This window comes from Azolla caroliniana, unplaced genomic scaffold (genome assembly GCF_043228905.1).
Source record: "Azolla caroliniana isolate FFs.n. ecotype wild unplaced genomic scaffold, voAzoCaro1.0.p SCAF_12, whole genome shotgun sequence".
NCBI lineage: Eukaryota > Viridiplantae > Streptophyta > Polypodiopsida > Salviniales > Salviniaceae > Azolla > Azolla caroliniana.
Window position 1 is genome coordinate 6152676 of NW_028230447.1, and position 72089 is coordinate 6224764.

General features: G+C 38.6%; 5 protein-coding genes across 6 annotated transcripts; 3 read left to right on the forward strand and 2 right to left on the reverse strand.

Moving 5' to 3' along the window:
• The first annotated feature begins 5292 nt into the window (after window positions 1-5292).
• LOC147856958 (RNA polymerase II transcription elongation factor) lies at window positions 5293-8617 on the forward strand. Of its 2 annotated transcripts, XM_087328719.1 has the most exons (5): window positions 5293-5599; window positions 6539-6936; window positions 7329-7395; window positions 7829-8345; window positions 8492-8617. In XM_087328719.1, the coding sequence occupies exons 1-4, from the start codon at window positions 5476-5478 to the stop codon at window positions 8326-8328; spliced, it is 1089 nt and encodes a 362-aa protein (XP_087184845.1). In that variant the 5' UTR covers window positions 5293-5475; the 3' UTR covers window positions 8329-8345; window positions 8492-8617. The 2 variants fall into 2 exon arrangements, with proteins under 2 accessions (XP_087184845.1, XP_087184846.1); XM_087328720.1 differs by lacking the exon at window positions 8492-8617 and having other exon boundaries at window positions 5304-5599; window positions 7329-7380; window positions 7829-8462.
• A 4300-nt stretch (window positions 8618-12917) lies between these two features.
• LOC147856959 (uncharacterized) lies at window positions 12918-15326 on the forward strand. Its single transcript, XM_087328099.1, has 3 exons — window positions 12918-13109; window positions 13424-13694; window positions 13999-15326. The coding sequence occupies exons 1-3, from the start codon at window positions 13008-13010 to the stop codon at window positions 15192-15194; spliced, it is 1569 nt and encodes a 522-aa protein (XP_087184225.1). The 5' UTR covers window positions 12918-13007; the 3' UTR covers window positions 15195-15326.
• Window positions 15327-16077: 751 nt separating this feature from the next.
• LOC147856960 (translocon-associated protein beta (TRAPB) family protein) lies at window positions 16078-19961 on the reverse strand. The gene is made up of 5 exons (XM_087328867.1): window positions 19711-19961; window positions 17591-17689; window positions 17370-17478; window positions 16497-16703; window positions 16078-16390 (listed from the first exon to the last, which is right to left on the reverse strand). The coding sequence occupies exons 1-5, from the start codon at window positions 19896-19898 to the stop codon at window positions 16274-16276; spliced, it is 720 nt and encodes a 239-aa protein (XP_087184993.1). The 5' UTR covers window positions 19899-19961; the 3' UTR covers window positions 16078-16273.
• A 13088-nt stretch (window positions 19962-33049) lies between these two features.
• Window positions 33050-40611, forward strand: LOC147856961 (Ran-binding protein in the microtubule-organising centre protein). The gene is made up of 11 exons (XM_087328421.1): window positions 33050-33325; window positions 33433-33534; window positions 33813-33893; window positions 35091-35200; window positions 35299-35434; window positions 35556-35654; window positions 35776-36336; window positions 36426-36572; window positions 36649-36846; window positions 39574-39885; window positions 40433-40611. The coding sequence occupies exons 1-11, from the start codon at window positions 33065-33067 to the stop codon at window positions 40523-40525; spliced, it is 2100 nt and encodes a 699-aa protein (XP_087184547.1). The 5' UTR covers window positions 33050-33064; the 3' UTR covers window positions 40526-40611.
• Window positions 40612-51106: 10495 nt separating this feature from the next.
• On the reverse strand, window positions 51107-58551 carry LOC147856962 (laccase-11-like). Its single transcript, XM_087328552.1, has 7 exons — window positions 58196-58551; window positions 57683-57834; window positions 54996-55240; window positions 54126-54254; window positions 53312-53898; window positions 52136-52493; window positions 51107-51466 (listed from the first exon to the last, which is right to left on the reverse strand). Exons 1-7 carry the CDS (start codon window positions 58292-58294, stop codon window positions 51336-51338), a joined length of 1701 nt encoding a protein of 566 aa, XP_087184678.1. The 5' UTR covers window positions 58295-58551; the 3' UTR covers window positions 51107-51335.
• Between the last annotated feature and the right edge of the window lie 13538 nt (window positions 58552-72089).

Genomic DNA, 72089 nt, shown 5'->3' on the forward strand with positions numbered 1-72089 from the left:
ATCTCAACAATTTTCAAAGTAGAATGGGACACCACCATTAAGAAACATATGCAATTTTGACCCCTCCCTAGCACTCGACAACGGTTCGGTTTGAAGCAAAATGAACCGTGAAACCGCGGCTTAACGATTTAAACAGTTTGGTTTGGTTTAGTTCAAGTTCAAGTTTTTGTAAATGAATCGGTTTCGGTTTGGTTCAGTTCGAGCCTTTATCGGTTTAACAGGTTTCAGTTTAAATGGTTCAAATGGTTAAAAAATTTAAATTTTGAAATATTGAAAAATCTAAAAATTTTGAAATTAAATGTGAAATTTTGGTTTTTTATTTTAACTTAAAAACCAAAATTGAACCGCAAAACCGCGTTTTTAACAATTTAGCCGTTTGAAAGTCTCTAAAACCATTGATTTAGCCGTTTCATAGTTCATCGCCATTGAATTATTAGGATATTGTATAGATTATCATCCCTCTAAGTACATGTTGTGCCCTATTAATAACCTTGGGCAAACACTTTTGCAATTTGTTGGCAATAACCTTAGCAATTTTTTTATTTATCCCCTCAATCAAAGAAGTGTGCTTCCATCGATTAAAGTGTGTGATGGAGCCTTATTTAAAAGTTTAATAAACCAAATTTCCACGATTTAAGCTTGTGTTGAAATTCTAAACTTGTTGTCAACTGTACCCCATAAATTTGGAAGATTTTGCTTGTTAATCCATCCCATCCAAGACTCTTATCAATAGAATGATGAAATATGACCACCATTACCTCATCCTCCATGATATCTCTATCAACATTTTTAGTATCCTCTAGTGGTATATGATTCTTAACCCCAAGGATAAATGCATATCACAAACATCTACCATCTCATTAGTTAAACAACCAAAGCCAAACATGCTTGTAAAATGATATCTAGTTTTATATACATTTGCCTCTCCTCCTTTATCCTTGCCATATTATATCTAGCACTTGTTTGGTGTAATCCACATGAAAATGAATGTAGTTGACAATTATTGTATTGAGGTTCTATGTGGCTTTGATGTATACGATATTGAGAACATTTCTATGAATCGATGAAGTTATGCCTCCATGTCAATATTGTTGCCCCAATGATCCAAGCCTCTGTATGCCATATTATATCTAGAACTTGTTTGGCGTAATCCACATAAAAATGAATGTAGTTGACAATTATTGTATTGAAGTTTTGTGTGGCTTTGATGTACACGACTTTGAGAACATTTCTATGAATCGATGAAGTTATGCCTCCATGTCAATATCGTTGGCCCAAGGATGCGAGCCTCCGTATACCCTATTAGTAACAAACAAGGCAAGAGTGGTTGTTAATCACATTCGAGTCTTTACTCCCACAACCCTAACCTTACTACATCTCAGTATCTCACATTAACTCCTAGCTTAACAGATCAAATAGGTCTTAATGCGACTTAATTGTTAGTACACATACACATAAGATAAGTACAAACATAAATAAGACAACCACTTCTATTAATATAAATGTATATTGCACACATCAAGAGGTAGAGTAATTAGGGTTTAGGTAATTAAAATTTAACCTATAACACTCTCTAGCTCAACTAAAATATTAAGAAAATGAGATTAGAGCTCTAGTTAAGATAATATGAAAGGAGAAAAATCCAATAAGGAAGAAGAGCTATCAAAGTCACCGAAATGTCTTTCTATAACTTTTTACAATGAGGTTGGGCCTCTTTCACAATAAAGTGGCCATTTGGCCTCTAGTTTTGGATGAGATTTGCTCTATCCCCTTTCCCTAGTGTTCCTTCGAGCTTTATCTCTACTTTGGTGTTGGTGTCTTTGTGGGTCATGTCTCGGATGGCAGGTACTTGACAAGTGGTTGTTTCATTTTGTTGATAGTTATTATCTTGAAACTCTCAAATACATTTAACAAAATAAGTTGTACTTCTAATAATTCTCCATCTCTCATACTTAGCAACAACAAAACAATATATCTCTCTACTATCTAGCAAATTAGCTACGGCATATAGTCTTTGTCTCTTCAACAAGCATAATGCATACCATAAATTTTGGACAATTTATGTACAATTTCTAAAAACATTTCCTAATGCAATTACCTCCATTTGAATGTGTTATGAGAATTCCTCCATTACTTATCCCATATTGTAAAGAATCGGGTGTGATTCTGTGTAGCGGAAATGATCTATGTGTGTGCGGGAGAGATAGATATATTATATTATCATCTTCAAAGGTCATATATATATATATATATATATATATATATATATATATATAGAGAGAGAGAGAGAGAGAGAGAGAGAGAAGGTATATAGAAAACTATATTCACAAGGAGCAAGATGAATCAACAGCTTATGTAGTCACCTTCTCTCTATGTTCTCTCACTACAACCACCACTTGGAAAGGAGGTGGACACTTAACTACCTACTAAGTATGTGTCATAGGACTTAACTTCTATGACACTTCGTTTATGATACAAGGAGGTGGGATGTTCACACACTTGGGTATTCCTAAGGTGTGTTCGGGCCACACTAGGGAAGTTGAGTTTGATTCTCAACACATATAATTCCAAACTCCTCTAGTCAAGGAGTGGTGAGTTAAGTTTTTAGTGGGGGCTTTCCTAATATGTGCTTGAAATGTGCTACAAAATGTCGCATGAATTCAAACACTATTGAAAAATGTTATGAGCCACAATGATTATAAGATAGAAAGATATCCATTACTTTGGCCTCAACAAGAGTCCAACATGCTCAAGCCATCGGAGATGACCACATATAATTTTTGGTTATCAATCTAAATAACATTGATAAACCCATGAAAGTATGGGAACTATTTGTCGTTGCTTTAGGTTTGAGAATTATCATATTTAGAGAGGGGGCTTTAGAATCTAGGTTAGGTAGGTATGACTATTCCACGTAGGATAAATTGTTGAGACTTACTTTACCCCCATTGGGGTGGATATGTCTGGTCAGGGATAAATTCAAGTATTGGAAGACACAAAGATTGCCTTTTCATCTAAAAGATAGCCTTTTTATCTAAAACTAGGAGTGATATATGCTATTCTAGTTATGGTTTTGTACTTCGTGTCTCCATTACCATCATCAAGAAACACAATTGATAAGCCAAAAAACATAACACACTTTTTTGTTATGAAGAAAAAGGACAAATTGGACAAGCTTGAATAACATGGCAAAAGTTGTGCAATCCAAAAAGATTGGGCAAGGTGGCAATCTTTAACTTGCATGACCACGTGGTGGCATGAAGATCTTGTTTTCTTTGAAGTATGTTTGAGTGTAACCAGCCATGGACAAAAATGATGACTTTCTTTACGGAAGAAAATATGATTCAATATGGAGGAACAAACCAATTTATCGAATATAGTAGGGAATTGTATTAAACAAGTCAATGCTAGTGGATCAATGTTAGTAAATCATTTGTTGACATCATGGTAGAAGGTGTTGGGATATGTATATGGGCGTCTACCACCACATTCACAATATGAAAGTTCTTTGCCAAGTGAGTTATTATGGACTTAAAGAGCATTGTGTCTAGGAGGAAAAGAATTCTTCCAAGGTTTAATTGCATCGAACAAGAAGGGTTGGGTTTATTACAACCAAAGATGCTATGTTGTCCACCAAGAGAACAAGGAGGTTGAAATCGGCTCTCCGACAAGCATTTCAAGAGTTGGGATTCCCTAATCACAGAGTGTCAGAGTAGCTCGCATAGCACAGGCGTTATGATACGGTTCGGTGAGGCATTCGGGGGTTTATGGAATGCTTGGAGGATGCAATGGATTTTACACTAAATATAGAAGTGTTCGTGCACTACCATGTCTATCTCTATGGTTTTCAGGGATAAGGACGGAAACCCAGCCAGTATGGGAGATACTGAGTAGTAAGATTGTTAAAGCATCACTAGCTAAATTGGTTACAAATATATTGGCTAGACATGGGTCATACTTTGAAGGGTCGATGGGATGGTATAGTTGGAGATTCTGATGCTAAAATTGCTCAATGTCACGAGTTTCTTTGCGTGTGGACAACTAACTCCATTCATGACCTCTGAGAGTGGCACTCCTTTCTGGCACTTCCAACCTCCGAAATGGTTGTTTCCTCCGTCGATCGCATAGAGTCCAAAATCTTGTAAACTGTATCTCGTAAACATACATTACATAACATAACATAACATAACATAACATACATTACATACATGCATACATACATAACATAACATAACATAACATAACATAACATACATACATACATACATACATATAACGTAATATTCGTGTTCGTGCAAGCATTCAAACGTTTGGAAACGAACACGTTTGAAATGGGAAAAATACGTGCTCCTTTTTTTTGTTGTTTATGTCTCGGGTTTGACTCCCAATTTTCTCATCTCTTTCTCTCTCTCTCTCATTAGTACCATGTTGTAGCAAAATTTTATGTTAGTGTTATAATAGTATTTTTCTTTTATAAGTTGTTGTGCTACTACTATTACTTGTGTTTTGGGTTCAATTCCCTACTTTCTCATATCCTCTTGTTAGTGTCATGGCAAAATTTTATGTTAGTGTCATGTTCCTTTTTCTTCTTTTTCTTTCTTTCTTTATTATTAGAAATTAGCTCACCAAGTGGTAAATTGTTATGCTACTACTGCCTATGTCATGGCAAAATTTTATGTTAGTGTCATGTTCCTTTTTCTTTCTTTCTTTCTTTCTTTCTTTGTTATTAGAAATTAGGTCACCCTAGTGGTAAGTTGTTATGCTACTACTGCCTATGTCATGTTTTCTTCATATTCTCGAATATACGTTTTATGAGTTTTTGAACGTTTGATTATAATTCAGAATGACATATTTTGATTCAATCTCTATAGTTCATACTCATTTTTTTGTAAAGTTCTAAAGTGAGGATGATACAAATGTCTTGATTCGTATCCCAAAAGTATGCATGTGATACAATGCAAATATTGCAACCATACTTATGTTGGTGGTTCACAATGGATTAGAGTCCACTTATTGGGATTGAGAGTGAATCAATATATAAATAATATAGACCCTAGTCAATCCAATCCAATCCAACTTTGAGATAGATTTACCATACACGTTTGATTGAAGAAGGCGCGAATGCGAATGCGAATGCACGTATGATACGTATGGTTCATTCTATGAAGAAGAAGAGGGTTCCCTTTTTTCTCTGTATTTTATGTGGGCGATTTTGTAAAACAGAGAAAGCATCTCTCTCTCTCTCTCTCTCTCTCTCTCTCTCTCCCATCAGACAGAGACAGAGACAGAGACAGAGGAGGTGGAGGTGGAGGACGCAGACAGAGGAGAGAGGGAAAAAACCCACAGTGTAGATGAGGCATTGAAAGAAAGAAAAGGAAAGACAGAAAGAAACTTATTGCACAAGAGAGACAGACCTATTCAGAGTAGAAGAAGGAGAAGAAGCGCTTGGAAGGACAGGTAAAGAAAGAGGAAATAATGAATTCGAAGGCAAAGGAGCCCACCACAGCTCCTCCATCTGAGCAATGGTTCCCTCTCTCCCTCGGCTCTAGCTTCACTGATGATCCTTCTACCTCCTCCTCTCGCTTCTACAGCTTGCGATGTAAGTAAGATCTTTCCTGCTTCGTGGCTTGTCTTCGTTTTTCTTTCTTTCTTTCTTTTGCTTCTTCCGATTGGATTGATAAAACAAGTATCTTCTTTGTTCATATGTTCAATTAGGTGCATCTCATGTCAATTCCATTAGATCTTCTCTGGAGGAAGGGAGTAAGAGATAGAGGGATCTGTGTTTCCTATAGTTTTAGGTGCAATCTCATGCCAGCAGAAAACAAACCCTTTGTAATTGGTTGTTTGCTGATCGTCTACAAGTGTGTATCTCCAGACAGAGAGAGAAACGAAAGAAAGGAAGAAAAAAAAAGAGGACACATTAACATCAACTAGAGGCTGCAAATCATAATATACAAATACAGGTTATCCATACTGAAGAAAAAAAAGGGTTTTAGGTTTCCTAAGGGTCAATGACATTTGAATTATAAAACACAGATTTTGGTAGAAGTTCAAGTGCTACAAAAAAATGGGCGTACGAAACAAACCTTGTACAACTGTGCATGTCCTGTGAGTGACGGTGAGTCTCTGAGAGAGAGAGAGAGAGAGAGAGAGAGAGAGAGAGAGAGAGAGAGATGGAGGATGATTTATGATGTCATGATCATGATCATATATTAACATCCATGGGAGGCAATAGGACCTTCACAGATAGATAGATAGATAGATACATACATACATACATACATACATACATACATGGGTTTTATTATTGTATTTGGAGGTGAAACATGGCTGATGATACCAAAAATATAACATTTTCATTTCCATGTAATACATGTGAAAGTGAGTAGCGACTCTCAATGTTCAAGAACTTTGCTAATAATGTCACAATTGTGAGTGTACAACTGTGATTGTGAGAGAATGTGATCAACGGCAGAGCATTGTATGAAAGAGAGAGAGAGAGAGAGAGAGAGAGAGAGAGCGAATATTTTTGTTGCAGATGAATTTAAACCAGCATCTATAGACACAACACGCCCTGGTACACTGTTTAAGAATGCAGAAAACAAAGTTACTGTTGATTTCTGCAATAATCAAGCTGGTAAGCCCAAAGTTTCATTTCAAGGAAACAGTGAAGATTGCAGAGATCTCGATGGCGTAATTTTCTTTGATGGGAAGAGCTTTAGGTTGGAAAGATTGCATAAAGCTGTAAAGAGCCTACGACATGTAAGACTCCCTGGAGAGTCTTCAAATGCTAGCAGTAATGTGAGTGTTATGGGTAGTGGAGTAGCTTCAGCTGTGGAGTCAACAACATCGCCAGGTCATCTCAATGGAGGATTGATCTCGTCTAATCTTGGGTCCATTCCTTCTAATGTCAACGTAGAAAGGATAAATCCTCTGGTATATTGTCTATCTCAGAAATCGTTTTTGGATCAATTCATCTAGCTGCTTGTTTATAGATAAACGAAAATGCTTTCATTATTTCCCCATCTATAGCGTTTGTATCTGCTATTTGAGCAAGTAATCCCATTGTTTTTCAATGGAATAGGTGGTTTGAGTAAATTTAGGGGTTTGTTTTTCAATTTGATAGGTGGTTTGAGTAATTTTAGGGTCATTTTTGTTCCCTCTTATCTGTTTTGAGGTTTGAACTGGGGCATTAGGGGAATTGATGAAAACTCAGGGATGTTCAGATAAATGAAGAAAAACACAGGATATTGCAGAGCTTATTCTTTTGTTTATATTTGTACTGAAATTGCTCTAGACTTCTCATGTCATGATCTTGTTCTATGTAGGTTCAAATAGAGGAAATTCATGTTGGTCAAGCCACTCAAGCCGAAAATCCAGGTATTTCTTCCATCAGTAAGATATCAGCATCTTCTATGTGCCTAAACTGGGGCATGCTGATGAAGTTGACTGTCTTGCATGTTATGAGCTGGATAATCCAATGTTTAAGATTGCCCAGATAGCTTTCATCTTTGTATGCCTATCTTTTATCTTATTATTACGATGCCTCTTTTTCCTGAGTTTAGTGGTTGTGATACATGGGAAAATTACCAAATATGCTGGTATGCATTAGATTTTCAAAAAGTATGCTTGATTATTTTCAAAATTACACATATATGGTTGGTCAAAATTGAGGGTTCATGTCATTCGCAGCCTTGACTTTAAATTTCTACTACAGTCGGCATAAATTTCCTTATTTATATGTAAATAATGCTCTTAATGTTCTGCATTTTGCCAAATTCTTCTTCCATCGTATGGGACTAATACCAAGCTTTTCTTTTTGGTGCAGCTGAAAGGAAAATTATTAAAAGAAAGGCAGACACTACTGCAAAATTGACAGCAAAAGGAAAAATATCACCACCGGTAGCTGCAGTAGAATCACCACCACTACCACCTATTGAAAACAAGTTTAATAATTATACTGAGGAGGTGCATGTGGAAATCGAGACAAATGAAGAAGAAGATGAGAAGTTAAAGAAACCAAAGGCATCAGAATCATTGCAAGCAGAAGTTAATATAGATGATGAGATTGTAAGTGACTATGAGATGATTGAGGATGTGGATGTGAGTGACGATGATGAAGGGGTGAATGCAGCAGAGGCACTAAGAGCTCAAGCAGCTGTCAATCAAAAGCAAGAAAGCTCAAGTGAGAGTAGTGGGAGCGGGAGCGGAAGTAGTGGTAGCGAGAGTGGAAGTGGGAGTGGAAGTGGAAGTAGTAGCAGCGGATCTGGGAGTGATGATGATGATGATGATGATGAAGACTCTGCGAGCTCAGCTGATGATATTTAACTGTTATTTACTACGAGGTGAGGACCGATTTCTATCTGTATGCGAGAGATTTTCTATAAGACTGGACATGCCTGGTTTTCTTATGTATAGGGGGTGCATTGTAGACAAACAAGAGTATCATTGGCCCAACTTACCTAACCTACTTGGTGTGTGTTGCATTCAGCTGAAGTCCTCTTTCTACTCATGAAGTGTCTTGGTGTGTAGCATCCATGTCATTTGTTAACACTTACCGATCTAAAGAGGGGTTAGTCTATTCTTTTTAGATGTCTAGACTTTTGAAGTTTTTATCCAAAACATATATTCCAGGATGAAGAATAGTTGTATGTGTGTTTTCTGCCTATTGAGCTAGTTTTATTAGTAAAGCTAATTGTACTGTAAGATGGGTTCTGTGCTCCTTCTCTTAATTCATCAATACATCTATAAAAATGCCAGTTTTTTTAATTGTAATCATAACATAATCTGCTTTCCACTCCTTATCATAATTCATCGATACATTCACAAAGAAGACAAATTGTGGATTGCACATAATGTCTTGTTCTATATTATATTCTCAATTCTTGGAATTTCGAACCTTTTTTTTCTCAGACTATAATGTTATTTCATATCTTTCTACTAATATATTCTGTGGTATGTATAGGTAAAATGTCACCCATGAGGTTTTAATTCATGTCCGAGGCATCATACTCATTCTTCACACGATGAAGGCCCTTGCAGAGGTCTGAGATATGTATTGATAATAGTCCTTCATATATGATGATAAAGAGCATATGTAGAAAAATGCTTCATTATCTGCAAGTGGCTTTACATGATCTTCATCGTGATAGGCAAGAGGTGAAAAAAATAATAATGGAAAGATGACCATCATCATTCTTTTGGTAATGCTCTTATTTGCAGCTTTGGTACCTTGAAAAGGAACTCTTGCAACCTCTTCCTATTTATTGCTTAATGTGCTCACCTCAACTTTTAGTTGGGTATCTTGAAAACCCTATAATAGTGAGATGTTGTTTCATGAGATATGCATGAAAGAATTGTTCATCATAATAAAGAAAAGAGTTCCTAGTTACCGCCAGATATGTGAGTTATCCGATTTGTGACAGTTTTCAACCATTTTTAAAGAAGCAATGACTAGTAAAGAATTCATTTCTTTCTATGTTTCTCAATTGTGTTATTTGGTCATAATAGGGTTTTTGTTATGGTCATTGATTAATCATTGTAGTGAATGAATACATCTCCATCATGTAATCTACATTACACATTATTTAGTCATAATGAGGGTTGTGTTGTGGTCTTTGATGAATCATTGTGTTAAATGAACACATGTCCATCATGTAACATACACAAAAGTAAATACGTTTGAGGCTATTATATCCATCTTTGTGGATTTCTTCCCAATTATTTAGGCATGGGTTTACCATGCGTAGATGAACAAAATTCTCTTATTCTATGATGCCTAGCAATCAGCAAAGGTTTGATTTGAGTTGAATTGAACTGCATAATCTGTGGTGAAAGGTTTGAATGTTTTTGTTTGGTTCAATTACGTTTAGGTTTGGAAAGTTGTAAACAATTCAGTTTGGGCTTGGTTTGGCTTGGGGGTTCAAGGGTTTAGTTTGAACCTATTGGCTTTAACCATTTATGGGTTAACTGGTTTGAAACCACAACTTAAATGGCTTGAGACATTTGTGTAATCTTGATTAAATATGAATTAACTTTACTTTTAGTTAAGAACTTAAGAGCTATAGCCTACTAATACATAAAGTTATTGTGTGAGCATATGCAAAAGGTTTCAACGTATTTAAAACTTACATCCAAATGTCAAATAGAGAATGTTTAATTGTTGTGAATGTAGTGATCCACAAAGTCTTTCTAGAGGTAACAATGTCTCGTGATCCATGAGCACACATGTGCTATTGTGCAACCATAGTGTTGGGCAAACTCCCCAAGAAAATATAGGGGGAATTAGAGGAAGATGTAAAGATTAGAGGCCATAGGTGATACAAACTTCTAAGTAATACAATCTAATAACATATAATTCTTTCTTATGTAATGACAATCAAATGTAAGTGGAATTGGCTTTTAGAGCAACAATTATATGTCATTCATCCTTATTTCGTGCGTACTCTTGTGATTATTATTTCATCTTCATCTTATGTAGTCTTTTGTGGAAATTAATTCTCCGCCCATACCAAATAATCGGTGATGTGTAAAAGTGGTTTTCAAAACAAAGTATTTTCAAAGCATGATGATTCCAACAATTTTGTCACAATGTATACTTATGAGTTTATGCGATCAAGAAAGGAGGAGTTTTACATGAAAACTTCAAAATATCATTCGGCTTTATAGACCCCTTTCAAAAAGATAGTGACAACATCAATAATAGCTTCGGGTCAAGAACAACTCCACAAATGAATATCCACACAAATCAATTTATCCACCCCATGAATAGTGTTGTGAAGATATGTAATAAAACATAAGTCTTGCGATTGTGTAGGTTTGATAGCAAGTACATATTTTGCCTATTGTTTTGCTTGAACTTCTTCTAGGAAAACATTAGTATAAGAGTTCATTCATAAAAAGCGTCAAAGGTACTGTTAGAAATGTTAAAATAACTATGCTACTTGATTCAAAAGCAAAGATAATATAAAGCCAGTTATTTATTATAAACAACAAAAGGAATGCATAATACAAGACAAAATTTAACATGGAAACCCTCTAAGAGGGATAAAAACACCACAATACGAAGTCTAGAAAACTAGCCACTATAAGCAAATATAAGGTATAGCTATATCTTACTCTTAATAAACCGGAGAGTTACAAAAACCAAGAGTAAAACACAACAAAGCACAAAATCACACCCAAAGTTCACTACACATATTGATGCCCAAGATGTCACCATTTGGTTGTCGGTGTTGATGGTGGAAGTAAAGAGGGTTGAATCATGCTCTCATGGTTCAACTCTACACACCCTCCGATTCTTCCCATATCTTTTGTCCTCTTCTCCCTTTCAAAAAGTAGTAGGGTATATATGTATACACATATATTAACCGACATTGGCACTATTCACACTATAGAAGAAGAAACTTAACATTTGGGCATATGTGACCCATTCACACACATGTAAAGCATGTGGCGAGACATACTAACAAGTACCTCATCAAACACAAAAGTACCTCTTATTATCATGGGGTATAATGGACAAGTATGTTTTTGGGGGGGTAAACTCCAAGCAACTATAGGAGCCATGCTTTTGGTCGAGTATTTTCCTACAAGGTTTTGCGGGGAGTAGATTATGAAGTCGGCAATGGAGGAAGGTGTTCGTTACTAATGTTGCGGCATGTAGGTTAACCGATTTAGGCCTCAAGGTTAGGCCTCGAGGGTGGCTTTATGTGACAGACAGGTTGGAGCAGTTGAATGCATCACAAGTTTTTTATTTGATTTTAAAGATACTTTGCATTAGTTAGGTAGAGTGTCTTTACACTCTAGTAAGTACAACAGAAATGTAATCATAGACATTCAACCACATTACCCTAGTATGTGTTTATCATCCTGCAATATGTGTGTATCTTGTAAAAAGTTTCAGAAAACACAGAAGTTGAGCACCCACATAACGGCAATCGCTTAAAAGTTAAAACACTTAAGGCTCCTTCCGGTCCTCATTAAATCGGTTTCACACATATAGTGCTTATATAGGTGAGAGGCTTGATGGAGGAGAGATCATTAAATCGGTTTCACACATATAGTGTTTATATAGGTAAATCCATTGGCAATGCCTACGCTGGTTCGAATCTAGCTCGGCCCAAATATGAGACGGATACACTTTTGTGTATCACCTCTCCTACATTGCTTCATGAATTAGATAGAGTCTTACATGCTTAACCTAAACCCTAAACCCAAAGTTACCCCCCTTCCCAAGGGCAATATGGGGGGTTAGAAATTTCTTGCAAATGTCCAAACCAAAGTGTGTGGGGTATAGTAAGTTAGTAAGCATTCTGGCTAAAAAGACATCAAGGAATGGATATGGTTTTTTGTTTGTAGTTTAGAGAATCTTTTTTGGGAGAGTTTAATGAGCTATTATTAAAAGCAGCCTACAAATTACAATCAGTCAATCATCCTATCCTATCCTATCCTTCCTTTTTTCTCTTTAAATGCACACACACATGTATACATATATGTACATACATTCATATATATCTATATATAATATACTGTATATGTATGTACATAGATAAATAAATATGTATGTATATATATACATATATAAATATAAATGCTAAGAAGCAGGAAGACTGTTTTTGTTGTGTACTTATTTAGTCAATTAGCATTTGGTGAAAGAAAACAAACACAGCAAATGCAGTTCCCCAAAATAGCAGGAAATAGGGAATCAATATAACAATTACAATGGTTTCTTCTAATAATAGGAAATGAAGTGCTCTGTTTCTTCTATGTGTGTGTGTGTGTATATATATATATATATATTTTTACACATATGCATACACATTGACACACACAAAGGAATAACAGAGTACTCTGCTTCCTTCTAATACAAAGAAGAACAGAGCATTTTTGTATATGTATGTGTATAAATATGTTGTACATGTAGCTAAGAACAGAAGTATTGTTGAGCATATCAAAGATCAATACTGAATTTCCGGACACACTGTGCTAAGAATTAAGATTTTTAGATGGCAAGAAGTTTCGCTTTCGCTTTCAATAACTCGCATTTCTCCGATCGACTTCTTCTCTTCGAGGTTTCGAGTTCTCCCCTAATTCGCCCACATTACAAGGTATCATTCAGATTCTTCTTCTTTTTATGAGTAGATGAAGATTTCATTTGTATGGTGGGTACATAAAAGAATTGTGTATACATTTCATACAATGAATGAATCCTTCACTCCTCTGTGTGTATGTGTATACAAACATTCCCTGAAGCATTATACCTGGTATGAGTATTATAAACACGTATTCACTGGTATCATATACTTATACATATACAGTACATCTTATGCATATCTTTTGGTTCAATAAATTGGTTTTTTGTGAATAAAATGTGATTTCGAGTTTACTTCATGACATTTATACATGTCTTGTTGGTGTATAGGAAATTGTACAATCAAAGAATGAAGAAAATGGGGAAAGATTACACATAGCTGCGAATGAGGAAGATAGAGAAAGGTTGCATGTCGAGATAAATGGGGAAAGTAGTGAAGGATTACATGAAGAGATGAAAGAGGAGAGTAATGAGAAAAGATTACAACTTCATGTTAACTCTGTAATACTAGCTTCACATTCTGAGTACTTCATGAGCCTATTCGGTAATGGAATGAGCGAATCGAGCTCCGAAGTTGTGGTTGTGCAAGTCACAGAAGAAGGTGTTCTATCTTTCTTGCCGAAGAAATTGTATGCTTGCTAATGATGGTACCATTTGTATTCTTTGGAGATGTATTATCCATAGAAACAAATGTTATCATCATCATCAATCCAATTTATGTTGAATTCTGTAAACTGGATATAAATTTATTTATATAGATGTAGGTTATGGAATCTGGATTATTAGTATTTATATAGTAGTATGGTTATAGATCAAACATTTGTGTATATTATGGATACATATATACATATAATGACTAAAAAACGGATACATTGATTGTGTGTTTTCCATTTTGTTTTGTTCAGAGAGACTTGGCTTGATGAGCCTCATCGAGTATATGTATACAGGACATCTGAAAGAACCATCCAACACTGAATCATCACTAATGCTCCTTTGCTTAGCTGATAGGTTTGCTATATATTCATGTATGGAGCCATTGGTAGAGGTGTTTAAGAGCTATCCCAGCACACTCCATGATTGTCTCTTAGTGCTGGGCCTTCCGGAAACATTGAAATCGAACAAAACTGTCCGGCCAATCGTAGAGAGTTGTTGCCGCTACTTGTGCGAACGATTCCGAGACATATCCAACACGAAGCATCGGCCTGAGCTGCTCTCGCTTAGTGTCGAAGGTTTCAAAGTGGTTCTCGGGAGCGATTTGCTCGACATCCAATATGAAGAAGATGTTTTCTTTTGTCTTTCGGATTGGATTGAAACTAACTACAATGATGCAGAGAGCCGAGCCGTGGTGGCATCGGAATTGGCTGAGATGGTGAGGTTTCCATGGATAACCGGGGATTTCCTCGAAGATGTCGTCTCAGAAAGTCCCCTCATGCAAAGCCATGCTTGCCGAGCTCTTGTGATGGAAGCTGTGAGATTTAGAAGCTATACACAAGCTCGGCAACAGCGGGCGATGCTTGAGACAACCTCCCACAACCGCTTCCGACCTCGCAACAACCTCATTCTCGAGAACTTCTGGGGGAGTTGTAAAACCTATGTCCTACATCAAACGGAGACAAGTTGCCTTGCACATTTTGAGTTCCCTCTAGAGTTGGTAATTTGTATGGGTGAGAGCTTTAGGTCTCGAACATTGACACTAGGTTCAGATTCTAAGTACAATTTCTACCTCCGTGCAACTCCGAAAACCATAAAAATGGCATATAATGCTCAGGTCACTTGTTGCATTGCTCTCATGTGTGCAAGGAATCCAATGTGGAATAGAGATTCAGATGAAGAAAGCCATTCTAATTCCAACACATGGCTTGAATATACAATCTCCATGAAGAGGCAAAACTCACAAGACTATGACTCAAGTGATAGTGGTCATTGTGATTTGGGGGTTTCTGAGGGCACTTGCGTTCAATTTGATGACCTATTTTCTGGTTGGTTTGTTGAGAGAGGATTTAGCTTCCCTCGGTGGAATTTGTCAATCAATGGTTCCATCTCCTTTAAGATTGATCTTCACTTGTGTCATAAAGCCGATGATGCAGAGAGCAATGCTTAAAAGGTGATGTGCTTTTTCTGGATATGGTTTCCACACAAATTCCTCAAAACTTTGATGTTTTTGTTGTTGAGAAGCTAATGCAATTTTTCATTGTAACAAGTATTTTTCTTCTAATATACGGATTCAATGTAATAGCGAGCGGTTCTTTCATTGTCCCAAAAAGGAAGAAAAATACATATGGCTCAAAACATAAAGAAGCCTATGCCAATGAAGTATATGACAGCCCCAGAACACCACATCCAATGCAAATCAACTGTGTGCTTGTATATATCACTGCATACATTTCATGAGAAGACTAAGGGTAGCATTTCTCCTAAACCTTAAAATCATAGTTGAAATGAACACAATTAACTTACTGAAGGTTTGATTTCTTTTACCCACTTCAACATGTATATAATGTAGAAGGCCACTAATTGCAAACAATTACTGCTGTTGTCAATCATTACAGTTACCATGGCTTATGTAATTACTGACTAATTGCAAGTAATTACGGATTTTGCCAATCATGTTTAGACACTCAATCATAGTGAGATTATGTATGCAACCAAAGTTAGAATCAAGTAGAAGAATACATGAAAACAATTCACCTATTATCACCATGTCTGATTTTCAGCAACTGTCTCCAAACCTTTGTATTATGAATTATATTAGTAAACGATATACACCTATGAAAATGTTCGATATAGTTGACAAACTGAAACCAGGAAAGGATTATCAACAGTTCTTCATGGCTTTTATAGAACTTGATTATGAACAAATTATAAATAAAACAGATAGTTTAAGAACAATTTATGAATGAAATAAAAACATAAAAACACATCATAACAAATTGTAAAACTCAAAAATCTTTTACCCCATTTTTGTAGGCATTTTCGGCATTGAATATTTGAACGTAGTATTTTCATGATCAAGTATTTAAACATAATTGCTCTTGTTTATGGTACACAGATAGGCACCAAATTCAGCCTAGAAGAAGATGTTGACATTACCTAGGCTTAGTTCTAACTCTTCTTACATTGTCTAGCTGATGAATATAAGGTGTGGACTACTCAAAAAAACAGAAATTTCTGCCTTCAGCATCATCGTCTCTTCTTTGCCTTTGATACCTTTGACTTTGAGGGTGTCACCAACAAATAGGTAAAAAGGCCCACAATAGAAATTACAGATACAAGGGGACCATATTTTCCAGCTAATGCCTGAATAACAAGCACACAGTAAACAAATAGATATAAGTTGGTTTTTACACCTATAAACTAATGCAAAAAACATTAAAAAACAAGTAACTAGGATTTTCTTTTATACCTTCACCTGTGGAAAGTGATGAATCCATGAAATCCCATCAAAAGAAAAAGAAAACAAGAAAAATAAGATTGACTGCAGAAGAGAAAACCATTGTAACCTAAACAAGTTTAGTGCAACTGTATTTATAATACTTACCCATTGATATTTCTGATCTGGAGAGACTTCCGAGAGCAAGTCTAATTCAGGAATGGGGGTTGACAATGCCTCCTGCACACCAACGCAGCTAGGCTTAAATCATATAGAACATATAATGCATAAGATATACCTGACAATTTAATCAATCTTCTTAAATGCAATTCGATCAGAAAAACAAGAGATATTAGACCTATTCAAAGAAAAGCAGTCATGTGACATTCTTTGATCAAACAAAACCATAGTTCCCCAAACGTAGTTCATAAAGAGTACTCTTTACTTGATCAGAAAAGCAAAATCCTCTACAGTAAGTAGCTCCACACTAGCAAATTACCTCAAATTACTATGCATGTTGTATCTTTGTAATCACTTGCACAAGAATTCAGTTGGAAAGAGTTTCCACACTATTTGTGGTCTTTCCTCAAGATACTTTATACTCAACTAAGTTCCTCAATCAGGTGAGGTTTTGTGGGTTATGGACCACATGGATACATCCATACCCATACATGAACTAAGTTCCTCAATCAGGTGAGGTTTTGAGGGTTATGGACCACATGGATACATCCATACCCATACATGAATGTAAGTCCCAATCATACTAGACTTGATGTAGCTATTTTATCAAATATAAAATCTCACAGTTTACCACAGGATATATCATCATACTGTACACATTCATTCATTGTAGCTTTCAATCAGCCTATAATCTTCATATATTTTTGGATAAAACAGAAGACATACCTGTAGAGTGGATTTTGCAGCAACTCTGTATTTTACCACTGCAGGTGGACCATAGAAGAGGCCTTTTTCTTTGGACTCTAGAGTGAAAGTATGTGTCAAAGTCTTTCCACTGGATACACAAAAGAGTGTTAAAAGTAAGATAAAACTATTTGTAATTGTATATCATCAAAACATACATGGAGATATTATATAAATATAAAATATACAACGAAGACATATACCCTTCTAGCTTGTCCCAGGAGTTAGAACTGTTTCCGCTAACAATGGTGAACTTCTCGCTGGGCCATGTATCATCATTTAAGCTCACATCATATGCAGTGCTGAAAAAATAGACAAAAATTTAGCACTGGAATTTCGAAACTGCTATCCTGCCTGAATTTTTCTACGGAACTCCAAAATACCCTGATCTTATTTAGTTTCCCACGCATCTCTTTAAGTTTTCTTCATTTCCCATGGTCAAACCCAAGAAAGAGAGAAATGAGAGGAGGAATAAACATGTCATTGCTAGCAATAAAAATAATAATCAAGAAAACGGGAGTGAATTAAACATGTAACTGTTCAAATAACACATACAATTGGTCAAGCTGGCTTTTACCATGGGTATTTGGTAAAATAAAGAATAATGCAGGCCTATTTCAGAGTTTCCCCTGAATTTTATCATGGTCATGCACAACACGGGTGAAATGCTCATGAAGATTCAGCGCTCCTTCAACTTGAGTTTTTTCTCTAGGTCTTATAAAGACATAAAAATAGAAATGTTAACAATGATCAGCAAATTAGCATTAAGATCATTATATTTTGACAGGAATGTAACAGAAAACTTTGTTTTTGTACCAAAATGAAAAGCAATTTATCAGACTATGAACAAATTAATACTTTTAAGGTTTATGACACAATTACAACATGATTTTGTCTGGGTTAATAAAATGGATTTTGACAGGACTAAAACATGAGAGTTTGGTTCTCATGTCCTCATGAAAATTGGACGTTCATGTCACATGATACAGCAAATTAGAATGAAGAATGTTAACAGCAGTGCCCTGTCCCTACATCTTTCTAAAGAATTCAATCATTCAGCTGTCCAATCCCCTCTCTAATGCCATAGATTTTACATTATTCTGATCGATAATCAATAAAATACTAGAAATTAGATTTTAAACACTTAAGAGAAGAGCAATTCTTTTATGGTGAATCAACGAAATAGCATGGTGTATATTTGCATAGACCTACTGAAAAAGCATCTTCAATGCCTATGTATTTGCAATGTTTCGAATGGAAGTTCCCAGAGGACCATAAATATAGGTGATGTGGAAGTATCATACGCAAAAGGTCATTGAGAATCACCAAAACCGAATAATTTACCACAGATCAAACAGAACAAGGAATAAGCTATCTTCTACACCAATAATTTCAACAGTCTTTCCCATGGAAAATTGCCCAAAAAGATTGTTTTTGTACAGACATTTCAGCTGTAAGTTTTTTTCAGGCCTAATCTTGCATAAAATTTGATGAAGGATCACCAAAACGTGTGCTTTATAGTGATGGAAAAACCGAAATGATCAAACGCAGATCTACCAAAACCTTGATGTATATCCTCCTACAAAAGAGCCTAAGTTTCTAGAAAAATTTGATCAAGAAATCGGTAGAAACGTAAGCTTTAACATGTATCTAAAATATATTTGAGGTATAACAACTTCTTCAAGCAATAAGCTCTTAGCATAACTTCCATTGAGAATCACCAAAAGGGAATGATTTAGTACAGATGTAGCAGAACTTGGAAACATCATCTTCATTAATACCTTCTCCGACATAAGATTTTAACAAAATACCCATCAAAATTCACCAAAAAAGTCTGCTTTGGCACCGATCTTACAGAAGCTTTCACAAAATTGCCCTAAAATTTATGATTAAAACACAAAAAACAAACAAAAACTCTTGGCAAAATTGTCCATCAAAATTCACCAACAAGAGAATGATATAACACTGGTCCACCATAAGCTTTTTACAGAATTCTGAAAAACAAATTCGCCAAAAGGTTATGATTTAGCACAATTCTAGCAGAAAACGGAAGTACAGTCTGTTGTGATACTTTGTTCAAGGGCTAATACTTTAGCACAACTTTGAGGTAGAAATCACCAAAAGAGTTTGTGATAACAGCAGATCAAACAGAAACTAAATCTAATTTCTACAAAATTATGATCTAGAATCACCAGAAAGAGCTTTGTATAACACGGATCTAACAGGAGATAGGATCTCGCCTCTACAAAACTCCAAATCTACGTTCACGAATAACGGATTTCATTATTACAGATCTAGCAGGGAGTCCAGGGAATTTACTTACGTGAATCCAACGTTGTGGAGGCTGATCGAAACGGTGACATGCTCAGCGGATTTGACCTTAGAGATGGAAGCTCTCTTATGGACGACAAGAAAGGCGTCATCAGCAGCCATGGCAGAGGGGGAGAAGAGGAGACATGACAGGAGAAGAAGACCGAGGGAGAGACAGGGGGCTGTGTTGAAGCTCGCCATATCCTTTCTGCTACGGCTACTGCTCCTGCTTCCCGAATTGCTGAGTATGAATGAACAGAATCGCCCAAAACAAACCCTTCTTCTGACTGACTGTATTTGTATAGTATACATAGTATATACTATAAAGTATATACTATAGTATACATAGTATAATAGTAAATACATACATATGTAGTAAAGTATAGTATAACTCATAAAGTTATAAGTATTTACCTACATAGCATCACATTAGTAAATACATAGTAAAGTATAGTATCGTATACATAGTAGAGTGTAGTATAATAGAGAATACATAGTATAGTAATCATATAGTGTACAAAGTATAGTGTAGATTATACATATACATAGTATAGTATAGCGATAGTGTAGTGTATACCGGAAGGTTTTGCACTACCGAAGGCTACTACGCACGGGGCGTGTTGGGTGGTGTGTTTGTTGTCGTCCCGCCTGCCCGTTGTCTATCGATGCGTGCAAACAAGTTCTGTCACTATTAGATGGGGTGAGCATCGCATGCGTAGCCGCTGTTTTTTGTTTTATAAATTCCCACTACGAAGAGATTATGTGTGGGTGCAGTAAGTGCCTGTGCCCGTTGGTGTATATTGTGTCGAGGTGCAATGTTTGTCATATATCTCAGTATGTTGTGTGGGGCCATGCATTGATCTGAGATCATACATACATGGGGATGCTCAATGATATTAGGTTACACCTACGTAAGTATTCACTCATGTTTATCTCATGCTCCCAATGTTGGTCCTTTAGATTGCATACAAGTTACATATGTTGAATCAATAGAGGTGCATTGGTGTTAGACAAAGACCCATACAAAGCATGGAGGGTGTGCATTCATGTAAACTATATGCTCAGGTTATGTTGGCACGTGTAACATCGTGAGATGGTACTTGCACTTGTATTCTTTGGTGTTTACCTCCTCTCTAACAAAGAGCTCCTCTAAAATTTCCATAAACAAATGTGTGGTTACTTAATGGAGATGCATAGGTGAGAGATGTGGAGGTGTATGTTGGTTTGATCTTCTCCCATCCAACAGGGTCCTCTAAGTTATGCATAGATTATACTCGAGTAATGTTTTCATTGGTGTTGAAATTATTCTACGAGGCCAAGTATATATACGTAGCTCTCTTTGTTGAATCATGGACGTGCATTGGTATTAGATGATGCGTGGGTAATCTATGATGTGTGCCTCAATGTTGATATTCTATCGTGGAAAGGAGGTTCTCTAAATTGTATATAGATTATTTATTGGTTTATGTTTATGGATGTTAAGGTTTCCACTCCTTGTTTTATGGATCCAACCTGATTAGCCATTCATAAATTGTTAGCTAAACATTGGAGTTATTGAGATTCAACAAGACAATATCACAATGTAATCCAACTTAGAAAATGGAAGATGAACACACATCCTTGTCTATAAATTTAAGCATTTATTGGAATTAAAACGACTTTTTCAACTTCTAGTTTACGGGAACCCTATAAGTTATTACATATCCATGTAAGCATAGTACACCACTAGTAATGGCAATCAAATAACAATATTTGTCATAATGTCATGTTATAAGGTCATGGTTCAAACAAGAAAGTCGTCTCTTTTTGTGTTGCAATTCCATAAGGAGGGACGGTTCACTAAATTTCTCGCATAAACAAAGATGGTTTCCTAAATGTCATGACAACTAGAAACAATAATGTACCCCAAATCAACCAAAATTTGAATTACAAATTGGCCAAGACTAGATCTATCGGTTGATATAAAAAATGAGACATCTTGGGTTGGATTATAACACGAGAATATTATGTCAATTACAAATTATGGCTGCACATAAAATATGTGACAATAAATGCATGTTTAAGACTTGTATTTTAAATAATATGGAAGGTCATGGCTTGAAATTTTGAAGCTAGAAACATGGAATATAATATTACATTTGTTGTAGAATGCAATATTGGAACCTTTATACCTATACTTCAATCTCATTGCTTGCCTCAAAAATAGCTTTCCAAAATCACTTCAATTTCTTTTACTAAGGTAAATGGTGATGAAAAAAACACACATCTCAATTATGTGGAAGAAATTAGAAGGAAAATTGTAGAGTTATTTGCAGAAAACAAGGACGACAATACCAAGACGTTCTTATTTTGACATTGAGATTGTAAAGGAAGTTATAGTTTTCTATTTATAATGACTTTGAAACTTGTTTTTACCCAACTGAAGGACCGAAGACGATAGCATTGCGAACAAAATTCTTGACCACTGAGGTGTTTGAAACACTCTCCTAAAAAGGTAGGAACACCCACCATAAGCTAAAATGGGATGTTGTACAATTTCAAGAGGAAATCATTGATGACACAACATTTTATAAAAAATCAATTAGCAAGCGTAAGGATTTCATTGCAATGGTATTTCAATTCAATGGTAATTTACCTATATCATGATATTTGGAATTTGATATTTGATTTAAAGGTTCACAACATTAGAGAATACTTAAAGTTCCACCTTTTGTTTAGTAGTTTGATGCATCTTTGCCATCACATAACTTTGCAAAAACATTTAACCAAGGTTTTACTCGCATTTTTAACTTGATTCGAATCGGCAAAGTCTTTGCACAAATGACCATCCACGAGAAAGCATCGAATTATGAAAAAATCCAAAACTCATAAGAGTCCTAAAATATTTCATGCATTTGCCAAACTTCCAACATTCTACAACGTGGCCTTAAGAAGTACGAAGGAAAAAACCTAAGGACCAACTTAGGAATCAACATTTGAAATGGAAGTACTTTTTGACATTTGACATCGTGACAAAGGTGATGCAAAAAGTATAACAATCGCATCCAAATGTTTTTTCTATAAATAATTTAGCCTCACAAACACTTTTGTGATTGGAAATATGAGAACAATTTTGTGAATCTATCAAATCAATAATTAAAATGTCAAGATCTTGGCAATAATATGGATGGACCAAAATAATGTGTCATTCAGAATTCTCACAACTTTTGGTTGCAAATTATACACGAAGACATCCCTATAAGTCACTATAAAATAAATGGAATAACAAACATCATGACCTCTATATATTTTATATGAGATTTTAAATGGCCTTCTTGATCCCATCTAACTACGGGTGTGTCATATTAAAGCCTATACTGTGAAGTCTGAATGGTTGTGGGTTAGAGGCTTAAGCAATGGATATGTTGTTGCCTCCAAGATTCAAAGGGCTTCCAAGCTGCCTCAACGGTTAGTACTAAAAGATCTAGGCGGTGTTAGTCGCCAAGGACTGGAAAAATTACAAAAGGATATGGGCAACATTAATCTCCAAGGACTAGCAAATTTACAAATGGATTTGGGCGGCGTTAGTCGCCAAGGACTGGCAAAATTACAAAAGGATCTAGGCGGCCTTAGTCGTCAAGGACTCACAAATTTACAAAAGGATTTGGGGCGGCATTAGTTGCCAAGAACTGAAATCCTTCAATTTCTTAATTCAATTTTATGAGCACAAACTGTTACAGGCATGACCATATAATATCCCGTAGTATTTTATACACGTGGATAAGTGTGAGGGTTAAACAAGAGTGTAAAGAAGGGGATGATTACTTTTAATCCTCGGATTGAGACAACCCATTAGGCCAAGAGTGAACTTGCCTGGGGGCCTTGGGTATCGCTATAAATATGAGGCCTACCTACCCTCATTTCATCATATATCTCGACTTGGCCTAATGGGAGGGTAGCTAGGCCTCATATTTATAGCGATACTCAAGGCCCCCATGCCAGTTCACACTTGGCCTAATGGGTTGTCTCAATCCCGAGGATTAAAAGTAATCCTCCCCTTCTTTACACTCTCGTTTAACCCTGACACTTATCCACGTGTATAGAATACTACGGTAAATTCTCACCGCAGGATATTATATGGTCATGCCCGTAACACAAACAAACCACTCCTTAACAAAGACATTCAAGAAGATAAAAAACTATGAGATAAATACGTTTTCAAAGATCTTTTGGTTATTCCCCATCAGTACTTGGGTCAACCCCAAAAGGACCAATTACTCACATCGTGTGATCCTGGGTCTAAAGTCAAAATACTCGTTTAATGTGAGAGCTTGTTGCCCTTTAATATCCGACACCCAATCCAATGAACGTGGAGACCAAGACACCAACAAGGGACACCAAGCTTGACAAATTACAAGAAAAAGGGGATAGAGTAAACCCAAATAGGAAGCGATATAGCCAATAGGTTGCCTAGTATTAAAGGAACCCACTGACCTTGTAAAAAGTTATAAAAGCCACCTTTATGTGACTTTTGTAGCTCTTCTCCAATATTGGGTTTTCTCCTTTCCTTTAGTGTATTAGAGCTTTCACTCTATCCCCTTAGTCCTCTATTAGAGCTAAGAACAATTAGGGTTAGGAGCTAGTTCAGCCAAACCCTAGTATTTCCAATCTTGTATGGTGCTAAACCTCCTTGGTAATAAGAAATGGTGTATTCATTGTCTTCAAATCCATTTCTATGTATGAGAGAGAGAGAGAGAGAGAGAGTGTGTGTGTGTGTGTGTTAAGTAAGCTAGTAGTTAAAGGGTGGTTGACAACTACCCTTGTTCGTCTTGCCACTAAAAGGGTATATGTCGGTCGGTTGCTTTTCGCCCCCTCTAATTGTAACCACTCGCAATAGGATCTCTACCCTGATGGCTCCAAACGTGTTCCATCCGATTGAGTAGTATTCGGACAGGTCAATCAACGTTGTCTGCTCAACCACTACAACCATCTGGAATAGGCTCAATGTTTGGAATCGACACATGATTTGTGATCAACCTCTTGAAATCAGCACATTGGCATCCAATCGGCAATTACATGTGCTCAACTTGGCTAGATGACATTTGGGAAGATTGGTCGGCTCTGTCCCTTCACTTGTCGTAGTCACTCTGAGCAAGTTTAGCATCCAATTGTCATTCAGAACCTAATTGACTAAAAAATAGGCCAATTGGTTGTAGTCACTCCAAAGAGAACCCGTTGATAGTCGATATCGATTAACTCGTATCCAAATCAGGCTAGAACGAATTTGGGTGAGCCAGTTGGTTGCACTCAACCACCGTTCGTAACCAACTCTGGGTAGAAGTCTTACAAAAGCCGACACAGAATAGCATCAACATTCGGCTCATCTGAGATTAGTCTCAAGAAATTTGACGGGTCAAACTTCAACTTCTGGAAGGAACAAATGCAAGACTATTTGATCGTTAAAGGTCAGATAGATTTGATCGAATTCAAAAATCCTCCATAAGAGTACAAGCTGAATTAAGTGGACAAAGTTAGATCGAATTGTTTGAGCCACCATTTGGATGCACTTGTTGGAATCAGTGTACTTACTGAAGCAGCTCAGAGGAAATCATTCGTAAACGATTTGACCAACAACGCCTACATAGTACATGGTTCGATCGACTAACCGAACAGTCGAGAGAGAAGTTCTTCCTGACCATCGACAAATTCATGAAGTCGGAGCAAGTCCAGGGATAATCGGACATGCAATTACTATAAGAAGCCTGGAAAAATTAAAGCCGAATATTGCGCCCTCAAAGCTAGAAACGATAAAGCTTAGAGAGCCGATCACAAGGGTAGTCAGCAACCTATGCACTTTTATGCCTAAGGATGATCACCAAAAGTTAGAGCCACGATCTTGGAAATGCATTTTCCTTGGTGATGGATTAGAAGGCGAATTTCGCTATCAACTCTGGGATCTAGAGAATAGACAAATTATCCGAAGTTCGGACGTTGTCTTCAATGAGTTGGAAATGCACAAGTCGGCCAAAAGGCCGATCGAAGTCAGACAAGTCACATTTTTGGATGCTCTGACTCCTTCTGACGGCCTGGCACAACACACTAGAGCGGCAACATGGCAAGTCGTCCCTACCGGACAAGCCAACTTAGAGAGTGGCCTAAGTGGCGATCCAGGAGTGGATTGGCTACTCAAGAGATGATCATCAATGATGATCCGGCGAGTCCAGTCATCCCAAGACAGTCTAAACGACTGTCTCAACCACCGGAGAGATACTCTCCTGAACTATTCTTCACATATCCCGGTGAGCCAACGTCTTACGAAGAAGCATTGGCATGTGCCGATTCGGCCATCTGGCATCTGGCAATGGAGTCGGAAATAAACTTCATCCGCCACAATAAGACATGGGACCTAATCGAACTACCAAAAAATCGACATGCTCTTTAGTGCAAATGGATCTATCGTCTCAAAGAGACATCAGATTCTACATGTCCCAAGTATAAAGCTAGATTAGTAGTGAAGGCTTCCGACAATAATATGGCGTCGACTTCAACAAAACCTTTTGACCAGTGGTGAAAATGACCACCCTTCGATTCTTATTAGGCGTAGTGGCAGCTAAAGACTTGGAGCTAACACAACTAGATGAAAAGACAACATTTCTCCATGACAACCTCGAGGAGGAAATCTACATGGAACAGCCGAAAGACTTTCTTGAACCTGGCCGAGAATGTCTAAACTACCGACTCAAGAAGAATCTCTATGGTCTGAAGCAAGATCCATGATAGTGGTATAAGAAGTTCGACAATTTTATACAATTGGTTGGCTTCTCCAAGAGTGATGAGAACCACTACATCTTCTTGAGAACAACTCAAGATGGGGTCCCCATCTTCCTCATCATCTACGTGGACGACATGACATGCTTCTCTCTGGTCGGCATGCCAGAGAGTTTGCCGATCTTGTTCAACAACTGTGGTTGAAGTTCGCAATGAAGGACCTAGGTCCTGCTCGACACATACTCGGGATAAAGATTAGTCGACTACGGAATCAATGACAATTATTTTTGTCTCAAGCCGTCTACATCATACGTATCTTGGAGCACTTCAACATGCAATCAACCAAATCTGTTTTGACCCCACTCCCCATTAATCTTCAGCTCTCTCAGCATGATTGTCCGACATCCAATCCGAAGGGGGAAGATATAAAGTCGGTACCGTACGCACCGGTAGTCGGCTCCTTGACGTACGTGATGGTCACAAGACGGCCTGATATTGCTCATGTTGTAGGAGTCGTTAGCAAAATCATGCACAACCCTGGTTGATCGTGTTAGAACACATTCAAGCATGTGTTCATATATTTGGTAGGCGCACAAGACGTTGGAATAGTCCGAACAAGAACTTAGGCATTGTCGACTACAACGACTTAGACTTTGTTGGTTGTGTGGACAACCTAAAGTTGACGATTGGATACTTCTTCAAATTCAACAATGGATCAATTTCGTGGAAGTCGAAACTTCAAGAATGCACCACCACTTCAACGACTAAGGCCGAATATGTAGATGTGTCCAACGCGACGAAAGAGACTCTATGGCTCAGTTGACTGGCGTGTACATTTCGACGAGTCGATCCCAATTCGGCTCTAGTTGTCTACAATGACAATCAGGGCGTTGTGGCCTTGTTGAAGAATCCGGTTCATCATAACGCCTCCTAATGCATTGATGTTCAATACCACTTCAATCGGGATTGTGTAACTTCAGGGAAGCTCGGCCTCGAGAAGATCTCCACGGTTGATAACATATCAGACGGGATGACCAAGTGTCTCACAGTTGACCGATTCCGGTCACTTCGGTACCAGATGGGTTTAAGGAGAAATCAGTTCAATCGAGTCGAACAACAGAGCTAGCCTCAACAATCGACCTTGACAGTCAAATCGACTTTTGCACTCGAATCAGCCAATTCGACCTCTGTTTCTTTCCGACCATCACTAATTCGTCTATCACTTGTTGTAGCATCTCTTTGTACATCCTGTATACCTTGTTTCATATTATAGGTCTCTCCTTAGTGTACACGCCCATTATGGGGGAGTGTTGAATACGGGTGTATAATTGCCATATTCACGATGTCCCTTTAGACATACTACATTTAAGACATTTATGTAAATATGTCTAAGGGCAATTGCCCTAACCCAGTTACTATATATCTAGTCTGGTAACCTAGTTCGAGTTGTTGTTGATGGTAAGTTGTAACCTTTTGGAATAATAAAGTTACAAAGTGTGCCTACTCTCTTCTCTCTCTCTCTCTCTCTCACACACACACACACATTTTGTCTCTTTGATCTTGATCTTTGTAGGTTGATCTATTCATCTCAATCTACTTATGTTATCACTTGTCAATCTTCATCATACACTATTGATATTGTTTCTACACTAACGGTCTCATGCTACAACACCGTATTGTCCATGTTCTAGTGGAAGCACACGAAAGCCACACAAAACCCTAAAGGGTCCCTTTCACATTATAAGCCCAATGTTGTTCATTGATTGCTCCTACATAATGTAAAGGGTAGTTCCCCACAATTACAATAAAACAATGTTTCTTACATATATTTGACTTATGGCCAATAGATGAGCTTCAAAAATGCTAAAACATAATAGGGTTTGTTACAACTCAAGAAATATGGCATTATTTCCCTTAACAGATTCTCTCATTGCAAAGTTAGTCAACAACTCTTCGGATCCTTGACATATGCAAAATCATTTAAGGTATGAACCACACTTCAGCCCACCCTTTGAGAGTGAGGCCAAAGCAATTATTCTTGTGAGCTTGCATAAATTGTTAAAATGCTCTTCAGGATTGTTGGCATCTTTGGATATTGTAAAACAACTTAATTAAGTTACTAACTTGGGCACCTTTTGCCATTATTGTTCATTGGTCGGGATACTTGTGTTTGTATCGATTTGAGAGTGACGGTGGCTCCAAGTTGGAGCGTATGATCATTACTTTGTCCCACGTTTATTCTATGGAAAATTCTTCAGATAGCTCCTTACTGACGAGGGACTACTACCTAGCCTATTTGTGTAGGGAAATGAATTCTCTCTACTCAGTGGTGAAACGAGCTTTTTTTGTCTACTTAAAATGTTATTAAGTCATGATATATATCTTTTCAACCATGTGTCAAAAGCCAAATCATGCTATGCTATGACAATCGTATTTCAAGGGTCTGGAATTTAGGTACCACGTTGTTATGGTTATGCGCGAAGAAGGGGCAAAGAAGGTGTTGACTTGTTGACCTCTATTTAGGTCTATATTTGGCGTTAATCTTGGTGTCGAACATTCCCCATATGTTTTATTTCTACCCCCAGACTCTTCTTTGGGTTGTGGTTAGTTACTTTCATTTTCTATTGTCGAGATAGGCATATAATTGAAAAGTCACTTTAGAGATCCTTCCCAAGTGACATTTTTAGGTATGCTTGTGTGTTGGACTAAGTTGGTTTTGTTTTTGGAATCGAGAGCTCTAATCACATGTCCAACCCTTGCATACATTAACCTCATGAACTCTAACTCGCCTCTCTCGAAAGGGCCAACCTCGCTAATGCCTTATATAGGCTTAAGTGTTAATCATACAAACAAATTAAGCTCACCTCTCTCAGGAGGGAGTATTTAGGTTTTGCCTCAACAACACTTAACACAAATAGTTGACAAGTATGGGGGAGAAAGAGAAAGTTAAAGGTTATTTGGAAAGAGATTGGTTCCTTCACGTTCGAGTGATCAATATTAGGCTTAAAACTCTAGGACTATCTTTGTTGCACTCCCCTTTCTCCTAGTCCCACACCCGGTCTTTGGTACCAATGCCAATATTGTCACGAGTGGTAGTATGTACTACAAGTACTTAACCCGAATGAAATATCAAGCCTTACTTGGAAGGCATGGCATCATATTTGTATTCCAATAAGACTCGGCAAGGAAACAATTTTTAATTTATATTTTGAACTTCATGGATTTAAATTTACTTGGCAAGGCATGGAGTCATATTTGCATGGCTCAAAGATTCAGTATGCTTAAGGGTATATTTGAGGGACAACAACTATGGATAGAAATGGTCACTTACATCATTAAGAAATAAGGTATGAAGCATGGAAATACGAAGATTGTAGCCTCTTAGTGGGAGGTGATAAATAGTGATAGACAAATCAAACATGTAAGGTCATTGACAACTGAACATTTATTGTCCGCTTGGTAGCATGTCTTGGATTTTTTAGAGTGGCATCAATCACACGAGAGGGAAAATACAACTCCTTGCGATTGGAGGTATTGGAGATATCTCTCGTCTTTCGGTACGAGAGGATAAACACTCCTTTCTAATGGTTGGGACCCCGAAGAAAAACGATGCCTTTTTTCGGACAGCTAGAATGAGGTTTTGTGTATCCTAGAAATATTGGCATGCTATACATATATGGTCAGGGGTCGCAAGAAAATAAATGCCCAAACTTTTCAACATCCAGTCCCAGATTCGGATCGACAATGGTAGGTCACGAAAGCCTTGTTGGCGAAGTAAAAAACCAGACAAGTGATAAATACATCACAAACTAACTCAGATGTATAATGTACATGGATGGTAGAATGGGTTAGTGATGGACGAGCAGGATGGACAGATGAGCGGGCGGGCAACCGACTCCTCACCATCACACACTCACTCACACCCACACATTCTCTCTTGCTCTCTCCATTGTGTGTGTGTGTCTCTCTCTCAATCAATGATAAGTTGTTACACAATACAAGCACTCCATCTTGGGTTCGAAACCCAATTTCCTCACCTCTATATTATATTCTTCATACATATCTCTTTTAATTCATTACATGCCACTGTATGTGGAATGTAGGGGGTTGAACCCACGACCTCGTGGTCTCCATTGGGCAAACCTTACCAACTGAACTACATCTGTATGGGCAATGTGTGTGTGTGTGTCTATCAATCTCTCAATCAGGAGGTGGTGATGGGCGGACGGATGGATGGATGAATGGCGGGGTGGACAAACGGGCGAGCGGGCAACAGACTCCTCACCATCACGCAACCCCCCCCCCCCCCCCCCCCCCCAAAACACCCCACACGTACATTCTCTCTCTCTCTCTCTCTCTCTCTCTCTCTCTCTCTCTATGTGTGTGTGTGTGTGTGCGTCTCTCTCTCTCTCTCTCTTTCTATGTGTGTGATTGTATATCACATATGTACATATATAGCTTCTTCTTCTTCTTCTTCTTCTTCTTCTGGTTCTGGTTCTGGTTCTGGTTCTGTCTAAACAGAAATCATTTCTTCTTCTTCCTTTTTTCTCTACTACTACTACTACTACTACTACTACTACTTCTACTGCTACTGTTACCACTTTCTCGTTTTCTGTTTTCGTATTCACTCCCGCGCTGCTACCATCGCCATCGCCATCGCCATCGCCATCGCCATCGCCATCGCCATCGCCTGCTCCTCCGCCTTCTTCTTCTTCATCTCTCTCTCTCTCTCTCTCTCGACTGTGTGCTCCGTTCGTCCGTCCATCCTTCCATTTTGTCTGTCTCACCGAACATAAAACGCCGTCAAATCCCAGGTAAGGATTTTCCTTCCTTCTTTCGCACACACGCATATGTATTATACTTATATACATACATATACATATTTCTTTTTGCTTTATCTCTCCCTCCCTCCCTCTCTCTCTCTGTGTATACCTCATTCTTTACACACAATCGGTGCAAATGCCTCCTGGCCTCTGGATTATATCCGTCGAGAATTGACTAGATTACGTCGAAATATTTTCAAGCCAAGATCTGTTCCTTTGATGCTCTTCTCGTTCCTTCCGTTCTGCTTTTCTTCACTTACTTACAACTTCCTTCCCCTGTGACTCATTCAAACGGGCCAAATCACTACGATTAGTCGATCAATTTTGCGGATTTTTGCTCCAAGTAACGCCTTCTTTGCTCAGATGACGTTGGCTTTAAGTCAAAAATTTTTCCTTCTGAATTCACTCTTTTTGTATCAAATCTGTGGATGTTGATCAAGGTAATGCACATTATCACGTTCGCATTTTGGTAAAAGTAAGATCTATTCACTTTCGTACTTTCTCTGCTTCATCTGAGTATATTTCATGCTTCCCATACAAACGGATCAAAGAATCCATTTTCCTGGTTTACTCGGTTGTTTCTGTTCAACTTCATGCTTTCTCTGCTTAGATTTATGCTTTGTTTACGTCACAGGTAAGATTCTCTTCCTTACGCTCTTTTGCTTTCCCTCTTTCTTCCTGCATATATCACTTTCTTCCCAGACAAACGGGCTAAATAATTTGTGTCGCTTGGATTAAATCTGCGGATTCTGCTCTAGGCAATGGCTATAATCCGGAAGCTCTTTGGTCAGATTCTGGTGAACTTCATGAATACTGGTCTTTCTTTGATTGGAACTTTTCTTAGGTGATGCATTTTCTATGAGAATCACTTCCTTTGTTTCTTTGAGGGGTTTTCTGTTTCTTGGTCATGTTTATCCAAAAAATTTCAAATTGACACATTTCTGAGATCATATGTCTTCTTTTTGTTCATGTTTGCCATTCAAGTCAGTTATTCTTAGGAAGCTGGCAGAGATCGACATTCCCATTTTTTTACTTCATTTAAGAGTTAAAATAAACAGTTGCGATCTTTTTCAGGTCTCACAGGCCATAATGGTCTATTAGAGATGTTAATGTATCTTTTATTTTTCTCTCTACAAATTAAAGGCAAACTCAATCCCGTGTTTCTTTGTTTCGATTTTGCTGAATTTTATTCTGAATGGAAATTTCCTTAAGAGGATATATTTTCTGTGAGAAAACACTTGACATTTTTTCAGGAATGATCTGTTTCTTATTCCTTCCTAGCTGACTCTACTTTCTCTTAGATGATATTCGTTTTATCTGGATTTAGTGAAGTTCAAGGCCAGTAGATTTTGTTCGTTGAGAACTTTTCTAACATGATGTCATGTCTGTGTGATACCCTCAGGATTTTTCTGTTTCTTGTTCATGCTCAGCAGACTTACTTTGATTGGAAATACTCTTAGTTTGTTTTATTACACATCCACAACTGATTATTTATTGGTAATTGATCAGTTTGTGTGCAATCCATCTGCTTATCTCCTATATGAGATTATGGATAATGCTATTAGAGTGTTTCAAATATACGAGTCTGTGATCCATCTCGTCAATCGCTTGCTTCGTCATTTTTTGGAGAGAGATGATATGTTATGCACATGGATTTCCGTTAAATTTCCTTCTCCAAGTCAGATTATGTATAATCTGTGTCTATCAGTGGAGTTCTATGTAGAAAATTGTTTGAGATCGAGGGATTGTATATGATCTGATTGCCTTTCCTTGGTTAATCAGAGGGACCAGGCCTACATGAGAATGATTATTGATGCCATGGATAGTGCAGCTGTCAACTGGAATGCTTTAGATTCCCTTGTTCTAGATTACACGCAGGTTGAACAGTTGTTGTTAGACAGTGGAACAACTTCAGATAACTTTCTTGTTCGTGGTACAATTGCCAATATTCGCAGACTAATCGAAGAAGGTTCAATAAGCGAGGCGTTGCAGTTGATTGAACAACATGCACCATCCGTTCTTCAAGATCAACGGCTCCTTTTTAGATTGCATAAACAAGTAAGCCTCTTTACATGAGGTGGAAAAGTCAGTGTTTTGCTGCACAAGAATGCTTGTAGATGAACTTTTCATCCTTATTTATTTTTCTTCCAATCCATTTTTCACAGAGATTCATAGAGTTGCTGCGTAGTGGGAATTTGGATTCTCGGGATCAAGCTATTGAATGCTGTCGGACAATCCTACGCCCTTGTGCTTTAAATGCATATCCTGTAAGTTCCACAACCCATTATCATACATGATAAACTGGCCTTACCATTATTCTGAATGTGTATGCCTCGTCTGGAGGATGGCCACATGTTCTGGTACCTGATTTTACTGATTGGACTTTCTACGTGATTCCCTTTTGTTGAATTTGTTTTTATCTTTGTATTTTTGGGATAGATGACACAGAGAAATAAATCTTTATTCATTCCATAAATAGAGTATTTAATGTTCGTTGCTGGTTCTGATATCATGTTTTTATTTTTCTTGTTGAATTTTTACTTAGGAAGCATATGAAGAGTTTAAGCGGTTGATGTTGGCATTTATTTATACAAAAGATGATAATAGCTCTCCAGTTGTGGATCAGGTAATAACTAGTTATTCTGTGGGTGTCCGTTCAATAAATGGTTTAATATTGATATTATGTTGGCAACGGGGTAATCGATTGTGTAACTCAAAAGGTTTAAGCTGATGTTATACTTAGTTTTCAGCGTTTGATATCATTGTTCAAAACATTTCATCTCAGTGGCACCATCATTCTACTGTTAAGATGCCCTACTAGAAACATAGTTTTGAACACACCCTTCATGCCAACTTTTGAAGCTGAAAACATTTTAAACCTGGTTGATGAACTTTCTGGATACAAGTAATTTACTGTAAGATCTATTTAAATATTATTATATCTTACAAATGCTATCTATGTATTCCAACTCATATCTATGATAGACGAAGAAATTGTTGTTCATTAGTAGAATGTGCCATGTCTTTTACAGTGTGCCTCTACATAATGAGAAAGTGCTTGCTTAGTCCATTTTGGTTTTTTAATATAAACCTCAAATTGCACACTGTAGTGTAAAACACCTTTCTCTTGGGTTGATTATCATTATTTTCAAAATAACGATGAAAGTGTTCTGCACTCTTATTGACTTTGTATATTCCTATGAATAATTTTTTCTTTAGTACATGGATTCAAACTCAATAGTATATCCACAATATACATAGAGAAAGTTCTGACTGGAGCAGAAAGAAGTGGTATTGTATTTATTAGAATGCCTTACATTTTAAATGCAATAAAGTACATTGGTTGTTTTGTAATTCATATTGTATTGCTTTAGAGGACGTCAATAGTTGTAGTATGTACTATGTATGATCATTGGAGGCAATTTTCATAAAAATGGGAAGCTGAGTTGCATCTTATAACTTCAAATTGACAAAGTTTGTATTTTCCATCAATTAGTCAACTGTAGTACATCATTGTATATTCACAAAAGTGCATTTTATCGCATGTCACATTAACATTCGCAACACTACTAAACGTGCGGTGAATACTATCTTTTATGTTTGTATTGACACCCATTTGTTCCCCAAATAGATTTTTTATTTCTAAATCTGGAAACTCACCTGTCAAAAGTTTATTCTTTCTACAGAATAAGACGTCATCAGATGAGAAGTGAGAAAGCAACTTGATGTTAAATATGTTTTGTTCTGTTTTCTTGCACTGATACTCACCCAGTGAGAGAAGGCTTAAATTTATGTCCGACTCAGTTTACTATTCTGTTAACAGTGGGCTGAGTCAAGGAGGTTTGAGCTAGCTGCCACTGTTGCATCTGTTTTAAAAGCTCAATTACATGCATATGACCCTCTTTTCTCTCTTACCCTGCGCTATCTTGTCAAGTATGTATTCGGATTTATATTTTTGATGTATTTTCATTTGCCACCTCTTTTAAAGTTTTGTCTCTACAATGAAATAAATTTTATTTTTAATTTTCTAGTACGCATATCAGCTATTGTTTTCGCCATGGTTTAAATTCATCGATAGCAAAGGTTTGTGAGACTGTCATGTCTAAAGAGAAGGATCCTGCTGCAACTCCATATGATTGTCTTCTAGAGGCCCCAAAATTTAATGAGGTTGGTCTGATGTTCTTTGATGATTTCAAAGATTCCTGTTTGATTTATGTGCACCATATGTTCTACATCTACTTCATTCCATGTTGAGAATTTTATTGGTTTAATTGCATGTTTGTTCAAGAGTGATGTTCAAGCATTGGCACATGCTGTGGACTTGTCAAGGCAAGAAGCAATTGATAGTCTGAGGTATGCTGGAGGCGATCTTACTCTTGCTTTCAAGGTACTATTTGTTTGAAAAAATGGTGGTGACCCCATGCTATCTACTCACACATTTTGATTATTTTTGGGGTGAACGGTTGTCTTTCTCTTTACTGACATGATAAAATGCTATTCACATACAGAATGAATTGAGCAGGATGAAGTTAAACACAAAAGTTGTTGATGAGCTTGTGTATCACTATTGTCTATATAGAGGTTTGATTGATGGAAACACAGACTCTAGAAACAGCGATATTGAGTCAGAGAATTCTGAAGAGCAAGGAGGCTTACGAAGGGTTGAACATACATCAAATGCTTCAACTCAAAGTGATATGTCAGTTGAAAACACAGAATATTTAGTTACCTTTAAACACAGGGAAACAGTGGCAGATAGAAATGATACAATGATGGAAGATCAAGCCGAGTCTCTTTCCGAACATAGTTTAGCAGGTGAATCTTCTAATGGTGATAGTTGCACACGTAGCGAGAGTAACTGCAGCACTAGTGATTATGTAGTCTTGCCAGAGCAGAGGCATAATGCTGTTTGGAAGAAATCACAGTCCAATATCCCTCGAAAAAGATGGAAAGGGCGCTCAAAATTCTCAGATCTTGGTAATAAAAAATGCACATGCATTGGAAACGGACAAATGACTGTAATTAAAAGTAACAAAATTGATATTGCACCGAATCATACAGAAGAACAGGTGTGTTATTTTTCACATACGTGTTTTAAAAACCAGGTTATATCTCATCTCTTCACATGTTCTAAACAATAAAGTGACTTCGTTTCCAGGGATCTGAGATTGATAAATTCGAATTAGCTCTTGAAGTTAGAGAGCTAGTATTTCAGGGGATGATTTATGATGTCATCCATAAAGTAAAGGGACTGAATCCACGAGTCTTTGAATGTAACCCACATTTACTTTTTCAATTGAAGCAGGTCTGGTTAATTTAAATACAAAATTTTAGCTCTGTGATTTTGGAGTTCTTGGTGTCTCATAGTGTTGTTTTTATAGATGGAGTTTCTGAAGCTTCTTGAAGAGGGCAATTATACAGAGGCACTTAGTATAGTGCGTGGTGTTATGGGTCCACTTGCAGCAAAATATTCCGATTTATTAAAACCCCTCAAAGAAACCATGTTAGCTTTTGCAAAGCCTCAGGGGGAGTCATTACTGAAACCTATTTTTGCATCAGGACTTGGTGCAACCTTTCAGGTATTCTCTGACTTACGGGAAATTTGCGATTGTTCTCTTGTTTTTCTGTTTATAGCTCATTGAAAGGATTTTAATGATAGGCCTATCTTGTGATCATTATTAAAAATATTTTAATGAAGTCTCAAGCTTTTCTTGACTTGCATGGGATGATGCTGAGATTGGTTTTCAGTGCAAACAGATGGCTATAGGAGGCGGACCTAAGTGGCTGGGGTTGCGGAAGTATGATTAATGAAAAGTTTCAAGTAGTCTGGAACTGTAGGGATAGGCTGATTTGAAATGGATTGGATATTAAATGAACTTCTTTGGTTATGGTTAGGATGAGGAGGAATGGTTAAGCCAATAAAATTATGAAATTTAAGGAGACTCACAATTTAACCATGCTGAATTTTTGCCAATTAGCCATTCCAGCCAGATGTCCCTTAGGATGGAACTTGTCAAAATGTTCGCAGTAGCAGAACTATGCAGTTCAGCTCAAACATGAAATTTGCAAATATTGACTTCTCTGTTTTGGTGATGATATTAGGGTTTTAGGCACATGTTAAGCATAATAGCAGTAGTGTATTGAGAACAAGCTAGTGAGCAGTAAGATGGCAGATTTGTTTGTTAGAAGGGAATAAGGACGAGTCTCAAACATAGAATGGAGTTGATTTTGGACAGTTTTTTGACAATTAATTAATTAAGAAACAAGAATGATGAGAAAAACCCTTAACAATAGCATAGAAATCAAAGGGATTCTGGAATTTGGTAATTCAAGTTTCTCTGTCTGTGAAGCTGACCAAGGCGTGGGCTTTGTCTTCAGATCAAGCCTCATTTGTTTAGTTTCAAAGAAGACTGCTAGAATGTTCTGGTTTTGTAAGAGTATGATAAGTTATATTTCTTTGTTTGTTTAATATTCTGCGCTTTTTGGCATGAATATTCATGTAATGAGACGGAAAAGAAGAAGAAAAAAAGATATAAATGTCTATCTATCTGAGGCCGATTGGGTATGAGACCAATCACGTTTATAAATTTCTGTAACTTCAGGTTATCCATATTGAAAAAATAAAAGCTCTAGGCTTCCAAAAGAGCTATATGGGGTATTTTTATAATTTGCAGTAATTCATCAGATGATTTTACAAGCATGAAGTGCTAACTACTATGTGTAAGCTGTGGTGAGGGAACATGGTATTGGTTGGTGTTGTGGAGGGAGGTGATGACAAATAGATAAACTGCATCTGGGGTAGTTCAGACATAGTGAGTAATGATCTCTATGATCTGGTGAGGGCATGACCACATGTCTTGTATCTTGGTACTTGCAGTCTCTGTTGCTGTCAACATTGCCCCGCTCACTTAGTGGGAGACTCCTAATACATTTCTAGAGGCATGTGATTATGGAATAAGTCAGTGATAAGAGGGATGTAGGCACTGCCTCTGCATTCCATGTGCTATATTTATAGCTAATAAAGAGTCTATTCCCTATGCTGCTGAATTATGAGAGAGCCTTGGACAACTGACTATAAAACTCCTCCATCATTTGTCACAGGGTGTTGTAATTGGTGAAGAGTTTGGTAGGGTGATGTAAGCTCTTTCAACCTTGCTTTCGTGTGAATCACAAAGTCTGTCAAACCTAGTTATGTGAAATGCTTGTCCTGTTTGATCTCTAGCTGGTGAGAGGAAACTCTGTATTGGCCTACTGCTTGGCAACCATTATGGGACATGGAAATATGCATGTTACATCGAACTCCATATGAATCCATCCTTTCTGAAGCTCATGAGATGTTGTAAGCTTGTTGTCTTTGTGGGAAAAGGCTCTCTTTTAGGTATAGAGTTGTCATAGATCTTGCTGCCATGTGTTCATCTTTTGGGGCAACATAGAAAGTTCTCAATGTGCAGGCCATTGTTTTTGAAACACTTACACATGTGAGTAGGGCTTCTTCGCTACCTATTGATGTCATTCCCTTGGATGCTTCAAATGCTTAATGTGTAACACTTTTGAGGCATGGTTTGCATCCAGTTGATGGGATTCACTTGTCTGGAACAATGAGTGGCGAACTTTGCTTGGATGATCATGTGTGGGATCAAGGCTTTGATATGTATTGTCCATAACCACATTATGACTAGTGGATGCTCTATTTGGGTCCATGTATAGTAGATCGGGAAAAGCTTGCATCCCATATGGCTTCTCGCACACATGGGCGAGGGTCACCATGATGTCAAATAATTGTACTTCAATATGAGGTTCCTGGAAGTGTGTTTGGCAGTTGATTTGTTCTAGCATGCCGCAACTGCAGATTCTCAGTGTGTTGATCTTTAGTGTCTTGGATTATACAGAAGTAATGGTGCTTGTAATTGTGATTCTTATATAGACATAGGAATCCACTACTATGATTGGCTGCCTGCTCTGCCTCCAGGGGTGAAGTAACTCTCGAGCTAGCTGTCCTGGGCTTAGTTTTCTTGAACCTTAGCGTAAATCGTGTGTTCCACTATGAGCATCATGAAGATGTAGTCAGTTGGATTAACTATTGTGTTCCACTTTAAGCACATGATCTTTTGTGGCCAGTCATGATAGTACATAAAGTGATCTCCTGAGTTATGGATAGGTGTAACCGTGTGCAGGATCCATGTGTTAACAAGGCATTTAAATTGAACATGTATGTGATGATTGGGACAAGTATGTTAGCTAACATGTATGAAATGTTTACTGCCTTCTACTATCACCTTTATCTCACATTCGTGTATTGGTTTCAGGTTTCACTAAATACAAGTTTAGGTATTTCTGAGCCAGCACTAATGAATATAATGAAAGTAACTCTGCAGTCACATAGTGAGTGGTTCAAGATTCAGATGTGTCCTGATCCTTTTGCGAAGATCCTGCAAATAGATGCTCTCAAGGATACAGAGTCTGCAAGCCTTGGTCTGAATGTTATCTCAGAAAGCAGCACCATTAGCTCTAAACATGGTTCTAGTAAAATAAGCTCTGTCACGGATGATGGTGATCAACACAAATCAGATTCTAGTAGATCTGGGGGTTTTGATGATGGTGCAATTTTGACTGTTATGGTGAGTTTCCAAGAGGAACCGTGAAGTATTTATTTAATGTATTTCAGTCTATGTGCCTTAATATATATTTACTTGCATTTCAATATTAGTAATAATGCTTACAATTGATTTACATTTCATCATTGAACACTAATGGTTACTATGGACGTAATGTTTGATGATACGGATGCTATTGGCTCTGAAGGACTGACATTGTCATGCTAATGGCCTTGATTGACATCCATTGTACTATTGATCTTTATAGCTAATATTGACTATAAACTTCATTATAGATGCTTAACTTGGAGTTCATCATCAGTCATGATGGCCTACTATTGACGTACAGTTACTGTTTCCCTTAACATTGCATTGTTAGTGTTTAGGACCACTATTGACTTAATGCGTCATTATCGATGCTAATTACTATTATTTATTGCTCTGCAAGTCATTATTAATCCTGATTGCTGCTATTGACTTTTATAGCACTATTCATTCTTGATGCTAATTGGCAATTTTGACTTTACATAAAAATTTCATTTTATTGATGCTAATGGCTAGCCCTATACAGGAGTGGATGGCCTTACCAAGAGGAGATGCAATACAACTTCTTGCACAATACGACGGTAGCGTGGAGAACGTGCTTGACCACATGTTGGCATGAGCTGTATTTTTTATTTGTATTTTGTGACAAAAATGTGTAAAATTTAAATCTATTTAATCAAAGCTTCTGCAATATAGAGAAAGAAATATGCTTTTAGCTTCTATGTCAGTGTTTTTGCAAATCGAGAAAGTATGAAAGGCATGCTACAACAATTTTGGGATGTAGAAGTGTTGTCAAATCTCTTATGCATTGAGTGATGGCTCAAATGGTGTTACGAGTTGTGTTTGATGATGGAATAGTCTAGTCTCTATCATTTTTATTCCCATTTCACTGTATAGATCATAAAATTCCATCCATGATACTCCTTGCATTTAGTTCTTATTTCTATGCAGTATTGCTGTTTATTATTATTTCATTGATGACTCTCATGTTTGATTATTTGCGATTTTCTGGTCACTCTTCAGTTTTTTGAGTTTGTTTTCTGGTATATGATGGTGATGCTCATCTTTTATTTTTTGAATTACTTTGTAATGAAAATGTTCAATAGCCAACAATAAATCAGTTTCATGTATTTCTTTTGTTTGATTAACATGTATCCATTCCCAGTTTGTGAGTTCTTCCCTATGCCCATTGCTTGGATTTTCTAACAGATTGGTTTCAGTGTGTTTATTTGCCAAACTTAACATTTAAATATCCAGTATGGATAAACAAACAATTAAAGCTGCAAAAAGCTTATTTTTATGGCTTTTGTTTTATATATTTATTTTGATGGCCTCGTTTGAAAGAAATTATATTTGGGCCATGTAAACCTTTGGTGAAATATTATTAACAGGCCATTGCTCTTGATGGATATATATGTTCATGAATAAATTAGTTCTTCATTGAGTGTCCTTGTGATATCTCTTTCTCACTCTAATCTTCAACCGCGCCCTTGTCGAGGGTTTTCCACCACAATGGACCGTGAACACAGTGGCCCCTATACATAAAGGAGGGGACCCAATGGACCCAAATACATATAGGACCATTATGATAGGTCATATGCTCGCTAAACTATATGGTGTGGTAATGGAAGTGGAACTTAGTGATTATATGGAAACATTAAGTCTTCGAGCACATGAACAAGTTGGCTTTAGATGAGCCTTCTCCACTATTGACCGTATCTTTACACTTAGGTGACTTTTGCAAAGCCTTTGACACAGTTCCTAGGGAGAAGTTGTTTGATAGACTTAAGATCTTGGAGATACCAAATGATATGATCTGGGCCATTATATATGAGCAAGTCTTTGGGTGCGTAAGATACCTAGGTGGCCTATACGATTGTTTCACTAGCACCATTGGTTTGAAACAGGGTTGCCCCCTATCACTAACTCTTTTTGGGATCTACATTGACGAGATCATTGATTTTATTGCTCGTAAGGGAGGCAAGGGAGTAGCTATTGGGGATATGCAAGTTAGACTCTTACTCTACGCAGACGACATTGTCTTGCTCTCGGAGTCAGAACACGACCTACAAAAGCATCTTAATGCCCTAGATGACTTTTGTACGCAACAAGGATTGGTAGTGAATGTGGCGAAAACTAAAGTCCTTATCTTTCATATATCGTCCTGAGTTAGGAGTAAATATCACCTAATTCTCTCTCATAAACTAGTTGAGGTAGTTGGATCATATGTATACTTGGGAGTCACTTTTAGTGCTCGCTCAGGTAAATTCTCGATGACTTAGGTAGCCAAAGATAGGCCAACGAGAGGGTATGCATCCCTCTCACTCTTAGAGAGACAATGCCACAATGCATACTTTCAAGAGCCATGGACTAAGGGGATGGCTCTTCGACTCATTAGTAACCCCGTCCCTCATGTATGCATCAGTAGTATGGGCCCTAGGTTTACCATTTTTCATGTGGACGCAATTAGAGAGACCTTTGGTGACTATGTTATCACGTCAACTCCGAAGCAAATTGACAGTACCACATGACATTATTAGAGTAGAGTTCAGTCTGCCCCCAATGTTAATAGAAGCACAGTTTCAAGTGGTAGATTTTATTCATCGAATACATAGCCAACCACAAGATAGGATATCCTGTCGAGCCTTTGAGGCATCTCAATCCCTACATGCGTCGAGAGACACTAGCTCTTGGTATAGCATTGTGGTGAGTTGGTTACTTGCAAACAACATAGACATTAATAACCTACCCCCCCTTAAGTACAACCATGGGACTGACTAAACTCTAATATCTCATGAAGACCGTAATAAAGTGATACGCCAAGGTGTCAAGATTCGAACTCTTGACATAGCCATGTTATAATTGAGTGTTATGTGTTAACCAAACATCTAGCATATAATCATGTATATACTTCCTCATTGTAGGTTTTAGCTAGCATCATGTGCATAATTTCTCCCTTGTATTATTAACACTTGGCACATGCATGCGTACCTACTGCCTACATGCTCTATTGTATCACATGCGTGCAACAGGTATGCATGCCACTTAGTATAAATAGTTGAGTTCATCTTGAAGGAATTCAAGGTGAACAACGCCAGTCATGGACATATCAATCTAGTATTCCCATTTCGCCCATCCTCTCTCCTTGATCTTCATCTCTATCTTTATGCTCTTGTTCCTCGCGTCATCACTCCGTCATAGCCTCACCATCCGTGCTCTGTCTTAGTTCGCGCTTGGTGTGTCCATGACAGTTTGTTCACCTTCCAACTAGAAGCATCACCCGTCTCCGTCATCGCCTTTGCTTCTAGAGTTACCATCGTCACCATACCATCATCAACATCGCTTCATTTCCTATCTTCCTCGTCGTTTCTATCTCCTAGTTTCTTCTCATAATTTTCATTGGCTTTTAGTTCTCCTCATCATTGTCTCTATTTTTTAGTTTCTTTCCCGTTCGTGTTCGTGTTCTAGTTCCCAGTGAGGGCCGCACAAGGCCGCTCACTCCCATTGGTGTTCGTGTTCCAGTTCCCGGTGAGGGCCGCATGGTCTCTCACGCCCGTTCGTATTCGAGTTCCCGGTGAGGGCCGCATGGTTGCTCACACCCATTCGTGTTCCAGTCTCCGGTGAGGGCCACATGGTCGCTCACTCTAGTTATTTTTCATGTTCCACATCCCGGCGGGGACCGACATGGTCACTCATGCCCATTGCGGCTCATGTTCCAGTTCCCCGTGAGGACCCCACATGGTTACTCATGCCCCTTGGTGTTCATGCCCCCCGTGAGGACCACACATGGTCGCTCATGCTCGTTGTTGTTCATGTTCCAGTTCCCAGTGAGGACCACACATGGTCGATTACTCCAACTCTCAGCGAGGACCGTTGGTTCATGCCCGTTGGTGTTCGTGTTCCAACTCTCAGCGAGGACCGTTCCAGTTCCCGGCAAGGACCCCACATGGTTACTCATGCCCCTTGGTGTTCATGCTCCCCGTGAGGACTGCACATGGTTGCTCATGCCCATTGGTGTTAAATACGTCATCTTGTGGAAGGGTTACTCCTTGTCTAGGATTTACAAAATACTTTGGAGGTGATCTAAGATTTTCATCAACAATATCCCCTTAAGTTGGCAAACGATTTGGAAAGGCATCGTTGGAGGGGGGATAATGTCAAGATTCGAACTCTTGACATAGCCATGTTATAATTGAGTGTTATGTGTTAACCAAACATCTAGCATATAATCATGTATATACTTCCTCATTGTAGGTTTTAGCTAGCATCATGTGCATAATTTCTCCCTTGTATTATTAACACTTGGCACATGCATGCGTACCTACTGCCTACATGCTCTATTGTATCACATGCGTGCAACAGGTATGCATGCCACTTAGTATAAATAGTTGAGTTCATCTTGAAGGAATTCAAGGTGAACAACGCCAGTCATGGACATATCAATCTAGTATTCCCATTTCGCCCATCCTCTCTCCTTGATCTTCATCTCTATCTTTATGCTCTTGTTCCTCGCGTCATCACTCCGTCATAGCCTCACCATCCGTGCTCTGTCTTAGTTCGCGCTTGGTGTGTCCATGACACAAGGAATATGGCAGATTTACACTCGATATAAATGGATCATCCCACGAGAGCCACTCCCATCTAAAATGTTGTACTATAAGGAACACTTCTTGCACTTCTCTTAGTTAGGTTTTATTACACGACCAAGATATCTAGATACATGAATCTTATCAAATGCACCAAGGGTAGCCATTGGACAACTTGGGATATCATCTCACCAACTTGAGATTGAGAATGGCCGGGCTAATAGAGTTCCTAGGGAGGAAAGGCTATGTAGGTTGTGCCTCATATTGATAGAGGATGAGTATCACTTCACATGCAATTGCCCAACTTATGCCGAGATACGAGTGGAATACTAAGACATATTAGGACCCTCTCCCACCCTCTCCAAACTATTAGATACCCCAGATATAAAGAGAGTAGGTATGTATATCTTAGAGTTAAAACAACATAGGGAGAATAAATTACAAAGTATTAACCATAACCCTTTTACTATTCATCAACTTGTAACTAGTGTAATTTTTCAGGATCAAGGGGAGACAATGAATATGGATACACTTACGCCGCTCAACCTCTCTCTTGAGGAAGCTGAAACGCAAAGAACAACCAAACGCCCTTGGATGTTGGGCTTCAAAACAAGTCGACACGGAGTAGAAAGGATTAAGAAGATAAGGGAATGTGAGCTACGTCGACTAGAAGCTATGGTTGGGGTACTTTTTACATTGGGGCCACGAGCCACATCCACATCAAAACCTTTTGACCTCCTGCTTCTCTTCGAGAGACTTGGATGGAAATGAAATTAGGCCTAGTATAACATCATTTTCATTGTAGAACATGTTTGCTATTTTATTTTACTAGCACTATTTAGCTTAAAACTCTATTTTTATTTTTATTTTTTACTTTCGATGAATGGGCAAATATCCCATTTTTTGTTGTAAACCATTTGTCTCATGGACCAATTTTGGCCTTAGAAGACGTTAATATATCTTTCTTTCTTTCTCTCTAAAGTTAGCATGGAGACAACTCAAGGGAAATAAAGGAAAGATATAATTTATATGGAACAATATGTATGAAACATGTATGCTTACAACATGAGAGTATTGAAATTGATGATATAATGCTTATGACATTTAAGAGGTGGGAGATATGGTTGAGGCTCAATCTAAAAGGGTTTTTCTCATACTAGTTTTTTGTACCTTGCAACCTTTTTTCCAAGTTTGTATGGGCAAACCTATAATCATGCATATACTTCACTTTTATGATGTAATTGTATACTCTTTACGTGGCTAGTAATTCTATGGGCCAAGCACTTGTTTATAATAGCAGGATAGGATATGATGTTTAGGACTTTATCCCCATTTTTTTACATGCAAACATTTTTTGGATGTTCTCTATTTCATCCATGCACTAAGTGAGATAGTGTCACCCGACACTTCCACTCCATAAAGCAACATTTGGACCACCATAGCATTGAATAACGTCAAACTCATATTCCATCCTTGAGTATCACTTTGGTTGCATTGCTTCTTAAACGTATAGTAACTATTCCAATCCGCTTAGAGTATATACTCATAACATACATTCAATCTTTTTGTGGATGGGACATTAATACCAAGATATTTGAAGCTTTGCACCACTTGTAGTAGTCCTTCTGTGTATGTAAAAATGGGGTAATGGCTTCCTTGTTTCGCCTTTATTACCATCAATTTTGTTTTCTCTACATTAAAGCCTAGTAATTTGAAGAATGTGTCCAATACATCAAGTGTTGCATATCATCCAAATAATATGATATAAAACAGGCATAGGGTCACATGCAACAACATTTGGTCAAGCATATCTCGAAGACACTAATCAAATGGACTAGACAACCATTATCTTGGAATCCACATGTGCGAACAAGTGACAACATGATGATAGGGAAGCCAAGGGCCTGTCGCGGGGAAAGCTGGTGCAAACAAGCGTCCATTCAACAGGTGATTGGAGACGCACAATGGCTTTGGGAGGGGTGAGGGAAGACCTAGTCCCTCCCCTCAAGGGACCTAAGAAAATGCGAAGATTGATAATAGAGGCGGTTGACAAGGTTCAAGTGGGGGATGCGAGAGGAGATACATGGCTCAGTCTTTTTGATAGGGTTGGAACGATTAATCTGTGGATTTGGAAGGGCTACATTATTTGGGGAGAGCCAGCGTAGTGGCAGTTGACACTTGATCTGCGTGGTGGCGCAGGCTGGCAACAATTGGAAGACACACCTTGACATTGCTACGATGAACCCCCCGGAAGTTATCAGTCTATGGTAATTGCCCCCTCGTGGAACTAAAATGGAACCCAAGGGATTTCAGGTGGAAACACAACGGTAGACTATGAACACTAAATTAGACTGAGCTATACAAATGCAGCGGGAAGGTCCCCTATGAAATGGCTAGCGGACATTGGGCATCTCTGACGAGGTGCTCGATACCTTTTGGAAGGGTCTCTGGTGTCTCCACGTGGCGGAGAAGATCAAGCTATTTTGGTGGCAGATTAACCATAAAGTGGTCCCTGTTGGTGAATGGCTAGGTAAACGAGGAGGCGTGATAGCTTGCCCACTCTGTTTTGCATCTATTGAGACTCTAAGACACTATTTGTGGGATTGGCCTCAAGCTCAAAGGGTCTGGGACAGGGTGACTCACCTCCTTGCTACTTGCGAAGTGGAGGGGACAACATCGTGGAGCACAATGGCCTGGATCATTCCCTCGGTTGATTGTTGGATGAGCTCCTTCAACGTAGGCAATTGGTGCTATGAATGCAAAAGAGGTAAACTTGTCAAGACCCATTTTTTGAAGACCGCATCCCCTCGTTTCTGGGAGATTTGGATGTTGATCGCAAGTTTCACCCTTTGGTATGTGTGGCAAACACGTCTTCCAAGATTTGCTACACCCCTCAGAGGACATGGATATTTGGTTCACAATTATCAAATACTTACGAAGGTAGTTGGATGAGGTTTGCAACCATTTCAACGACATGGTCACTGCTCACTTACGCTTTTGGGAGAAATGGAGGAACACACCGATGGTGATGCAAGGAGGAAATGGCCCAAGGTGGAACTACCAACCCCCACACTAGCTGTTTTCTACTCAGAAGGCCAGAGGGTTGAACTCATACTGGCTGATGATGATTGCCACTAGTTTATAGCTTTAGATACCAACTTACATTAAGTAGAAGGTAAGAGAGGATGCGTACGTAGAGTCATATTCGTGAACTTAGCCGGGGGTGATTCCTCGACTTATATACTTGCACAGTCTTTCTGTAAAAATCTCTCCTAACTAATGGGAAAGTAGCTCCTTTTTTGGAAAAAAATGATATAAAAACATTATCAGCATATAGTAGTATAAAAATAATGCATAATTGTACTTTTTTTGTAAAAATACTTGTATAGTCTTTTTGTAAAAATCTCTCCTAACTAATGGGAAAGTAGCTCCTTTTTCGATGGACATGTATGACAAATGTGGTAGGTTTGGAACAACCAAGGAAGTGCTAGAAAAGTTTGTTTTTCAAGATGTGAATAGCTTGGAATGCACTCATTATAACATATGTCCAGCATGGACAAGGCCACAAAGCACTCAATTCATTTGAACAAATGCAAAGCATGGGCATTTCTCTGATTTGGATAATGGTATGACATCATTGTAATTTCTTTGCCTATAAAGATTGGCGAGGGTTTTTTTGTCTTACTTATCTTACCTAGAAAGACTGGCTAAAGTCATTCGGCATGGTTTTATAATATTTGAAGTAATATTAGCCTATTTTGTACATGGCCTCTGGCCACTTTCATTTTAATACCAATGGAGGATATTTTTTTAGGAAAAAAAATAAAAAAATAATGCATAATTTTTGGGCCATTAAATCCAACAACATCAAATAGCGTGGGAGAGAGTGGGCACCCTTACTTCATCCACATGTTGCTCAAAAAGTACTTCGAGAAACCATTGCCCAATTTCAATTAGCTCCAACCTTGCTCATATAATCATGCTACTAATGGCATTTTGATCTCTATCAATCATTTCCAAAGCTTACTCATTAGGGTTCAATGTCAAAGCATTTCTTGAAGTCCACAAAACAATAATATAGCATTTGCCCTTATAGTTGACTTTCTTCCATAGTAACTCTTAATGTACCCAAATGATCGATAGTTCATTGTTTTGGTTTAAACCTTGCTTGACCAAACGTTCATTTGTGATAGTGTTCAACCCATTAACTAATTTTTTGTTCCATGATAATGCTATATAACTAGGCCATAACTGAACTAAGCATAATAGTTCAATGGTTGGATACAATTTTTTTTTCTCCTCTATAGATTCATTTAATCCAATTTGTGACACAATCTTCAAAGAAACCTTGCTTGATAGCTTGATCTACAATAGTTGCTACCCATGATCAAATTCATGATTCCTATCAAGAGCTCACTTAACATTAAAGTTGCATCTACTATTTTGTTATTTTACATCTTTTTTGCCCCTCTATTATTATCTTCAATAGACACACATGCCTTCTGCACAAGTACTTAACCATCAGTAGTCACTTGTAACAATGACATTTGCGCTCAAAAATGCCAATCAACCCACAAGTGTTCTTCAATTAGTTAAGGTAAAGGAGCTTGCATCAATGTTATAGTTTGTAGTTGTTTGATAAACCCATAATTGGGCGAGATGCGTGATAATTGTTGTTCTTCAACAAACTCCAAAATTCTTTGAGATCAAGCCTCAACCATATCTCCCACCTCTTTGACCCCCAAACAAAACAAGCGATAAACCTTCTCAATGAAATATTAGACAATAAATATCTATGGTTGTGAGAGTGAATACATGGCTTGAAATAATGAAAATCTACAAGTCATCATATGCATAGATATGACCAATATTATTGCTTCCTTGCAAGTGCTTGGGTCTCTCTCTCTCTCTCTCTCTCTCTCTCTCCCTCTCCCCATCCTAGTCTTTGCATTTTTTCAACTCTTCCATTAACAAGGACATGAATTATTTTTACTTGAGTAATTTCATTCAAGTCTTTGCATTTAGGCTGCCCGCAATGAAATATTAGCCAATAAATATCTATGGTTGTGAGAGTGAATACATGGCTTGAAATAATGAAAATCTACAAGTCATTATATGCATAGATATGACCAACATTATTGCTTCCTTGCAAGTGCTTGGGTCTGTCTCTGTCTCTGTCTCTGTCTTTATCTGTCTCTATCTGTCTCTATCTGTCTCTGTCTCTGTCTCTATCTCTCTGTCTCTCTCCCCATCCTAGTCTTTGCATTTTTTCAACTCTTCCATTAACAAGGACATGAATTATTTTTACTTGAGTAATTTCATTCAAGTCTTTGCATTTAGGCCGCCCTCTTAAGAACTCATTGTATGATATAATACTCATTACAAACCCCTCCTTAGTTTCATTCCCATACCAGACCCTTTATGAAAATATGTAGGGAATTAAACATCAAATTCTTGTCATCACCTTATAGGTACAAGCAAGTAAAAAGGGTATGATAACATGAATTGATATCTTCATATGATAGATTAACATTAATTTCTAACTTAAATATTTTTTCGCCAAGCCTTGGGTAGACAAGAATAGGTTTCTAGAATGAATTAATATCTCTCTTCATCATTAGAACCTTATTGAAGGCGATTTTTGAATGTGAGGGATTTCCTTCTTGAGTGTATAGGAAACAAGGGAGGCTATCATCTTGTTCATGGATGGGATCTTCATGTATGTAGTTGACCGAATGGCATTTCAATTATCAATTGACATTACTTCACATTGAAATATCTGGGTAGCCATATGATGGATGTTTTGAGATGATTATAATGTGGAAATGTAACATACATAATGCATATGTTACATGTGCATGGTAAAGATAATGATGATAAAAACAAAGCAAAAAAGTACAAGGCATACAAGATTGTACACGTTATGACTTGTGCTTGCAAAAAAGTGCATTTGATCTTCTATAATATTAGCTTGAATCTCAGAGTGTACTTTTCTTTGTCTTAGATAGACAATTAGAGGTAGCTTTGGATTACTTTTCTTTATTACTTCCTCTATCAATGCCATTTAAGCAAGTAATAGGGAAAAGCTTTACAATGCTTCCATGTCTTTCTTTACCTCCCCAAATCCCCCTAAATGTTTTGTCATTCTCCCTTGAGAAGTTATAGTGTAGTTATATTTGTGCTATTTTATAGAAATCAATTTTTGCACATTGAAAAGTTTGGTACTATTTTCTGAAATTTGTCCTTTAAACTCTCACTATGATTTCATTGGAGTGTTAATTTTAATGATAACCATAAAAAAGTAATTGTTAAATCTCCAATGATGAGCTATGGTCTATGCAACATAAGAAATTTGTCATCCTATAGTACGAAATCCACGCCTCGAAATAACTTTTCATTATATTCATGAAGGGCGGGATCATTTTTTACCTTTCCAACATAAATATCTTTTTCTCTAACTAGTGTTTCTTTTAAGGTTGTGGTAATCTCGACAAAAGAGTTCACATTGGAAGAGGGCCCATTCTATAGGAAACTTGCTTATTATTACAGTTAATATTATTGATATTTATTAAACATCTCTCCATTAAGAGTAACTTGACGATATTGTTAAGACAAATTAATTAAGTGAGAACATGTTTTTACTTCAAAAATATTCCATGCTTACTTCGTTGTGTTAATAGTAAGTTCCCATAAATCTGAAATTAAGAAGCAATTGAAAATTCGAAAACCTTAATAGAACTAGAGGTGACTTATATTTTTCAACTCCTTTTGATTGAACACACAATGTAATGTATAGAAAACTTTGTAATGAATGGTGCCTCGAAGATTTTAACTCCTTTTGACTTAACATGGTGGCATGTCTGGTGGAGGCGGTGGTAAGATTTGATCAGAATTTCGACCATTCTTGACAATGAATGCCATAGACATTCCCCAAGCTGTATGCAAGTCAATGTGACAATGCATGAACCATACACCTGCATACGAAAAATAAGAAGTCTTAGATATCATCAAGGCATTAAAGAAGGATTGGCAAAATACCCCAAACTTGAAGTTTAAATCTCCAAATAGTTGGATGAACCCTTAATATATATATATATACATAGAAGTTGGAAAGGTGATATTGTGGAACAATTTGGTGGAACCACATCACAAACAATATGCACATGCACAACTATATTTACAATATACACTAAACCTTAACCCAAAATTTGTCAAAAGGCAGTACTGTTGAATAATTTGGAAGATACACCATAAATCATATATTCATGAAAATGTACTAGAAGAATGCATACACATGAATAGTAGGTACAATATACCTATAGGTATGTACACATTACAATCAAAATGGTCACATACATATGTGTGTGTGTGTGTGTGTGTGTGTGTGTGTGTATACCCAAAAACCATAGGTTCATATATAGATTCATACCCGTGAACCATATATACATGGACATGTACTATGGACTCAGAATTTGCACGGACATTTACCTAGATACCAAATTTACCCATCTAAATCCTTCACACTTACGAGAAGCATAGAACTCTAAATTTGTGGAAAGTTTGCATGCTTATATAAACTTGACCATGAATTATGTAGAGGTTCTTTGGTATGTGTCGACGTGATAAAAAGTAGGCCATAATACCTGGGTTTGTAGTGGAGAAACGGACTGCAGCCCAACCACCAGAAGGAACTGAGACGGTGTTGCGAGAAGGGGGGTTGCGAAGGTTGAAGGACGCGGGGTCCGAGGAGGCATTGTAGTTGCCAAAGCCAGAGCCAACAATGTAGAAGTTTTGGCCATGCAAATGGATGGGGTGGCTCTCTAATTGTAGAGATGCAGTACCTTGGAAAACTATTTGCACACTTTGCCCAAACTCAAGTACTTTGACTCGTGTCCGAAGCTCGGAATATGTCACATCGCTATCACCTGTGTAGTTGAAAGGGTTGGTCGGAGTGTCAGGGAACCCTGCATCATACACTCCATTGATATGGTTGTAGAAAGCCTGCCCAAAAGAAAATGAAAACATCATGTTCACCCTAAAGCTATTTGTCTATACAGTAGGGTGATATTTGCAACAATGTTCTTGAGATGTCTCTTTACCAATCAACCAAGCTTCCTTTCCAAGTGGCAAATTTATTGATGAAGATATTTGTCTTGAACTTTAGGAAGGTCACAAATTGTCAGTTGTTTTTTGTGCAAAGACAATAAATTTATGGGAAGTCATAAGAAAATGTTCTATTTCTACTATATGAGATATTCAATGCTTCACATGGATGCAATTTTACTTGTTGCGGGCCATTTTGGGTTTCAAATGAAGCTCATATTTTTTTAAAGGTTACATAAACAAAGCTCGATTGGAAATACATGAGATCAAGGTTCACTAACCATAAAGCTTTCACATTGCATACTTTGATGTGTGAAAGGTTCCGAATGAAAAAGATAATATCAAAAGCTATTTCTTTGACGTTGACAATTCAAAAATCAATTAAGAGATAATAGTATTAGTACTCCTAGAAATACTATCAAGAATTGAGAGTTTTTTCTTAAATTTGTGATTGTCAATGTTAAGGCAATGTTGTTAATTTGTTACCCATATAACAAAACTTGCTTTGTCATAGATTTTTTAATGTGTTTTTAATGTCCATAAAAAGTTCGGCCATACCATTATTTAAAGCACACTGTGAAAACGCAAATTCGGGATGCATCAAAGCATATCACTATATTAAAGAATCACTTTATGTCTTACATTATAGAAACAAGTTTTGAGGTGATGTATTTCACGATAATGATCAAAATGATTATTAAACATTCGAGGCATACCTGCAAAATGGAGATGTTTGGTGATAAAAATGTTTGGTTATTTAGACTTGCTGAAAGACCAAACCCTTGCAAACAAGTCGCACATGGTTGTAAGGAATAACTGACGGTATAAAAGAGATCATAATCGAGCTTCATAGGAACTGTATAATAGTAGTAGCCTTGTGAATAGTATTGCCCTTTAAGTGATTGGGAGAAGTTGTGTGCAAAATTGCTATTGTCATAAGCCGGAAAAGTAGGGAGGGTTAGTTGGGAAAATGTTATGCTGGAAACCAATGATGAGGTATAGGACAATATGGCCGTTGTGGGTATTGTAGGGAATGGCACACTTGTAGCATTGGCTGGTGAAAACACTGAAGCTGCAATGTAATAGTTTCCTTTTGGTTGATTTGCTTTTATGAGGACATTGGTAGTTTGCCCTGGTGCTAGTACTATTACATCAGTTTCAAAGGATTCAGTGTACTCAGCATCAGCCTCAACAACTGTGATATTATGATTGGCAACGGAAAAGAACAACTGAAAGTTGAGGGCTGCATTGATCACTCGTAGAAGGTAGGTTTTCCCTTGCTTGACATCGAACACTTGTGTCACTATGTGAATGTGTACAAAAAAACATCAATTGTTATTTAGGTGCTCGAGTGAACTTCATAATTTTTCTATGAGTAACAAATTGTTCCTTGGATTTCACGATATCTATGTTATATATTGTGTAAAGTGACACGATTTTCGTATTGTAACAAGCATTGGATAATCATCGCACACACACTCTCACCTACACATACAGACATACACAATTATTATTAATAAATCTACGTACAATGTTGAGAACAATTGTATAAGGCTCCCGGATGCCCATTTATAGTTAATGCATCGGAGATGTTATAACCCCTTCCTACTGCAAGAGCCTCTTTAAGCACCTCTTCTACATCAGCATTCCACCACTCTCCTGCAATTAACCAAGGACAACAAAAATGTTATGACATGAATGATAGCTTGTGATTATACATACAATTAAGTCACGTGAGCATATCTTTTAACTCATGATAGCCCATATGGTTTTCAATGCAAAGTTTAAATTAATTGAAAAAGAGCCAATGCTTGGGGTTTATTTCATTCTTAGTGTTACAACCATTCCATGATCATAAAGCACAACTTGAGCTTCATTACATGAAGTTGTATATAAAGCTATAGTTTTGATGTATTAGAGAATGTTGTGCTAAGAAATTACCGCATATAGTTGGCTCGTCTTTCAAAAGGCAAATTATTATTAGCCAAAATATTAAGTTTCATGGTAGAACAAAACAAATCAAATTCAATGTCATTATGTTTTACATTGTTTAGGACTAAATTGTAAAGAAAAGATTAGAAGTGCCTTATATATTAACCAATGGTAGTGTAGTTGATATGTCACTCCTTCATGTATCAAATATTTGTGGTACTAGTGTAATTGTGTACAAGTAGATTGGCAAAATGTTTGATTATGCAATCATTAACTGCTCCTAGGAATTTGGGACTAGCTACTGGTGTACTTGGGTAACAAACATTTTTATTACTTTACTTTACCTTTACTTTTATGTGAGTGCATTCTTGTAAGTTTGACTTTTTGAAACTTTTACTTCGCACCATGAAAAACTTAAGTCTATTTCATGCTTATCCCTTGTCATAATTAATTGTTAGCTAGACATACCCAAGAGGAAGGTATACTCATGGGCAGGCTTTGGGAAGGGGTAACGACTCTTGTGCCGAGGCCGAATGACTATGGCACCATAGACGGTGGCGCGGAGCCAACTGATGTGTGCATGCCAAAAGAGTGTCCCACGCTGATCCACAATCTTGAAACGTTGAACGAATGATGTCCCTGTTTGGAGCGGGCACTGTGTTATGTATGCAGGTCCATCGGCCCACGCTGACAAAACCTGCCGCACACCATGCCTAGGTTCAAAAAGAAAGGTTGAGTAACACGTTGTCACATGCAACATAAAACTTGGGGTTACATAGTTTTAATGCTCTATTGTATAGAATGTTTGTAAGATGGGTTAACTTAGCCTCGTAAGTCATGGGACACCCCATGACCAAGCATTTTATTGGAAAGGAGCATACAATTTTATTATGCTTTCTGAGAATCTTGTCAGAAGTAAATTTGCAATTGTCACCTTCTATATGAAACATTACCCATTCATTTATGAAATTGTGTTTCTTACCAAGCTTCTCTTTCTCTTAATTAATGTTATTTCTTTTAGCATAAATTCTTTCCTTTTGCCGCCATATGAGTCTCACATATTCTCCATGCACCTTTTCTTGTTCTTTGCCTTTATTTATTTCTTCAATGTGTCAAATTATAGATTTTATAAATCTAAAGCAAGATACGTCCTAGCTTCATAATTTATCCCAATTTGTCTTATTATTGATTACACAACATTGATTATTGAATGGTCAACAATCTTGTCGTATCCCCTAGCTTGCAAGAGCATTGAATTGCTACTATGTGATTAAAGAGAGATCTATAAATCTTCATATTTTCCTTTGCTAGATGGAGAATGAATGCATACATGACACATTTCAAGGATTTTTTCTTTAGTGTTCAAGCAAGTAGCATTCTTTTCCATGTATGAAACGTCACTCTTACTTTTACAAATAAATCTGACAACTCCCAAATTTCGAAAAGTGTTACAATTAACGAGAGTATACTTTTTTCTAATTTATGGTCCACAGGACTTCTGTTATTTAACAACTAGAATGCCTTTGCAAGCTTCTCGCCATCTTCCCCTAGTGCCTAGAAACATTAATGCCCACATGCATCTACAATGAATGTTATGACACCGTCCAATATTGTCTTCAAACTTTAATTCCTAACAAACCTTCCATTTTAAAAATATCTATGAGCTTTCTGATAAATATCCAAAAGTCTTTTCATGCTGCACCACAATGTTCCTTTTGACATTAGAAGTGCCAAACTTTTGAAATAAAACAATCATATCTTGGTTCTTGTGGTGGGCTCAAATGACCTTCCTACGAGCATACTTTTAATTTATGTTTGAAACTTTATGTAGTATCTGCTGCTTGATGTTCTATAACATTTTAAAAGAAACACTTGGTAATTAGTTGCTCCTTTTTAAAATATGCTTATTCATGCAGGACATAACTTGTCACTTCATGTTATGACACAATTATGTTTATCACTTTTATAGGTTATGTGTGTAGGGCTCTCATAGAATAATGTAATAACATATTGACTAAATATCCTCGAGTAGACATAGGCTTAGCTTACTTTTGGTTGCAATGGCCATACTAGGTGATGACACTAGGTATAGTGTCATCTTTACGAGTCAACAATTCAAAGACTTGGAGGAAAGTCGATCCTTGATGTATTCTTGCTTACTCTGCAGAAACACTAATGTGTCCTTCTTAATTGAAAGCGCTGGAAGAAAGTGTGGCCTTCATACGTGCACGTTTTAAGAATTTCCGAAAGCGAGGTAGGATTACCTAGGACAACTACCCCCACTACATCAACTTTCTAGCCAAGTGTATAACACCTCATCTATGATTGATGGATGATAGCATGTGTGGTGGAAAAATGGTCAAAAGATTATGATGATTCACCTAAGTGCCGAAAAAAGTTTTCATTATTTAATATTCCAAACTTCCAAGTACAATTACAAAATATTTAGAAAATACCCAAGCCTAGAATTGATCTTCTATAAGATATTTAATACGCTAACAAGACACAAGAAGTATCACGTGACTACTCTAAGGATTAGCAATAGAGAAGAGAGAGTGGAGAAAATGAAGACATGGATGATGTAAGCACACTCTCGAGGAGAAGCCACATGATATTCAGTTAAACCATTACCCACGTAATATTGTAACCATTTAAAAATGATTATAAACACCTTATACTAACTATTCAAGTGGATCAAAAAGAGGAGGTGATTAAGTAACCTAAACATTATACAAGTTGACAAGATAACCTAAACACAATGACTCGTTAAAAGATAGGAAACGAACTTTAATGGATCAATCCGAAAACCTTACTATAAACGACCAATGTTTTAGACCATATGTCAATATACTCTTAACTTGTAAAACCCTATCTTAGAGCTATCTTATCATTACTTTTCTTTACAAATAAATCCATATATACATACATATACATTCAATAATTAAGTTTTCTTACACCAACATAAGAGATGCCCCCCGTGAAATGTGTGACAGAATGATTGTGCTAATTTCTCGATATGTAACCATTGCAAACATTAAAAAACAGCAATAACAATACTAACATCAATAACATTGGAAACATGAATGACGATAACAAACAAGTAATAGTACTCAATATACATTTGAACATTGAATGGCATAATATAAGCTTCATACCAATGGATGGTGATGTTGTCAGACACGAGGTTGGTCACGTTTACACTCACACGGTCCCCTTCCTTTACTGTCAACGTTGGCCCGGGGAACATACCATTAACTGCCACAATCGTCTTCGTATGACAAAGGCGTGTCACATTCAAGTAATCAACCTGTCAAAATTACAATTAACTTTCAATAACATATCACTATATGTACATTAATTCTCATTATACAGAAATTTTATCAATCCTCCATTCACACATAACCCTCATTGATGTAGAATTCAAATACATTATCATTTACTTGCTAACAATTGTAGAGATCATGGTCTTAATTTATGCAATGGTTTTGTAGTTACTTAGAATCTTCTTCCATAGATGGAGGATATTTGCATAATTAAGATGTGCTCAAGCCAATTATCATACACAAATGTTAACATGCTCAATATGATCACAATTTATATGCTCAAATTTACCTATGTAAGGCTTAAATGTGAAATTCTTTGTTGACAATTTTGCAATTAATCCTCACCACAAAGTCGAAACGTCGATGTGCTGCATGTGCAACAAGGACATGTGATACCCACATGAGAAGAAAGCAAACCCATAAAGCTCGGGATTCGAACACCATGTTGCAAGGCACTACTAAAGATAGGTTGCAATTGATCACTATTGAAGATTTTGTCGAACGACGAAGTTTGTGGTGTCCTTCCTAGGTAAGGTTTTGATGTGATAAACTAAACAATTTACGATTCAAATGATTGAGAAAGTAGAGAACCCAAGGAGTTAATGATGAGCCTGTGAGTAGTTATGCCAAGCTAAACTAAACAAATTACATGTAAGTCAAGATGGTAGTATTAGTGGTATGTTAACATATTTGGCATTGGACAGAGGGCATTGGCAAGCTGCTTAAATAATGTCCCTTTGATTGGCAAGTGCCTTTCAGGGGCAGTAAAAAGAAAAGTGCCTGTCTTTTTTACTCTCTTTTCTCTCAAATGTTTGATTCCAAGTCTTTTTTTTTTTGGCCCCGCGCATGTGTACATGTGTGTGTGTGTGGGGGCATGTGTTCACAACCCATAGGGTGTTTACAATTCATGGTATTAAAAGACCAAAGGTTAAATGATGAAGTACACAACTAGACAACTTGGGTTCAAAAGCAAAAAAATGTTGACACTATCATGGATATGTCATTTCACAAATGCCAACTACCATAGCCCTCAAAACAATATAAAACCATTTGTTTTGAACCCATTGCTTTGCCATATCGAGGATTACTATGATTGTAATCCAATCTCTATTGTTATTCTTTGCTTGCTCTTAAGAAAACAAAAACATGGATCAACCATAGCTTTACGATGCTCATCTAATTGGTTGAAATTTATCATATTGTTTTGTTTTCCCCGTAACTTGTCTTAAGAAACCATATAGTAAGTGAATTTAGAAAAAATAAGGTGGGATTTGGGAAGTGTGAAAAATATTGTCACATTTACGTGAATTTGAAGTTGTTATTATACACTAAACAAAGCTCATACATCACATTGAATGGATGCATGTATGTAAATATTGTAAGTTACTGCAACAAAGTAAACCCATCTCTCTCAATTTATATGCTTAATGACACTTTAGTTTCTAGAAAAGTCATCAATTAGCTACAATAGTCTAACAAAGTGTAAAAGATCTACAATCTATATTGGCATGTCTGACGTAAATCTAATCCTATTTTGTCAAAGAAAACACATGAAATCATTGGATATGTTGAAATGCGTATGTGACTAAGTCCTTGTGACAACAAAGATTTTCTCTCATTAAAAGCATCAATGATTATTGAAAGTCACTCCATGTTGTTTGGTTATAAAGTGGTTGCTAGTGTGTCTAGGGCATCCCATCAAAGGGATCTTAAAATCACGAAGTTCAAAATCCTATTAGATTTCTAGTCAATTAAAACTCCACACTTTCAAATTTTATGGGATGGGGTGTAACAATTTAAAACGGTTTAGGAATTTGTTAGAAATTTGAATTGATTGGGTCTTCATGTCTTAGTATCGTTTGAATAAGGTTGAATTAAGCAAGCAAATATAATTGGACAATTGAAAATTCAATGGGACACAATGATTATTTTATATGGCAAAATATGTATGTGTATGTTTGTTTGTGTCGTGTGTGTCTGTGTGTTGGGGGGAGGGACGGGGTCTTCATAGATGTCATTTTCTGAACACCTCCTTTGGGAGAGTATAGATTTAGAATGATAACTGTGAAGCCATTTGGCCAAGAAGATTTGATTAGACGAATTCTTAAAATATTGAGGATAAATCTGGTGACAGAACACGTGGACAAATCATGCAAGTGGATTCGTGGAGGAAATTGCTTCCATAGCTTATAAAAAGATGTTTGGATTGACATATTTAAAGTTATACGCGTATGGCTCATGAATTGTTTTATCTAGTGACCTCGAGGTTGGATGTTGACATTAAATACATTTCATGGGAACTAATGTCAATCAAAATCTCAACTTCCTATTATAATTTGTCGAGAATAATTAAAGGCTCATTGATAAAAAAAGAACTATTTTCGAATTGATGGTAAAATGCTCTATTCATGATTTTCAATTATGTTAAATGCGATATTTAGGACTTTCAATTTGAATCGTAAACCAATCCATTTCTATAAAAGTGAACCTCCAATACATAAACTGTTGAAATCTTTTGAGTTGAGTCACACATCCATCCACTTCTATGAAAGAGATCCCTAATTTTCGCGAAAAGTTTCACTAGAACGATAGTTGTTAGTTCAACAAAAGGGGATAAGGGACTAAGGCACTTGCATAGATGAATACAAAAAAGGCTCACCATATTCATAAATATGCAAACTCATTTTTGGGCCATTTTGTATTAGAGAGAGAATAGTGCAAACACTCAGACGAGGGCTCACATAAACGAACAAATTCAAATTTCGGCACCACTAAACCCATATGAACATTAAAAAACTATCCGTTTCTAAGGTATTCCAAATTTCCACACAATATTTGTGCACATGGACATCATACTCTTCTCCCGTGTATGCCATATTCTATTCCTTGTGATTGTGGCTTGTGGAAAGAATAACATTAAATGTGTAACAAAACTGAATGTTCGTCCCTATTATCTTGATATTTTCAAACAACTGTTCTTGTTTAGGACTTTTATGGTGTCTCTTTGCATCTCTTTCCTATTGGTCGTTTGTATCAAGCTATTGTTGACAGAATGTGGATTGCGTTTCGTCCTACCATCCACCTTCCTCAAGATGATTTAGAACTAGAATAAATTCCTTTATTATAATTCAACAATCGCTTTGTTAAAGATGATATATGGATACAAACAAGTTTTTGAGGGCAACTATATTCTCTTCTAGGTGAGAAACGTAGGGAAGTGATAACGAATTTGTCGAGCTCCGTAAAGCCCAAGGAAGGTAAAACATGTGTCATATAAACTTGTGCACCAACACAAGTATACGTTTTTGGAGTACCTGTTGTCATGATATGGTGTGATCACATGAAGAAAAGCATCAAAACTCGAGGTTTATGAAAGGTTAAAGAATCACTGAAGGAATGACTAGAAGGATATGTAAAAAATAAGGGAACACAAAGACATAACGTAATTGGCAAGAGATTTCTTTCAAAATGTTAAGGTGAAAGGTTTGAATCTGGTTTAGAACACAGAAAGAATATATGGACTTCGATGGCTTAAACAAAAGCAATGTGAATGGTTGATCAATATTTTGCTCATACCAAGAGTTGTGGAAAATAAGTATAGATGGATGCAAAAGGGGAATGGGGAAAAACGAGGTGCATGCTAAAATAGTTTGTTGGGATGTTGCACCGAAACCGAAGCTCTATATTCAAATCATATAAATTTCCATCTCATCTATTTGGTCGAAAATAATCCTTATAAGTATTACATTATCATATCATATCAAAGGTTCGAGAACTAAATTTGCTACAACCAAGATAATATCTTGACTTTGTTACAACTTTGGAGATGAGATGGAAATTTATATGATTTGGAGAGATATCTCTGAACTAAATTGGAGAGATTTACAACTTTGTCCATTTATTTCCTTTAGATGTCCGAAAATTTATCAGCATCGCAAACACTTATTTATGTATTCATTACATATTGAAGACATTTATGCAAGTTTAATGAGACTAAGGTTTTTCTTTTTCCAAAGCCAAAAATACTGAATTAAATGGCAAAGTGCAAGAGGGGGACATATTACTAAGTGTTAGATATGCTATCCTTGCAAAGGTTCATTACCCTATGACAATCTTGTAAGCTTCTTTAAAAGAAAAATATCAATTCCAAGGTTTGTGATAGTATTCGTCTTAGAATAAGGACTATGTATAAATTTGGATCTTTACAAGTCAAGGTTGTTCTCTAGCATGGGTGGGGTTATATTTTAGGGTCCTTGTAAGATTTCATTGGATATGGTACAATTCTTTGTGTTAGAAATAGTATTTTAAAGCATTTCTACTTAAAGGGCATGCAAACTATATTAAATGGGTGTATTTTATGTCAAGTTGGCCTCTACTAGCTTCAATATGTTTGAGATGGGAGTATCTTCAACGGTAAGCTTAAGAATGCAAAGTAAATGTGTTCATTGCTTGCTTAATGGTTTTCCAAATCACAATTACAAAAAAATAATTGATAAGAGAAGAAGCGGAGAAAGTTTTCATTTGATACTTGAGAGCTTACACTATCCAAATATCGACAACCTATTTCGTTATAATATAATGTTTGTGACTTGTGCATATGTATCATTAAAATCCTATTTACTATGCAAAAGATGATGTCATTTCTAACAATGGCAAATGGTATTCTTAACTGGTACACTATAGTTAGCACTTATTGATGTGCTTATAGTGGATGTAATGAAGATGTGGAGTGCTAATGGCAAGACCTCTTGCTTTGTGGAGGTTAGGTGGGAGGTGAGAACTCCACAATGATAAAAACAAGAATAATTGCATGCAATGTTGAACGTGGCACACGTTTCACACTGTAATCATGTATCGTCAATATATTAGTTACATCTTGCCCTGCCCCATCAAAATTGAGGACAATCAAGATCATATCATCATAACTACCACCTTTCACTATCTTTTGATCATTGGCTCCAACTCGATTGACTTGACTGCTAATATAATCATACATGGATAGAAGCGTGTAGCGATGTCTTGTATTCGAAGGTTTAAAGTGCTTGCTTTTCTTTTGGCAAAAGTGGGTAGATTTTTTTTCAAGCCAAAAAAAAGCAATTTAAAGGTAATGATTTCCATAGAATAGTTTGACTATCAGTACTCTTTCTACATACTAGTAAACAATCATACTTTGACCCATTTCTAGGAAGTACAGAATACCATGTTACCATGATAGTTTTTTAAGCAATCAAGTAATTCTTATGCAAGAGATACTCGCACACTAAGGAGAAGTGGTTCAACTAAAAAGTGAACTTAATGAGGTCCAACCAACATTTTCACAAGTAGAGGTGCAAGTAGAGGTTAAACTAACATTGGCCCTAATTGAGGTTTGTAAAGGAACAATAGAAGGAGGATTTGGTGCAAATAATGCAATAACATGCGTCCATGATGGAGTGCACACAAATTAATAAGTTTTGAGATAATAACAAAGAATTCAAAGGAACAAGTTGGATAATGGACGAAAATGTTTCTATGCAACAGAAACAATGAGGACTCCTAACATGGTGTTTGTGTTTAAGAACCTTTTCATATCATGATTGTTTTTGTATCTATAAAGCATGATTGGACATTAAATAATTGTGATGTGTGGTCTAATATTGTTAATATCTTAATAATGTGTTTATGTGGTCACTGTGATGGCCATCATGTGATGGCAAGGCTCAAACCTGTAACTTATGTGTATATATACCAAGGACTTAACATTAGCTTATCCAATACACATATTTATTGCATTGTAATATAATATCATAATCAGTAGAATCCTAGAACTTCCTAGACCTTCCCAAAACATTCTTCCAAGAACTTTTAGGAAGTTTTGGGATGTTCTAGGAAGGTGTAGGGAGTCTAGAATGTTCTAGGATTCTATCGATTATGATATATTATGGTATTATATTACAAAAAGTAATAAATATATGTATCGAATAGCTTCATGGTTAAGTCCTTGGCATGTATACACATATGTTAGAAGTTTGAGCCTTGTCATCACACAACCCGCCAAGAGGGGATTAGACAAATCCTTGGGAGTGTAAAACTCCAAGGTATGACTTAGCTTTATCCCTTCGGGAAAACTTGGTTCAATAACACATCATTGGGTGGTGTGCCCCTCATCCCATAAACTCTCTCTCTCTCACCTCTCTTAGGAACGTTCACTTACTAACAAGCTCTCTAATACCCTAATGGGATTTAGTGCTAGATACACACGTTAGTAAAGACAAGAAACGATATTAAGAGTGTGAGAAATAACACCACCTCGATCAATGTAAACACACACAACACATACAAAAAGGGGAGTGTTAGTCATTGAAATCAGACTTGAGGGTGTCCTTGCTATGTTTACACTTGTAAAAGATTACATACGGAAGCGTTATGTTAAGCACAGAATACACAGTCGACTCCGAAAACACAATAGTTAGGTATATGTAGAGATTAGAGATACACAGTGAGAGAGAGGTAGAGTGAGAGCAGACAACAAAAACATCTTGTAAAAAGTAACGTGCGGAAGCAAGTATGAAGACCGAACAGAAGGAAGAAAACTCAGGTTTAATGGAGAGCTTGAGCTTATGCAGTATACGCGGGAGAGAGAGAGAGAGAGAGAGAGAGAGAGAGAGAGAGAGATGATACAAGAACTATATTCAAAAAGGTACTCAATCTCTATTCACCACACTCTATACATATGTATGTTCAATGAACACTTTTATACAAGTCCTAGAAGGACTGACCGAAGTACTGACAGTACTTCAATGCTCATTAAGGGCTCCTACACTAACTCCCAAATATATTCCTCACGGAATATCTTTCCTAACGGCCTCCCGGTTTACGCACCGATCCGGCCCTACCTATGCACCGGTCTGCGTACCGGTTTACGCATTCGGCCTAACTGATCGGTCCCAACCGATCCGGTTCTCGGCTTCTTCAGCCGATCCGGCCGATGTTGAGCTTGTCTCTGAACACTCCCCCTCAAGCTCAACTTGAGGCTCTTCGGGATCTTCGGGTTCACAGCTCCAGTTCCTCCTGGCTTCACGCCTTGTTCGCGCTCCACGACCTGTTCGACTCCGCGCGCTTCGACCCTTCCGGTCGGCTTGTCTGCTCATGTGGCCCTTATCAACTCTTTTGCTGTTGCGGTGTTGACGCTTCTTTTGCTGCCATTTCTTCCGCTTGGGCCTCGGTTGATTCAGTGTATCTGAATCAAACATCCGAACCGACTCGGCTACCTTTGATCGGTTTTCGCTCTCGTTCGAGTTGGCTGTCTCCAACTTGTCTTCGGTCTTCTCGCCCTCGATGGCGTCATCTTCCCCATGCATGGTTGCCTTTGGCTCTCTCCTTCGGCTGCTTCCCTTCTGTCCGCTTCCGAACTTTTCCGCGGGTCCGCCCTCGACTTCTTCAGCCGATCCGAAGTCGAACTCGACAACCGAGTCAACCGACTCGGTGGTGTCGCGGTCTCCGCTCCTTTCCTGCTGCCTTGCTTGGTCGTTCGGGACTGTTCTCCCCCTCAAGTTTGGCACATCGAGGTGACGCAATCCGAGCGCACCTGAGAATTGCCGCAACTTGTCTAGACCAAGAGGCTTGGTGAAGATGTCGGCAGTCTGCCGATCCGTCGGAACGTACTGAAGTTCGACTTCACCGGATAGGACACGCTCACGGACGAAATGGTAGTGCACCTCAATGTGCTTGGTCCGTGCGTGAAAAACGGGGTTTTTCGCGAGCTGGATGCTGCTGAGGTTGTCGCAGTAGATCATCATCCGATATGACACCTCCTCTTGCAGGTCCTTAAGTAGCCGCTTCAACCATATGGCTTCGCATGTCGCGACAACCGCTCCTTGGTACTCAGCTTCGGTGCTCGACAGTGCAACTGTCGGCTGCTTCTTACTCCTCCACGCGATCGCGACACTCCCGACGGAGAACGCGTATCCGGACGTGGATCGGCGATCGGCGGCGTTGCCAGCCCAATCAGCATCGGTGTAGCCGACTAACTGTGCGGCTGCACCAGTCCGATATAGCAGTCCCCGGTCCTTAGTGCCGTTGACATACCGAAGTATGCGTTGCGCACACTGGAGGTGCTCCTCGGTAGGTCGCGCCATGAACTGACTGATCACTCCGACCGGATAACTGAGGTCGGGTCGGGTGATGGTCAAGTATATGAGGCTTCCGACAATTTGTCGGAACCTCGTCGGGTCGCATACCTTTCCCGTATTGGGACGAAGCTTGACGGTTTTGTCTAGAGGAGTCGAGACGGACTTACAGTCGGCCATCCCGAATTTGAAGAGCATACTAAGCACGTAATGACGTTGGCTGATTAATATGCCTTCGGGGGTACGGATCACTTCGATCCCGAGGAAGTAATGAAGGTCCCCCAGATCCTTCATGTCGAATGATGCCGCAAGTTGGAGCTTCACGCGGTCGATTTCACCTAGGTCGGCGCCGGTGATGACCAAGTCATCAACATATAGTAAAATACTAACTGGTCCAAGTCGACCTTTCCGGATGAACAGGGAAGAGTCCGATTTTGACGCGACGAAGCCCATCCGACGCAGTTGTTGCGTGATCTTCGCGTTCCAGGAACGCGGGGCTTGCTTCAGTCCGTAAAGGGACTTCTCCAGTTGGCATACTACCGAGGAGTTCGTTCCAGAGTGAAATCCGGGGGGCTGTACCATGTACACCTGTTCCTCAAGGTCACCTTGCAGGAACGCATTCTTTACATCCATCTGATGTAAGTGCCACCCCTTCACCGCAACTACTACGAGCAAAACACGGACGATCATCATTTTCGCGACCGACGCAAATGTCTCATCGTAGTCGATGCCGTGTTTCTTCGCGTAGCCCTTTGCCACTAGCCGAGCCTTGTACCGGTTGACCGAGCCATCGGTGTTGTACTTGACCTTGTACACCCACCTACACCCGATCGGTTTTACCCCTGTTGGTGCGTCAACCAGGTCCCATGTCTCGTTCTCCGCCAATGCGTGCATCTCTTCCTCCATCGCGGCACGCCAATTCGCGTCTTTAGCCGCTTCTGCGTAGCTCTCCGGCTCACGCACTTCCGCTACACGGGTCATGTACGCATAATGATGCGCCATGTACTCGTTGTATCCGAATCGCAAAACAGGGTTCTTCTGGCGGGTAGATCGACATAATCTCACATTAGCCGATGTCGAGGTCTTCTCGGTCGACGCAGACTTCACCTTTAAAGACCCGTCACCGGTTCCCTCGGAGTCGGACTCGCGTCTGTCTGACTTGTTCCTATCCGTGCCGGAATCCGACACCTTCTTCTTTCCTTTCTCTTTGTGCGTAAGCCGTTTCCTCGGCTTCCTGCGTGGGGAATGCATGGCCGAGTCTCCACTACTCGCCGGCTCTTCATCGAACTGATCGTACCGACTCAGTCGTCCAATCGGTCCACTTAAACGGAGTGAAATCAGACTCTCTTCGCGGGTCTCGATTTCGGGCTCATCCGGAGGCATCTTGGCCTCTCTGACCTCATCGTCAGAGCTCGGATTGGAGTCGGGGTTCAGTGTCGGGGGCTGGTACCCGGACGAGGACTTGTCAAACACAACGTCACGGCTGACACGCGCTTGTTTGGTGCGAGGGTTATAGCACTTATAACCCTTCTGCTCGTCCGAGTAACCGACCAAGATGCATTTCTCGGCCTTTGCATCCAACTTCCTCCTTTTCTCCTTCGGTACATGCATATACGCAATGCTACCGAACACCCTCAAGTGTCGCAAGTTCGGCTTCGTTCCGAAATATAGCTCATGCGCCGACACTTTGTCTTCGATCTGGTTCTGGATGTATACTGCGGTCCTTACCACCTCGGCCCAGTAGAACTTGGGCAACCTCTTCTCCTCCAGCATTGTCCGTGCCGCTTCCACAACTGACCGATTCTTCCTCTCGGCCACGCCGTTCTGCTCCGGCGTGTATCTACAACTGAATTCACGCCGAATTCCCATTTGTTGTAGATATCCGTTGAATTGACCAGAAAAATACTCTTTCCCACCATCTGACCGCAGGCACTTGATCCTTCGTCCCGTTTCCGTTTCCACGAACCCTTTGAGGTTCCAGAAACAGTCGAAGACTTCGCTCTTCCTCTCAATGAGGTAGATCCACGTGTGCCGCGTGTGGTCGTCGATGAAGGAGACAAAATATCGGCTCCCGCCAAGACTAACGTTTTGTTTCGGCCCCCATACATCGGAGTGTATAAGGTCGAGCTTGTTCCGGCTCCGGTTTCGCTCGTTTGGGAAAGGAAGTCGGTGTTGCATCCCGAACTAGCAGGCTTCACAAATTTGTGCCTTTCGGCCACTAAGTTTGGGCAATCCGAACACTACCTGTTTCGATTGCAGGTCTTGAAGCCGCTGGTAGTTGACGTGGCCTATCCGCTTGTGCCACAAGTCGATGTCCGACTCAGATTTTTGTCCCTTCGCGAACATTGCGGTGCCGCCGTCAGTGGAATCGAGGATGAACATCCTCCCGTCTCTGCGCCCTTGCGCAATCACATGGCCTTCTTTCTCAATGAAGCACCCGAGGTGTGTAAACCGAACCTCCATCCCTTGGTCGACGATCTGTTCGACCGAGACCAAGTTCTTCGTGATTGTCGGAACCTGCAACACGTTCATGAGTTTCCCTTTCTGCCCGACATGGCTAAGGGGGACTTCTCCGACATTCGCGATCGGATGCGGAGTGTCGTCTCCAGTTGCGACTACTCCAGGTTGTATCGGTTTTTCAAGGTACGAGAACCACTCCTTATGGCTCGTCATGTGGTTTGACGCACCGGAGTCTACGTACCACACCTCGTCCGATCTCGGGGTGGTTCATTTCATTGAGTTTGCTTCGTGTCTCGTCACAAAGGCAGACCCTTCTCCGGCTCTCCCGAAGTCTTCGGCGTAGTGCGATCGCTGCCGATTTCCCTTGTGGGTATGTCCGGAGCCGTTTCCGTTTCCGGTTCTCTCCGAATCGGCGCGCTTCTTCTAGCACTCACTTTCCCTGTGGCCTTTCTTGCCACAGTACCAGCACTCCGCGATGGCCTTCCTTTGCCGGTTCTCATTGCTTCGACTCCCCCTGTTTCCAGAGGGTCCGGAGTTGCTGTCGGCATCACTTTGGTGCCTTCTTCCTTGATCTCGTCGGCTGCCTCCATTGTGCGCCGACTCGCCTCGTCCTCCACGTCCACAGGGCATGTCTCCCTCTGTGTACAACATTCTGCTGTCGGTGTGCGTGCTTGTAGACGCACCCGCGTGGTTCTCCTCTACGAGGAGCATTGACTGTAAGTCGAAAAAGGACGACGTATTCTCCCGGGTACACACAACCGTTCGGAATGCTCCGAACTTCGACGCCAAACCTTCGAGACAGATCTGGACCATCTCGCTCTCCTAGATATTCACCTCTATGGAGGCGAGGGAGTCGCAGATATCCTTGATCTTCGAGGTATAGTCAGCCACCGACAAGTCGCGTTGTCGTAGGTTGCTCAACTCCTGTCGGAGCTGAAGCTTCCTGGATGTGGTGCTCGCGGCGAAAATCTTCTTCAGATTTTCCCACGCACCCTTTGGCGTCTTTGCATCCTGAACATAGCTCAAGAGCTGTTCGCCCACACACGATGCGAAGCAGTATAATACCCTGCTCGCCGATTGCTCCCACGACGGGAAGTCTTTGTGTGTCGATTCGGGTGCTGCGTCATTAGCTCCTTCGACATAACTCCAGTAGCCGTGCCCGAGCAGGTACTGGTGCATCTTGTAGGACCAAGACACGTAGTTGGTTCTATCAAGCTTCTCTGTTGGAAGCGAGCTTGCCATGCCTCTATCCATCGTTCTTCTTGTTCTTCTTCGTCAAGCTGTGTCGGCTGCAGAGAGGTTCTCAACCCTCGCGCTCTGATACCATGTAAAAAGTAACGTGCGGAAGCAAGTATGAAGACCAAACAGAAGGAAGAAAACTCAGGTTTAATGGAGAGCTTGAGCTTACGCAGTATACGCGGGAGAGACACAAAGAGAGAGAGAGAGAGAGAGAGAGAGAGAGAGAGAGAGAGAGAGAGAGATGATACAAGAACTATATTCAAAAAGGTACTCAATCTCTATTCACCACACTCTATACATATGTATGTTCAATGAACACTTTTATACAAGTCCTAGAAGGACTGACCGAAGTACTGACAGTACTTCAATGCTCATTAAGGGCTCCTACACTAACTCCCAAATATATTCCTCACGGAATATCTTTCCTAACGGCCTCCCGGTTTACGCACCGATCCGGCCCTACCTACGCACCGGTCTGCGTACCGGTTTACGCATTCGGCCTAACTGATCGGTCCCAACCGATCCGGTCCTCGGCTTCTTCAGCCGATCCGGCCGATGTTGAGCTTGTCTCTCAACACATCTATTAGCAAAATTCTCTGTACATACAATGTGCTTAGTGAACACTCTTTATACTAGTCCTCAAAAGGACTAGCAAGTACTTGACTACTCATAAATGAGCTATTGACACTAACTCCCAAAAATATTCCTTCGTGGAATATCGGTCCAAATGGCCGGAAGGCTCCCGCCGATCCGGCCTAGTGGATCGATCTCCATCTGAGATCCCGCTCCCAAATTCTTCATCCAGTTCGGGCCTAACCGAACATCGGTTTCCACCCGATCCATTTCTCGGCTTCTTCAACCGATCTGGCCCAAGGTGAGCTCGCTCGCTCGCTCAACACTCCCCCTCAAGCTTAACTTGAGGTTCTTTGTCAGCTCTAGGTGGTCCACCACTCTAACTGTCATAGACATATGCCACACAGAGGAAGGTAGGGATTGAACCCAAAACCTCATGGTCTCTATTGGGCAACCCTACCAATTAAGCTGCACATGTATCCTTGTACCAAATAAAACTTCAACAGTGGAATCTTGCATCCTCATTTCTAGCTTGCACACATTCTCCAACTATCATAGACATATGCCACACAGAGGAAGGTAGGGATTGAACCCAAAACCTCATGGTCTCTATTGGGCAACCCTACCAATTAAGCTGCACATGCATCCCTGTAGCAAATAAAACTTCAACAATGGAATCTTGCATCCTCATTGCTAGCTTGCACACATTCTCATGCATTCTCTATTGCATGCATACTCTATTTCTAGCTGGCTTATATAGCCCTACCTTCTTGTATAAATAGTCAGATGCACATTGATTCTAATCAAGGTAAACAACACCAGTTACGGATTCTATAAGTTGAGTTCTTGTTCTTTTCCTCTAGACTCTTGTTTTCTAATCTTTTCTTTGCTCTGCTCTATTATAATTGTCCGTGACACCAACATCTCTTGGCTTCACGCATCCTAGCTCACACTCCTTAATCCGTCCGGTCCGACGCTTCTCAATCTGCTCGGTTGGCTTGTCTACTACTAAGGCCTTCATCGGCCTTCTTCTTGCCTTTGCGACTTCGGCGCCCCTTGATCCATCGGCTCTCCTACCTTGGCATCGTCTTTGGCTGCCTTCTCACACGTCTGGCGTTTATGTGATTAGGCTCTTTTGAATCACTCTCCTCGACCGAATCGGTTGTCTACGATTCGTCTTCTTGCAGAACCTTGACCACATCTGACCACGTCATGGTCCTGGCCTTCTTGTTTAGGACGACGCTGTTACGAAGGCGCTCCGGCTCTTCTTTGTGCACATCGGATCGTGATGTGTTGGATTGTTTAGTGTGATCAAGATAGAAAAGGAATGGGGAAGGAGACTTGCCTCTGTAGCAAACCAAAAGCTTCTATTTCATTATGCAGAGAGAACCTCTCTCGTCAGTTTTCTGGTTTTTTCTTCTCTATCTCTCTCTCTCTCTCCTACTTCCTACTCACTCTCTTACTTTTTTACCTAAGTATATAAGTGACTTGCATATGCAGCTAATTAGTTGTGACTAGCTAAATAGTTGTGAATACTTATATGTCCACTAGTAGCTAATTTCCTTATAGTTACTTTAGAAGATCGTATTTCCCAATGAGCATCACATGCTTTTGTTGAGCTTGTTTCTTAATAGGCTTTACCGCATGTCTTGCTTTTCTCAGCTCTAACTTCCCCTTTGTTGGTTGGCTCCGTGTCCGGCTCGTGCTTTTGGCCACTCCCCTTGCATCCGTCCTCGGCTTCTTCAGCCGTCTTGAAATCGAATTCCACATCTGATTCGGCTCTTCGAAGCTATTCCACCAAGATCATGGGGCTGATCCGCCTCCGTGTACAACATCTTGCTGTTGGCGTGCATGCTCAT

Excerpts from the sequence above, each read along its gene's own strand:
- LOC147856958 (XM_087328719.1), top strand. The coding sequence starts at position 5,476 with ATGAATTCGAAGGCAAAGGAGCCCACCACAGCTCCTCCATCTGAGCAA. Across the intron at positions 6,937-7,328 it reads TAGAAAGGATAAATCCTCTG|GTTCAAATAGAGGAAATTCA; the intron begins GTATATTGTCTA and ends TGTTCTATGTAG. Across the intron at positions 7,396-7,828 it reads TCCAGGTATTTCTTCCATCA|CTGAAAGGAAAATTATTAAA; the intron begins GTAAGATATCAG and ends TTTTTGGTGCAG.
- LOC147856959 (XM_087328099.1), top strand. The coding sequence starts at position 13,008 with ATGGCAAGAAGTTTCGCTTTCGCTTTCAATAACTCGCATTTCTCCGAT. Across the intron at positions 13,110-13,423 it reads TAATTCGCCCACATTACAAG|GAAATTGTACAATCAAAGAA; the intron begins GTATCATTCAGA and ends GTTGGTGTATAG. Across the intron at positions 13,695-13,998 it reads TGTGCAAGTCACAGAAGAAG|AGAGACTTGGCTTGATGAGC; the intron begins GTGTTCTATCTT and ends TGTTTTGTTCAG.
- LOC147856960 (XM_087328867.1), bottom strand. The coding sequence starts at position 19,898 with ATGGCGAGCTTCAACACAGCCCCCTGTCTCTCCCTCGGTCTTCTTCTC. Across the intron at positions 17,479-17,590 it reads TCCTGGGACAAGCTAGAAGG|TGGAAAGACTTTGACACATA; the intron begins GTATATGTCTTC and ends TTGTGTATCCAG. Across the intron at positions 16,704-17,369 it reads CTGCAAAATCCACTCTACAG|GAGGCATTGTCAACCCCCAT; the intron begins GTATGTCTTCTG and ends GTTGGTGTGCAG.
- LOC147856961 (XM_087328421.1), top strand. The coding sequence starts at position 33,065 with ATGAGAATGATTATTGATGCCATGGATAGTGCAGCTGTCAACTGGAAT. Across the intron at positions 36,337-36,425 it reads CGAATCATACAGAAGAACAG|GGATCTGAGATTGATAAATT; the intron begins GTGTGTTATTTT and ends CTTCGTTTCCAG. Across the intron at positions 39,886-40,432 it reads GTGCAATTTTGACTGTTATG|GAGTGGATGGCCTTACCAAG; the intron begins GTGAGTTTCCAA and ends AGCCCTATACAG.
- LOC147856962 (XM_087328552.1), bottom strand. The coding sequence starts at position 58,294 with ATGGTGTTCGAATCCCGAGCTTTATGGGTTTGCTTTCTTCTCATGTGG. Across the intron at positions 57,835-58,195 it reads ATCGACGTTTCGACTTTGTG|GTTGATTACTTGAATGTGAC; the intron begins GTGAGGATTAAT and ends TAATTTTGACAG. Across the intron at positions 52,494-53,311 it reads CAAACATCTCCATTTTGCAG|GCTTTCTACAACCATATCAA; the intron begins GTATGCCTCGAA and ends TCTTTTGGGCAG.